The sequence below is a fragment of the Salmo salar genome, chromosome 06 (genome assembly GCF_965601325.2).
Source record: "Salmo salar chromosome 06, fSalSal1, whole genome shotgun sequence".
NCBI classification, from domain to species: domain Eukaryota; kingdom Metazoa; phylum Chordata; class Actinopteri; order Salmoniformes; family Salmonidae; genus Salmo; species Salmo salar.
Window position 1 is genome coordinate 69,741,041 of NC_138296.1, and position 72,089 is coordinate 69,813,129.

Consider the following 72,089-nt stretch of genomic DNA (forward strand, 5'->3'; position numbering starts at 1 on the left):
GAGTGAGTGAGTGAGTGAGTGAGTGGAGGTGAGTGAGTGAGTGAGTGAGTGAGTGAGTGAGTGAGTGAGTGAGTGAGTGAGTGAGTGAGTGAGTGAGTGAGTGAGTGAGTGAGTGAGTGAGTGAGTGAGGGAGGGAGGGAGGGAGGGAGGGAGGGAGGGAGGGAGGGAGGGAGTGAATTAATGAGGAAAAGAGCCTGATTGGGAGAATTTTTTTGGTTTATGTACTTTATTTTGTATTGCTTCGTCATTGTATAATTCATCAATACATTTTAATTGCTTTGAATATTTTCAAATATGAATAGTATTGACAAATCCTTTTTTATTTGCAGATGTGCCTTGCTGCAACTCAAACAATAAATTAACCCTTAGTTCATATTGTACATTAATTTCCTCTCTTCTTTTTAAATTGTATTGCATGGAAAAGATAATGTGTAACAACGTTCAGCTAACCTTAGCAAAAGGATCTATAAACACAATGTTCTTATTTTAAAAGTAACTAAATGAGTACTATTTCAATTAGCTACTTTTTCCTTGTACTTGAGTAAAATTGTAGTACATTAACAGTAGGCTACTTCTACTTCATAGGATATTTCAGTACTCTTTCCACCACTGGTAGTCAGAGAGATATTTGCATCCACAAAATAAGCACCTTTAACAGAGCGAGTGGTGCTCTTAGGCTCTTTGCATTTGGACTAGATTGAGGCTTATGCTGGAAATGTTTCCACTTTACCGGGTACTTCAAGTTCCTATTATCATCTCTAAGTCACTCAGCCCAATATTTGCACTTGAGGTATTAACACAGGGACCACTTTCTCAAGCCTTGAGGATATAATTAGTCTTGGGTCACCCCGGCCCTCCATAAAAACTAGAGCCAAACTGGGACCTTTCAGATGTGTTTCTTCTTCATATTTACAGATGCAGGATCTTAATTTGAGCCAGTATGCTACAGCAGGAAAAAAATCATGCTACAACAGGAAATGTGAATGATTATGTGGACATTTTCTGTAGGGGTTGATACATTTCTCGTTAGGGCAAATCAAGTCTGACATTTTAAAGCAGAAATGACAAACTTTAGAAGCCTTTTTAAACCTTGAATACACTAAAAATGTGCATTTCCTGCTGTGCAGGAAAATTCTCAGCGACAAAATTGTGATCAGATTAAGATCCTGCATCTGTATCTATCTTCTGCTGGAGAGAAGCAGACCCACTTTTCCCAAATCCAATGTCAAACCCCTTAAGTCCTCATTACACAAATCCGTGCAAAGCCTGGGGCACTGGAGTCTAGTAGGTGTAGGAGAAGGAGGAGAATGAGAATCTGTGGGGGAGTTTTGGGACTAAGCTACATGGTCATCATGAGCTGAATGCAGTGTAGTGGTACCACTGGTGCTGCTGCTGCAAAGTTCTACAGCAGGCATTATGCTGATTTACCAGCCCTGTGCACTGTGACTAATGGGGTGTGTGTTCCCTGTTTTATCCATGGGACCTCTTGTGGTTAAACCTCTCACAAGCCACCCTGCTGCCTGCATGCCTGCCTGCCACAAACCTCCTAGCCCGGCCTTACTGGCCGTAATATATGGCCAGATTGATTTGTTTTATGTTTATACTCAATCGATAAGTGTAGTTTTATGTGACATTTTCCTTTATCACACACAAATGGAGGCTTTCAAGGAAATTAAACTCTGATCGTTTGGCTCTGCAACAATGGTGGTCTGAAAAGAGTTTAACTCTGAAAACAACATGAATGCATTGCCATTTAGTTAAACTGGTTGGCTGCTATATGGTATAAACCATTTAGATTTACTGTAGCTCTGGGGTTTCTATTTTGCATTTTGCATAATAATATCATGGTGTTGTTCCTGTTGGATTTATCATTTGAGATCACAGGAGGTTGGTGGCACCTTAATTGGGGAGGATGGGCTCATGGTAATGGCTGGAGAGGAATTGGTGGAAGGGTATCAAATACTCCGTTCCAGCCATTATTATTAGCCGGCCTCCCCTCAACAGCCTCCACTGTTTGAGATGATGGCTTACACCTGACGTTATTTTCCCGACACAAAATACCTTACAAATAGTCCTCAGTGGAATTGTTGAAATATTTATTTCCGCAAATTTTGTGCTCAGGTAAATGTGCAAACACACAAACATGACCTCTGCCATTCCATCCTAAGACACGTCCTGTTCTCTGTAATGGCCTCCTACTCTCCACTGGATTTATCTGCATGTCACTGCATCTAGATTCCAATTTGAGAAGACATATTTCATAATTCATGTATAATGCATTGACGAGGTTCTCTGCACAATCTGTGGTGCATTTACATAGTCCCTTGAGAAATCTGATGGATCTGACATGAAGCTATTCTGCCACAGCCAATACATGTTTAAACAGCCACAATTATTGCCCACTGACAGTTTTATCAAAAGATTTATATTAGAAAGCCTCGGTCACTCTTGGACTCATTTTGTATATTAGGAAAAAAACGGCAAGTGAATCAAGGAGCCATGGCGCAGCGAAGGTAATTGTGGGTTTATTTATGGTGAGACCTCGGCCTCCTTCCCAGTCTCTGTCCCCCTCCGATGCTTTATGTACATGATCAATTATTTACCATGCAGTTTTCACAAGCTGTACCTCCCGCCATGCAGACGCAAGGGGTTGTCCTACTCAGGGATATACAGCAGCACACTGTCACTATCCATCTCCCTACCATGCTGGGGATGGAAAATTCCACCCCCGACTCCATGGTTCCAAACACGCCATGGTGTTCAATCTGGGGTATCATGGAATCACCAGGAAGGAATACACTGGAATCTTCTCAGAATGTGGAGACTATATACTGTACACTGCCTCCCCCATATGCAGATGTAGGATCTTAATTTGAGCCAGTTTGCTACAGCAGGGCAATAATAATTATTAAGTGGATTATAGTTAATGGACATTTTTGTAGGGGTTGTGACGGAAAAGTCTGACATTTAAAAGTGGAAATTACAAACTTCAGAAGCCTTTTTAAACCTCAAACACACTACACGTTTTAAACGTTCTGCATTTCAGGAAAGTTCTCCTGCAACAGGGTATTCATATTAAGATCCTACATCTGTACTATGCCCAGGGATTCTGCCCAGATTACAGAGTGTCAGATGGTTCTGACTGGGAACACAACAGACATTGATGTATGAGGGAACGGAATAGGGAAACACAGCGGTTATGAACCCTGTGGATGAATGGAACTATATTTCAATATGTAATACTGGCCTGTCAACGAGCCTTACTGTATTAGGCAAGCATCTATCTGGTTCACTAGGTGTGCACTGGGAAGACGAGCACCTAGTATTTCCATCTCTCCATATGAGAGCTTTGATCAGATTTGCTATAGGCTATACTGCTAGAATGGAATTTCATTGACGGGTGCTCAAAATGTCAAAGGTTCAGAAAAATAGGAGCATGCATATGCATATATAGAAAATATTGTAGTGATACTGTTACTAACATATCATACCATACAAACTAATCCCACCAATTTACAGTACGTCATTACCAATGTAAAATAGGGAACAAGATCCTCTCTGTCAGTGTTCCATCCTACCCTCTTGTTCTGTTTGCAGCGGCCCATAATTCCCCACCATTGATAGGAGATGGTTATGAGGGGATGTAATAATAGCAGCATGAAGATGAGAGGAGTGGATGTCAGGACAAAAGGAAGAGCAAGAATCCTGCAGCTCCTGGAATAAAAGAAAGGGAATAATGATCAGAGGCTTATTTTGACATGTTGCTGACTCAGCCAGTCGTCTGCTGTGGTGGCTCAGTGGCTGCTAACAACATCAACTGCCTAGACAGCACTGCTGAAATTTGGGATAATTGCTTTGAGGAATAACTAGGCTCTCTTTTATGAGGTTTTAAAATAGAATGGTTCTGAGCTTAGCTAAGAACAGTCCTATTTCCATAGTTTGGGGAATTTTCTATGCTCCCTAACTATCCAGCTTTCTTTTCTGTGATTATTAGCGAGCTGGACACAGTCAAGAAACTGTATGAATGAAGGTCCATTATAATTTCTACACCATTTTGATTTGGTTTTAGTCATTTTAAAGTATATTGAGTTTTATTTTGTATTATCTTTTTGACCTCCTGTGTTTGACATCCCTGCTCTAGGCCTGCATACTCCAATTTGTGTTTGTTGTGGTGTTCTTCATGCCTTTTCTTCTAAAAGGACTTGCAGTCAAAAACATTGACAATAAATAGCCTCAGTTTGCATCTGTGCTTCATAGCCTACACAAATGCAGTAAATTAGAATCTAAGACATAGCTAAGCATTCCACAGGAGGCAGCTCTGTCATTAGCTGCATAATTTCTCCAGGCATTGTTAAATCATGTCCCCCTGTGGTGTGATCCGCCCAACCACCCTCCCAGGCAGGCAGACAGCAGTACAGTATGCATGTACATCATTAATACATGTCGATGTCTCCAGCTTCCCTGTGATGGTTACTATGATGGTTGTTCTGGTTTACTGAACAGTTGTCCAATACACAGCAGCAGACCAGTGTCTCTACCCTGAAATCAGCCAGTAATTATTATCCTAACAGGTGGTACTGTAGTTGTTCAGCATTTCATCTATTTTCAGTTATGGTCATGGTCTCTGCTATTTCTATAGCTGTTTTCTCAGCTTCAGTTATTGCTTTATCTCTGGTTGTGGCAATGAGAATCTTTTTTTTTTATCTTGTGAAATCTGTGTGCTATCTGCTATGTACTAGAACTACATCTAGTACTACATCCAAAACATTACAATGTAGTAAGTGATATAGTACCCATATGAAACACTAGCTAATAAAGACATAGGCCTACTGTACTGTCCATAATCTTACGGATTTGTGTTCTCCTCTCACTGAAATCTTCCAACAAAATAAATTAAATGTATTCATTGAATAAGAACACTAGTTATTTTCCAGACCTGAAAATCTCCCTCTGTAAATTGCCCGGCAATTTCAACCACTTGATTCAGAGATTTCCTGCCCCCCCACATGTAACATGCAAATGTGGCTAGTGGAGATTGACTGCCACTCGTTAAATAGTCCAAGAAATGTTTTTACATTTTATGTAGCTATATTTTCAGGTGTGAGCATGACGTGTGCTGGTGTTGGGGGTACAAGATGAGCAATGCTTTTTTTTCTCAGTTTGATGCATATTTTTGGTGATGATAGAGCACAGCTAACTAGAGAAATGGTGAAATCCAGTAATGACCAGAAAAGTAACAGGCCATAATGGGCTCTAGTTGAGTGCTCCATTCCTACTAATGATCAGTAACAGGCCATAATGGGCTCTAGTTGAGTGCTCCATTCCTACTAATTATCAGTAACAGGCCATAATGGGCTCTAGTTGAGTGCTCCATTCCTACTAATTATCAGTAACAGGCCATAATGGGCTCTAGTTGAGTGCTCCATTCCTACTAATTATCAGGAAGAGTAATGACATTTATAGTGACCTTATATGCACAGCTGTCTCCACAGACACTGCCAGACTCATGCTGGAGGCATCTGTCAAACAATGTCACAAGTGCTTTTTTTCCCTCCACATTTTCCTCTGCTATTAATGTTATTGTTCCCTGGATACCCAAGATGCATTTCCTGTAACAGTCTTCTTCACCATAATCACAGACTTGAGCCATATGTTTGCAAATGTTTCTGTTTCTACTACTATCAGCCATCACTTACTGGATGTCTATGGATTTTATAATGGGGGCACTAGCCACCCCTGAAATATGATTAGCGACGGTGCCCCCCTTCCCTCCCCCCATTCTCAATAAGTCAGAATTCTGTCGATCGAGCTCAGATTGAAGAGGAAAAGGTGATGCGTTAGATCTGGTTTGTCCGTTGGGTGGACATATTTTTTTATATATATTAACGAGATATAAACGCTGCCGGGACGGATCCAACACCCCTGGCAGGCTAAAACATCTGCGTTTTTGTCTTAAGAAGAAACACTTTTTGAATCACCGAATGGATGCTGACGGTGCTCAGAGACAAGTTTGGTAGTCGGGCGCAACATTCAGCGAAAAAAGTGTCAGTCTTTTTTCCGTTGTATGTTCAAACTCAATTATTATACACTGAGTGCAAAACATATTAGGAACACCTGCTCTTTACATGACATAGACTGACCAGGTGAAAGCTATGATCCCTTAATGATGTAATTTGTTAAATCCACTTCAATCAATGTAGATGAACGGGAGGAGACATGGATAGTGTATGTGTGCCATTCAGAGGGTGAATGGGCAAGACAAAATATTGACGTGCCTTTGAACAGGGTATGGTAGTATGTGCCAGGCGCACCGGTTTGAGTGTGTCAAGAACTGCAATGCTGCTGGATTTTTTCACGTTCAACAGTTTCCCGTGGGTATAAAGAAAGGTCCACCACCGAAAGGACATCCAGCCAACTTGACACAACTGTGGGTAGCATTGGAGTCAACATGGGCCAGCATCCCTGTGGAACGCTTTCAACACCTTGTACTGTAGAGGCCATGCCCCAATGAATTAAGGCTCTTCTGAGGGCAAAAAGGGTGCAACTTAATATTAGGACGGTGTTCCTACTGTTTTGTACACTCAGTGTTTAAATACACTGAACAAAAATATAAACGCAACATGTCAAGTGCTGGTCCCATGTTTCATGAGCTGAAATAAAAGATCCTAGAATTTTTCCATACTCACAAAAAGCTTATTTCTCTTTGTGCACAAATTCATTTACATCCCTGTTAGTGAGCATTTTATCCATTGTCAAGATAATCCATCCACCTGATGGGTGTGGCATTTCAAGATGCTGATTAAATAGCATGATCATTACACAGGTGCACATTGTGCTGGAGACAATTAAAGGCCACTATAAAATGTGCAGTTTTGTCACACAACACAATGCCACAGATGTCTCAAGTTTTGAGGGCGCATGCAATAGGTATGCTGACTGTAGGAATGTCCACCAGAGCTGTTGCCAGAGAGTTGAATGTTAATTTGTCTACCATGAGCCACCTCCAATGTCATTTAGCATTTATGTCTGTAATAAAGCCCTTTTGTGAGGGATAAACTCATTCCTAATTGGCTGGGCTTGGCTCTCCAGTGGGTGGGCCTATGCCCTCCCAGGCCCATCCATAGCTGTGCCCCTGCCGTCATGTGAAATCCATAAATTAGGGCCAATTTAATTTATTTAAATTGACTGATTTCCTTATATGAACAAAAATATAAACACAACATGCAACAATTTCAAAGATTTTTCTGAGTTACAGTTCATATAAGGAAATCAGTAGATATCAATATATAATCAATATATATATATATATATATATATATATATATATATATATATATATATATATATATATATATATATATATATATATATATCTATATATACACTGCTCAAAAAAATAAAGGGAACACTAAAATAACACATCCTAGATCTGAATGAATGAAATAATCTTATGAAATACTTTTTTTATTTACATAGTTGAATGTGCTGACAACAAAATCACACAAAAATAATCAATGGAAATCCAATTTATCAACCCATGGAGGTCTGGATTTGGAGTCACACTCAAAATTAAAGTGGAAAACCACACTACAGGCTGATCCAACTTTGATGTAATGTCCTTAAAACAAGTCAAAATGAGGCTCAGTAGTGTGTGTGGCCGCCACGTGCCTGTATGACCTCCCTACAACGCCTGGGCATGCTCCTGATGAGGTGGCGGATGGTCTCTTGGGGGATCTCCTCCCAGACCTGGACTAAAGCATCCGCCAACTCCTGGACAGTCTGTGGTGTAACGTGGCGTTGGTGGATGGATGGAGCGAGACATGATGTCCCAGATGTGCTCAATTGGATTCAGGTCTGGGGAACGGGTGGGCCAGTCCATAGCATCAATGCCTTCCTCTTGCAGGAACTGCTGACACACTCCAGCCACATGAGGTCAAGCATTGTCTTGCATTAGGAGGAACCCAGGGCCAACCGCACCAGCATATGGTCTCACAAGGGGTCTGAGGATCTCATCTCGGTACCTAATGGCAGTCAGGCTACCTCTGGTGAGCACATGGAGGGCTGTGCGGCCCCCCAAAGAAATGCCACCCCACACCATGACTGACCCACCGCCAAACCGGTCATGCTGGAGGATGTTGCAGGTAGCAAAACGTTCTCCACGGCGTCTCCAGACTCTGTCACGTCTGTCACATGTGCTCAGTGTGAACCTGCTTTCATCTGTGAAGAGCACAGGGCGCCAGTGGCGAATTTGCCAATCTTGGTGTTCTCTGGCAAATGCCAAACCTCCTGCACGGTGTTGGGCTGTAAGCACAACCCCCACCTGTGGACGTCGGGCCCTCATACCACCCTCATGGAGTCTGTTTCTGACCGTTTGAGCAGACAAATGCACATTTGTGGCCTGCTGGAGGTCATTTTGCAGGGCTTTGGCAGTGCTCCTCCTGCTCCTCCTTGCACAAAGGCGGAGGTAGCGGTCCTGCTGCTGGGTTGTTGCCCTCCTACGGCCTCCTCCACGTCTCCTGATGTACTGGCCTGTCTCCTGGTAGCGCCTCCATGCTCTGGACACTACGCTGACAGACAAAGCAAACCTTCTTGCCACAGCTCGCATTGATGTGCCATCCTGGATGAGCTGCACTACCTGAGCCACTTGTGTGGGTTGTAGACTCCGTCTCATGCTACCACTAGAGTGAAAGCACCGCCAGCATTCAAAAGTGACCTAAACATCAGCCAGGAAGCATAGGAACTGAGAAGTGGTCTGTGGTCCCCACCTGCAGAACCACTCCTTTATTGGGGGTGTCTTGCTAATTGCCTATAATTTCCACCTGTTATCTATTCCATTTGCACAACAGCGTGTGAAATTTATTGTCAATCAGTGTTGCTTCCTAAGTGGACAGTTTGATTTCACAGAAGTGTGATTGACTTGGAGTTACATTGTGTTGTTTAAGTGTTCCCTTTATTTTTTTGAGCAGTATATATAAGGTACCAGTCAAAAGTTTGGACACACCTACTCATTCAAGGGTTTTTCTTTATTTTTACTATTTTCTACGTTGTAGTAGTAACCAAAAAAGTGTTAAACAAATCAAAATATATTTTACATTTGAGATTCGTCAAAGTAGTCAAAGTAGCATTCTCTCAACCAGCTTCATGAGGTAGTCATCTGGAATGCATTTCAATTAACAGGTGTGCCTTGTTAAAAGTTCATTTGTGGCATTTCTTTCCTTCTTAGTGCGTTTGAGCCAATCAGTTGTGCTGTGACAAGGTAAGGTTGGTATACAGAAGATAGCCCTATTTGGTAAAATACCAAGTCCATACTATGGCAAGAACAGCTCAAATAAGCAAAGAAAAATGACAGTCCATCATTACTTTAGGAAATTAAGGTCAGTTCATCCGGAACATTTCAAGAACTTTCAAAGTTTCTTCAAGTGCAGTCTCAAAAACCATCAAGCGCAATGATGAAACTGCCTCTCATGAGGACTGCCACAGGAAAGGAAGACCCAGAGTTACCTCTGCTGCAGAGGATAAGTTCATTTGAGTTACCAGCCTCAGAAATCGGCATTTAACTGCACCTAATAAATGCTTTGCGAAGTTCAAGTAACAGACACATCTCAACATCAACTGTTCAGAGGAGACTATGTGAAATCAGGCCTTCATGGTTGATTTGCTGCAAAGAAACCACTACTAAAGGACACCAATAGGAAGAAGAGACTTGTTTGGGCCAAGAAACACGAGCAATAGACATTAGACCAGTGGAAATATGTCCTTTGGTCTGCCCTCCAGGACACCTACAGCACTCGATGTCACAGGATGGCCAAAAAGATCATCAAGGGCAACATCCAACCGAGCCATTGCCTGTTCACCCCGCTACCATCCAGAAGGCGAGGTCAGTACAGGTGCATCAAAGCTGGGACCGAGACTGAAAAACAGCTTCTATCTCAAGGCCATCAGACTGTTAAACAACCATCACTAACACAGAGAGGCTGCTGCCTACATACAGACTTGAAATCATTGGTCACTTTAATAAATGGATCACTAGTCACTTTACTAATGCCACTTTTATAATGTTTACATATCTTGCATTACTCATCTCATATGTATATATTGTATTTTATACCATCTATTGCATCTGGCCATCTGGCCGCTCTGTCATTGCTCATCCATATAATTATATGTATATATTCTTATTCCATTCCTTTACTTAGATTTGCGTATTAGGTAGTTGTTGTGGAATTGTTAGATGACATGTTAGATATTGCTGCAGTGTCAGAACTAGAAGCGCAAGCATTTCGCTACACTCACAATAATATTTGCTAACCATGTGTATGTGACCAATACGATTTGATGTTCCAACCACCTTGTATTTGTGAGATACAGAGTAGGTGAACTGATGATCTCTGCATGTGTGGTTCCCACCGTGAAGCACGGAGCAGGAGAAGTGATGGTGTGGGGGTGCATTGCTGGTGATTCTGTCAGTGATTTATTTAGAATTCAAGGCACACTTAACCTGCATGGCTACAAGAGCATTCTGCAGACATATACCATCCCATCTGGTTTGCGCTTATTGGGACTATCATTTGTTTTTTGACAGGACAATGACCCAAAACACACCTCCAGGCTGTGTAAGAGCTATTTGACCAAGAAGAGTGATGGAGTGATGTAGTGTTGCATCAGATGACCTGGCCTTCACAATCACCCAACCTCAACCCAATTGAGATGGTTTGGGATGAGTTGGACCACAGATTGAAGGAAAAGCAGCCAACAAGTGCTCTGCATATGTGGGAACTAGACTACATTAAGAAGGAAGGAAATTCTGCAAATTAACTTTTAACAATGCACACCTGTTAATTGAAATGCAATCCAGATGACTACCTCATGAAGCTGAACACTGAATAGGAGAAAAAACAAGCAACAAACAAAGAAGATAGGCTTTTGAAAAATAACTATTTTTCATAAAATTGTAGTTATCTTAGCTAGCTGAATTGTTTACCAGTTGCTAAGCAGTTGCTAGGGACTCTTTTGGAAGAAGCTAGCTAGCTAACGAAGAACAACAAAGAATATCTAGTAGAATATCTAGAAGAAAAGAAAGAGAAAATCAGGACAGAAGAAAAAGGATATCAAAGTGAAACAGTTCTCTAAAGACACAAGAGACAATAATACAAGAAACAACACTTCTGTAGCTTGTCAACTATGTGTCTGTCTATCCCTGTTCTCTCCTCTCTGCACAGGCCATACAAACGCTTCACACCGCGTGGCCGCTGCCACTCTAACCTGGTGGTTCCAGCGCGCACGACCCACGTGGAGTTCCAGGTCTCCGGCAGCCTCTGGAACTGCCGGTCTGCAGCCAACAAGGCTGAGTTCATCTTAGCCTATGCTACCCTCCAGTCCCTAGACTTCCTGGCGCTGACGGAAACATGGATTACCATAGATAACACTGCTAATCCTACTGCTCTCTCTTCGTCTGCCCACGTGTTCTCGCATACCCCTAGAGCATCGAGCCAGCGGGGTGGTGGCACTGGAATCCTCATCTCTCCCAAGTGGACATTCTCTCTTTCTCCCCTGACCCATCTGTCTATCTCCTCATTTGAATTCCATGCTGTCACAGTTACCAGCCCTTTCAAGCTTAACATCCTTATCATTTATCGCCCTCCAGGTTCCCTTGGAGAGTTCATCAATGAGCTTGACGCCTTGATAAGTTCCTTTCCTGAGGATGGCTCACCTCTCACAGTTGTGGGTGACTTTAATCTCCCCACGTCTACCTTTGACTCATTCCTCTCTGCCTCCTTCTTTCCACTCCTCTCCTCTTTTGACCTCACCCTCTCACCTTCCCCCCCTACTCACAAGGCAGGCAATACGCTTGACCTCATCTTTACTAGATGCTGTTCTTCCACTAATCTCATTGCAACTCCCCTCCAAATCTCCGACCACTACCTTGTATCCTTTTCCCTCTTGCTCTCATCCAACACTTCTCACTCTGCCCCTACTCGGATGGTATTGCGCCGTCCCAACCTTCGCTCTCTCTCTCCCGCTACTCTCTCCTCTTCCATCCTATCATCTCTTCCCTCTGCTCAAACCTTCTCCAACCTATCTCCTGATTCTGCCTCCTCAACCCTCCTCTCCTCCTTTTCTGCATCCTTTGATTTTCTCTGTCCCCTATCCTCCAGGCCGGCTCGGTCCTCCCCTCCTGCTCCGTGGCTCGACGACTCACTACGAGCTCACAGAACAGGGCTCCGGGCAGCCGAGCGGAAATGGAGGAAAACTCGCCTCCCTGCGGACCTGGCATCCTTTCACTCCCTCCTCTCTACATTCTCCTCTTCTGTCTCTGCTGCTAAAGCCACTTTCTACCACTCTAAATTCCAAGCATCTGCCTCTAACCCTAGGAAGCTCTTTGCTACCTTCTCCTCCCTCCTGAATCCTCCTCCCCCTCCCCCCCCCTCCTCCCTCTCTGCGGATGACTTCGTCAACCATTTTGAAAAGAAGGTTGACGATATCCGATCCTCGATTTGCTAAGTCAAATGACACCGCTGGTCCTGCTCACACTGCCCTACCCTGTGCTTTGACCTCTTTCTCCCCTCTCTCTCCAGATGAAATCTCGCGTCTTGTGACGGCCGGCCGCCCAACAACCTGCCCACTTGACCCTATCCCCTCCTCTCTTCTCCAGACCATTTCCGGAGACCTTCTCCCCTTCCTCACCTCGCTCATCAACTCATCCTTGACCGCTGGCTACGTCCCTTCCGTCTTCAAGAGAGCGAGAGTTGCACCCCTTCTGAAAAAACCTACACTCGATCCCTCCGATGTCAACAACTACAGACCAGTATCCCTTCTTTCTTTTCTCTCCAAAACTCTTGAACGTGCCGTCCTTGGCCAGCTCTCCTGCTATCTCTCTCAGAATGACCTTCTTGATCCTAATCAGTCAGGTTTCAAGACTGGGCATTCAACTGAGACTGCTCTTCTCTGTGTCACGGAGGCTCTCCGCACTGCTAAAGCTAACTCTCTCTCCTCTGCTCTCATCCTTCTAGACCTATCTGCTGCCTTTGATACTGTGAACCATCAGATCCTCCTCTCCACCCTCTCCGGGTTGGGCATCTCCGGCGCGGCCCACGCTTGGATTGCGTCCTACCTGACAGGTCGCTCCTACCAGGTGGCGTGGCGAGAATCTGTCTCCGCACCATGCGCTCTCATCACTGGTGTCCCCCAGGGCTCTGTTCTAGGCCCTCTCCTATTCTCGCTATACACCAAGTCACTTGGCTCTGTCATATCCTCACATGGTCTCTCCTATCATTGCTATGCAGACGACACACAATTAATCTTCTCCTTTCCCCCTTCTGATAACCAGGCGGCGAATCGCATCTCTGCATGTCTGTCAGACATATCAGTGTGGATGACGGATCACCAGCTCAAGCTAAACCTCGGCAAGACGGAGCTGCTCTTCCTCCCGGGGAAGGACTGCCCGTTCCATGATCTCGCCATCACGGTTGACAACTCCCTTGTGTCCTCCTCACAGAGTGCTAAGAACCTTGGCGTGATCCTGGACAACACCCTGTCGTTCTCCACTAACATCAAGGCGGTGACCCGATCCTGTAGGTTCATGCTCTACAACATTCGCAGAGTACGACCCTGCCTCACACAGGAAGCGGCGCAGGTCCTAATCCAGGCATTTGTCATCTCCCGTCTGGATTACTGCAACTCGCTGTTGGCTGGGCTCCCTGCCTGTGCCATTAAACCCCTACAACTCATCCAGAACGCCGCAGCCCGTCTGGTGTTCAACCTTCCCAAGTTCTCTCACGTCACCCCGCTCCTCCGCTCTCTCCACTGGCTTCCAGTTGAAGCTCGCATCCGCTACAAGACCATGGTGATTGCCTACGGAGCTGTGAAGGGAACGTTACCTCCATACCTTCAGGCTCTGATCAGGCCCTACACCCAAACAAGGGCACTGCGTTCATCCACCTCTGGCCTGCTGGCCCCCTACCTCTGAGGAAGCACAGTTCCCGCTCAGCCCAGTCAAAACTGTTCGCTGCTCTGGCACCCCAATGGTGGAACAAGCTCCCTCACGACGCCAGGACAGCGGAGTCAGTCACCACCTTCCGGAGACACCTGAAACCCCACCTCTTTAAGGAATACCTAGGATAGGATAAAGTAATCCTTCTAACCCCCCCCCCCCCTTAAAAGATTTAGATGCACTATTGTAAAGTGGTTGTTCCACTGGATATCATAAGGTGAATGCACCAATTTGTAAGTCGCTCTGGATAAGAGCGTCTGCTAAATGACTTAAATGTAATGTAAATGTAATGAAGCTGGTTGAGAGAATGCCAAGAGTGTGCAAAGCTGTCATCAAGGCACAGGGTGGCTAATTTGAAGAATCTAAAATAAATGTAGCTTTGTTTAACACTTTTTTGGTTACTACATGATTCAATAGGTGTTATTTCATAGTTGTGATGTCTTCCCTATTATTCTACAATGTAGAAAATAATATAAATAAAGAAAAAAAAAAACTTGAATGAGTAGGTGTGTCCGAACTTTTGACTTATGTCAAAAAGTGGACTGGTCATATGGAAGGCGAACTTTGGGCTAACTGTAGCTTAATGATGCCATGGAGCTAGCTAATGAGCTAGCTAGCTTGCTAACTTCAGCAGACAAGCTAAGAGGACAGTTTTCAAGCTAGCTAGCTAGTTAGCTAATGTTATTGTTTTCCTATCAGTCATTTTGAAGTTATAAATTATTTGTTTTTGTTTGTACTGGAACAAAACTACCTTATATTTTTGGTTGTGATGGGGTATCTGCTAAGAATGTTGCAATAAGCCCTTGAGCCATGTAGCTATCTAAACTCAGCAAAAAAAGAAACATCCTCTCACTGTCAACTGCGTTTATTTTCAGCAAACTTAACATGTGTAAATATTTGTATGAACATAACAAGGTTCAACAACTGAGTCATAAACTGAACAAGGTCCACAGACATGTGACTAACAGAAATTGAATAATTAGTCCCTGAACAAAGGGGGGTCAAAATCAAAAGTAACAGTCAGTATCTGGTGTGGCCACCAGCTGCATTAAGTACTGCAGTGGATCTCCTCCTCATGAACTGCACCAGATTTGCTAGTTCTTGCTGTGAGATGTTACCCCACTCTTCTACCAAAACAGCTGCAAGTTCCCGGACACTTTTGGGGGGGAATGGCCCTAGGCCTCACCCTCCGATCCAACAGGTCCCAGACATGCTCAATGGGATTGAGATCCGGGCTCTTTGCTGGCCATGGCAGAACACTGACATTCCTGTCTTGCAGGAAATCACGCACAGAACGAGCAGTATGGCTGGTGGCATTGTCATGAGGGAGGGTCATGTCAGGATGAGCCTGCAGGAAGGGTACCACATGAGGGAGGAGGATGTCTTCTCTGTAACGGACAGCGTTGAGATTGCCTGCAATGACAACAAGCTCAGTCCGATGATGCTGTGACACACCGCCCCAGACCATGACGGACCCTCCACCTCCAAATCGATCCTGCTCCAGAGTACAGGCCTCGGTGTAACGCTCATTCCTTCGACGATAAACGCAAATCCGACCATCACCCCTGGTAAGACAAAACCGCGACTCATCAGTGAAGAGCACTTTTTGTCAGTCCTGTCTGGTCCAGCAACGGTGGGTTTGTGCCCATAGGCAACGTTGTTGCCGGTGATGTCTGTTGAGGACCTGCCTTACAACAGGCCTACAAGCCCTCAGTCCAGCCTCTCTCGGCCTATTGCGGACAGTCTGAGCACTGATGGAGGGATTGTGCGTACAGGATGGCAGTTGTTGTTGCCATCCTGTACCTGTCCCACAGGTGTGATGTTCGGCTGTACCGATCCTGTGCAGGTGTTGTTATATGTGGTCTGCCACTGCGAGGACAATCAGCTGTCCAGCCTGTAGCGCTGTCTTAGGCGTCTCACAGTATGGACATTGCAATTTATTGCCCTGGCCACATCTGCAGTCCTCATGCCTCCTTGAAGCATGCCTAAGGCATGTTCACGCAGATGAGCAAGGACCCTGGGCATCTTTCTTTTGGTGTTTTTCAGAGTCCGTAGAAAAGCCTCTTTAGTGTCCTAAGTTTTCATAACTGTGATCTTAATTGCCTACCGTCTGTAAGCTGTTAGTGTCTTAACAACCGTTCCACAGGTACATGTCCATTCATTGTTTATGGTTCATTGAACAAGCATGAGAAATGTTGTGTTTAAACCCTTTACAATGAAGATCTGTGAAGTTATTTGGATTTTTACAAATTATATTTGAACGGCTCTGTGCTCTGTGCAGGCCAGTCATGTTCTTTCACACCGATCTCAACAAACCATTTCTGTATGGACCTTGCTTGGTGCACAGGGGCATTGTCATGCTGAAACTTTAAAGGGCCTTCCCCAAACAGTTGCCACAAATTTGGAAGCACAGAATTGTCTAGAATGTCATTGTATGCTGTAGCGTTAAGATTTCCCTTTACTGGTACTAAGCGGCCTAGCCCGAACCATGAAAAACAGCCTCATACCATTTTTCCTCCTCCCACCAAACTTCACAGTTGACACTATGCATTCGTGCAGGTAGCGTTCTGCTGGCATCCGCCAAACCCAGATTCGTCCGTCAGACTGACAGATGGTGAAGCGTGATTCATCACTCCATAGAACACGTTTCTACTGCTCCAGAGTCCAATGGCAGCGTGCTTTACACTACTCCAGTCGACGCTGGCGTTGCTCATGGTGAACTTAGTCGAGTGTGCGGCTAATCGGACATGGAAACCCATTTTATGAAGCCCCCTGACGAACAGTTCTTGTTCTGACGTTACTTCCAGAGGTAGTTTGGAACTCGGTACTGAATGTTGCAACTGAAGATAGACAATTTTTACATGCTACGTGATTCAGCACTCGGTGGTCCGGTTCTGTGAGCTTGTGTGGCCTACCGATTCGAGGCTGAGCTGTTGTCAATGGGTGTGGCTGAAATAGCCGAATCCACTAATTTGAACGGGTGTCCATATACTTTTGTATATATAATGCATATTTCTTCCTCCATTCCCTTGCAAACAGTGCATTCGGAAAGTATTCAGACCCCTTGACTTTTTCAAAATGTTGTTACGTTAAAGCCTCATTCTGAAATTGATATATTTTTTTCATTATTCTACACACAATACCCCATCATGACAAAGCAAAAACAGGTTTTTAAAAAGGTTTGCAAATGTATAAAAAAATTACTCAGTACTTTGTTGAAGCACCTTTGGCAGCAATTACAGCCTCAAGCCTTCTTGGGTATGACGCTACAAGCTTGGCACACCTGTATTTGGGGAGTTTCTCCCATTCTTCTCTGCAGATCCTCTCAAGCTCTGTCAGGTTGGATGGGGAGCGTCACTCCACAGCTATTTTCAGGTCTCTCCAGAGATGTTCAATCGGGTTCAAGTACGGGCTCTGGCTAGGCCACTCAAGGACATTCAGAGACTTGTCACAAAGCCACTCCTACATTGTCTTGGCTGTGTGCTTAGGGTTGTTGTCCTGCTGGAAGGTGAACCTTCGCCCCAGTATGAGGGCCTGAGCGCTCTGGAGCAGGTTTTCATCAAGGATATCTCTGTACTTTGCTCCGTTCATCTTTCCCTTGATTCTGACTAGTCTCCCAGTCCCTGCTGCTGAAAAACATCCCCACAGCATGATGCTGCCACCATCACCGTTGGGATGGTGCCAGGTTTCCTCCAGACGTGACATTTGGCATTCAGGCCAAAGTGTTCAATCTTGGTTTCATCAGACCAGAGAATCTTGTTTCTCATGGTCTGAGAGTCTTTAGGTGTCTTTTGGCAAACACCTGTGTACTTGGGACCTTCACTGCTGCAGAAATGTTTTGGTACCCTTCCCCAGATCTGTGCCTCGACACAATCCTGGTTCTACAGACAATTGCTTCGACCTCATGACTTGGTTTTTGCTCTGACATGCACTGTCAACTGTAGGACCTTATATAGACAGGTGTGTGCCTTTCCAAATCATGTCCAATCAATTGAATTTACCACAGGTGGACTCCAATCAAGTTGTAGAAACATCTCAAGGATGATCAATGGAAACAGGATGCAGCGGAGCTCAATTTTGTGTCTTGTAGCAAAAGGTCTGAATACTTATGTAAATAAGGTTTTTCTCTTTTTCATTTTTTATACATTTGAAAAAATGTCTATAAACCTTTTTTTGCTTTGTCATTATGGGGTATTGTGTGTAGATTGATAAGGAGTATTATTTTTTTAAATACATTTTAGAATAACAAAATGTGGAAAAAGTCAAGGGGGCTGAATACTGTACTGTAATTGGTGATGGCATTGTTGGATTCTTGGTTCCCACCTCATTGCTTTCACTAATATATCCATGTCAGAATAAGATAAGTAACTAAAAGAAGGAAGACACAGTAGCATTATCATTCCATCTCATCATTGATGCTGCTTTGAAAGGTTGATAATTGTTCAATGCCAGTCAGTTACCACTTAAGTTAACGTGCATCTAACTTTAATATTTTCCCTGTGTTCATTTTCAAATCGATTTTTGGAATAGATTAGGGACAGATACACTCACTGGCCAATTCATCAGGTACACCCATCTGGTACGGGGTTGGACCCCCCTTTGCCGCCAGAACAGCCTGAAATTTTACAAGGTGCCAGAAACATTCCACATGGATGTTGGTCCAGGCTGTCACGATGGCATCCCGCAGTTGCTGCAGATTGGATGGCAGTATATTCATGCTTCGTACAGCCAATTCCATCTCATCCCAAAGATGCTCTTTTGGGTTGAGGTCTGGTTTGCGCAGGCCACTCAAGTAAACTGAACTCCCTGTCATGTTCCAGGCAATATTTTTCCACTCCTCAATTTTCCTGTGTTGGTGACCGCATGCCACTGGAGCTGCTTCTTTTTGTTTTAGCTGATAGGAGTGGAACCCGGTGTGGTCGTCTGCTGCAATAGCCCATCCGTGACAAGGACCGACGAGTTGTGCGTTCCGAGATGCTGTTCTGCACACCACTGTTGTACTGCGCCATTATTTGTCTGTTTATGGCTCACCTGTTAGCTTTGAAGATTCTTTCCATTCTCCTTCGACCTCTCTTATTGACGAGCTGTTTTTGTCCACAGGACTAACGCTGACTGGATGTTTTTTTTGTTTATTTCACCATTCCCAGTAAACCCTAGATACTGTTGTGTGTGAAAAGCCCAAGAGGGTGGACGTTTCTGCGATACTGGATCCGGCGCACCTGGCACCGACGATCATACCAGGCCCAAAGTTGCTTAGGTCACTTGATTTGACCAGTCTAACATTCAATCGAACAGTAACTGAATGCCTTGTTGCCTGTCTGCCTGCATTATATAGCAAGCCACGTGACTACTGTCTGTATGAGCGATCCCTTTTCATGAATGGGGTTGTGTACCTAATAAACTGTCCAGTGAGTGTACAAGTTAACAGCTGAATTTTTTTTCAATACAATGCACTGTAATTTAAGCCAATTTGCAATGCTATTTGTGAAAGAATTTTCTGATTTCCCATAGTCCCCCTCTGCCCCCCGATTAAAAAATCCTATAAATGCCCCTGGATGCATCACTGACACTTGTCTCTGACAGTATGATTGTGTTGGTGAGACCAGAGACCTAGAGTGACATTTAGAAATGGGAATATGTATTTAGCTTAGGATGGATGACAGGGGAAAGAGAAAATACATCTCTAAGTTGCAGACAGTGTGTGTTTGTCAAGGCTGATCATAGAGGGTTAGAGAGGCCTTACTAACAGTCTATTTATGATATTAAGGAGAGTAGCAGGTCTTTCTGCTGATGAGTCTGAAACACACACACAGCTTAATTCTCCTATTCCCCATACATGAGATGATCCTGTTCTCACAGACCGTAGTGGAGATCCACGTCAAGCCACCCCCATCCACTGAGTCGTGTTGCAGTTTCTACTTAATGACATAAATACTTCCAAAGCAACCTATATCTGTAGGATAATAACAATGTTATTGCAGAAATAACAGCGTTACTACACAGCCATAAGATCAACTAAATAGATACATACGTTTTGCCCGTGCCATTAGTAGGACAAATAAGAAGTATGTAGCTAAGGGTTAATAAAAAGTCTAAATCATGCCACAAATCAGACAGTAGGCTGTACTTACAGCACATTCATGAATTAGACACTTGTGCACTACTTACTGTTGGCTATTTATGAAAAAATACATAAACATGTCCTGCCATAATGGATCATCGGACCTCTCTCTTTCTCTCTCATAAAACAAAGTTTTGACTGAGTTTAGGGAAATGATTTAATGGTTCGAAAACTCGAACGAAGGTTTGAACAAGAGTAGGAATATCCGTTTACTTGCAATTCAAATAATCTTAATGGGTTTAGTTCATTTATTTATCTATACAATATATAACTAACTACAGTCAGGCGTCTGTGATGAATTACTCAAATGCAAGTGTGCAGCTGAAATCCATTACATATCGACCCGTCGCGCAACTCCTTCTCTTTTTTTCCTTGGCACACGGTTTTTCTTAGCTTCATCTCCCCTTGGTTTAGTGCAATATAACTCAGCTCCCCTATTGCTGAAGTGTCAACCGTGTAGATGGGAAAAAGACAGCACACAGAAGGAATCAGAAACATCAATAGTGGATAGGCAGACAGGGAAGACAAACACTAGCCCTTGAACTCTGATGTTTATCACTGAGGCGACAGGTTTTGTAACCTTACCCAAAGGGTCATGCTCTGCCCACCTCTGATTGGCAACTGCCTGCGTGAATGCTATACGACACACAGCAAATTGGGGGGAAAAACATGTTTACTGTATATTAAATGAGTGGAAATTAAGCAAACATAAAACCAATATATTTTCAAACACTTGAGATAGCTTACTGCTTTTCTACACAAGTACCCTATTACAGTGCTCTCATCCTCGTTACGGATGATGCATCAATTGTTTATTATGCAATAAAAGCTCTCACACAGCATTTCCATTTTAAAATAAACATTTTATTACTCTTCCTAATTATCTCTCAAAACTACAAAATGTCTGAAGTTTACAGTTTCCACAACTCCCAGGTTGGCTAATTGTAATGCATTAGTCCAATCAGCGGTGGCTTATGAAAAATGGCCACGTTGGCGAGGCCTCTCTATCTCTTGGGGGAGAAGAGATTAATATGAGTCCCTCAATGACCTTTATTGTGTGGGGACTGCAGCAGGTAATGCTTCCACCACGTAATGTGGAGTGATGATACCAGGAGCAATTAGAACTATTCCTCCTGGTCATTAATAAAGTCAGCTCTCTGTCTCTTCTGAGGCTTCTCTCACAGAGACAGAGAGACAGAGAGACAGAGAGACAGAGAGAGAGAGAGAGAGAGAGAGAGAGAGAGAGAGAGAGAGAGAGAGAGAGAGAGAGAGAGACTCTCTGGGAAACCTGATTGATCATGAGTCTGCCTGGGTGTCGCCATGGTGAGACTGAAATGATCATGTGATGAAAAAGTGCTATCAGTGGGCACGTCATCCAAAATGACCAAAACAAATATTTACCAATTTAATGCTTCATGGATCATCCATAGTGGTTATTACCAACAAGGGTCTACTGTCTTATTAGTCTGATTGGATACAAATAGTAAAGACATTTGCATAGAAGGGAATGTTCATCACTCTGTCACTTATTGATATATTTACTAGTTTGCCCACAGCTAAACTGCACAATGATGACAAATCAGGTTGATCCAACTGTAAATACTGTATATGCTCAAATAGTTTCTGCATATCTCCCTGTGGAGTTAAGGAAGTTCAGCAGCATGTCCAACTCTAAGTCTATAAGATAAATGACAAGATCCGCCCTGGAGTCTGCACTGATCCAGCAAAGAAACCAAATTCATCTTCCTTTGAGTCTACATCGGAAAATAGGTCACTTAAGGGGAAGCCTGTCTGCCATTCTCGTTCTGGGAGAAAGTTATGGTGCTTTAGCTGTCTGTCTCCCCATAAGTTTGAGTGGAATTTGGCAGATAGGAAATTTGCATCTGAGAGGCATCAACTCCTTGGAGGAGGAGCACCAGGATGGGAGAGATCAACGCAACTGAGGAAAGCACACGTTTTTCCAAAGTATGTCTCAGCGTTTTGGAAGCATTGCCTGGACATGTTGATAAATCAGTGGAGAGGTCCTGATGGAGGTGTGTAGATGCGTGAGGGATGTTGACCTGGGCTAACAGTTGGGAACCGGCAGGGGGAAGCTGGGAGAGGCAGGGTTGCCATGAGAGTGGGGTTCGATGACAGAGCTAATGGATGTATTAGTACTCAGAGCAAGGTTGGTCAAGACGACTCACAACTCAGAGCGTCTTAGTTTATCAGTGAGGGCCACTGGGATCCCAGTTCTTGCCCCACATAATCTGCCCAGCACCAGCCTCTCCAACTACTTTTCTCTGACTACACAAAACGATAATAATGATAGCAATGACAATATATCATCATCATTGTAAATACCTTTTCAAGATCCTAGGACATTTGACTAATGCTGTACATTATACGGTAGGTCTACCTTAACTTCTTCAGGATTGGTGGGTCCCCCCCAAAATATCACGGATTACAAAGGGAAACCCAGCCATGAGCTGTCGAGTGACTCGAGTCTACCAGCATGCGCTGACCAGCTGGCAAGTGTATTCACTGACATTTTCAACCTCGCCCTGACCCAGTCTGTAATAGCAGACCACCATAGTCCCTGTGCCCAAGAATGCCAAGGTTACCTTTCTAAATAACTATTGCCCCGTAGCACTAGGGCTGTGGCGGTCATGAAATTTTGTCAGCCTGTGATTGTCAAGCAAATAACTACCGATCACACGGTAAGTGAACGTTAATTAACATAAACACATTTAGTATCTCCTGGCTTCCACGCATAGCATACAAGTCACTGATGCAGACCTTTGGAACATCCATATTTAAAAAGTCTAATAAATCAATTTTAAAATAACAGAATAGCATACTCTGAGTTGGCCTTATGTTAGGCCCTGATCTGGCTATGCCATATGGCTGTGGGCTACACTAGTTCATTTAGTAGACAAGATTTGCTTAGAATTCCCTGGCATTATTTTAGAGTATGTAGAATACAATCGAACACAGCTGAATAAAATAGAAAGTAGCTGAATAAAATTGAAAATATTTTCCCAAAACGATTTCGTAGCGAGGGCACACATGCGGTTAACAAAGAAACATCCTCATATATGCTTAATTTAGAGCTATTTTATTGTGATACAAATGTTGGGCTATATGTTTTAATTTTTAATACATTCTAAGGCTGCATGTTGCGACCATAGTTGCATGAAAGGCATGAGCTCTGCTTTGTTTCTTGTACAGCCTGCACACACTTCATCAGTTTCTTATCCACAATTTGACAATTTGACAAGCACATAATATTCTCACCAGGCCTCAAATTTCCTGGCGGCCTCCCCCTTGTGTGGCTGTAATGCCCCCCCCAAAAAATCAATGCCTTTTGCGTTCAAAGTGGCCGTTGTGCCCTTGAAGTTATTTGGCCACTTTAGTTGTGATACACACACATACTACACTGACACTCCAACACACACATATACGCTCTCTCTCACACACACACACACACACACACACACACACACACCTGCTGCTGCTGCGACTCTGTTTATTATCTATCCTGATTGCCTAATCACTTTCACCCCTACCTACATGTACATATTGCCTCAATTATCTCACTACCACATTTACTTTGTACCAGTACTCCTTGTATATAGCCTCCTCATTGTTATTTATTTTGTTACTATTTTTAACATCTTTTAATTGCTTATCTTTTCTTACTTTTTAATCCTGCATTGTTGGGAAAGGGCTAGTAAGTAAGCATTTCACAGTAAAGTGTACACCCGTTGTATTCGGAGCATGTGACAAATAACATCTGATTTTATTTGAATATCAAATGTTCTACACACTCCAGGATTAAAGAGGGCCACCTATTTAATCTCTACTTCAGACCTCAGTTTCACTACAGTTTCAATTGATTTTGCTGGATGAAAGCGTTGGGGTAACATTAATAATGACACATTATGCCATGTGGTTAATGTGTGAGCTCAAGGCATGCATTTAAATGGCTTTAATTAAACCGCATGCAGATAACACCAATTGGCTCTTTTGTTTTATTGGGAATGACATGTTTCAGAGTAATTGGTAGTGATGTTTGTGCATTAATACCATTTGAAAGCACTGCTTTTCAACCTGTGTCCTTAGTAGGGCTGTATGGAGAGTGCATTACCGCCACACCGGCAGTGACGAGTCATGACCGCAGTATATAGCACACTCAGCACCCCCTACTTCCAGCGGCTATGAGCACATATACAGACGGATTTTATAGGGCCCTATCTCAGTCAAATTCCACATCATGACTGTGGAGTCATGGCAACTAGGCTTCTCCAGAGCTGCGCTCTGATGTCGCTGATGGTCATTAGTAGCCTACCAAACTTGCTAGCAGCCAGTCGCTAATGGCCTGGTACTCAGCGCTCTATTGTCCCTCTAATCACTCTGACATCAATGCAAATGTCTTAGAAAATCTAATCAAACACTTCATGAGAGCCTTAGCATTCAGAGTTTGAGCGGAATAGGATCATCTGTATAGGATCACCAGTGAGAGCCATCTCCAAATACCTGGTTGATGCATGGAATGAAATGTGTTCCTATAAACCTATATTGTACAACATAACATTGCTATAGGCTATGCAATGGAATGAGAAAACAGAGGTTTGATGGCCTCTATTTAAAAGAGGATCCCAAGATTTCTATAGGCTAGGCCTACTATATTTATTTAGACATTTCCCTAATATTATGCACATTGCTTCACTTTACAACTGGAGTAGCCTGGCTGGCATGAAAATGGACCACTGGAAATTAATCCTCCATTTGCTTCTCATGTGCATACGGATTACAGGTCTTTTTTCCCCCTTACCCTGCATGACAATGGCCCATTCAAAACTATTTACACACATACAGTACAAGTCAAAAGTTTGGACACACCTATTCAAGCGTCTTTCTTTCTTTTTACTATTTTCTACATTGTAGAATAATAGTGAAGGCATCAAAACTATGAAATAACACATATGGAATCATGTAGTAACCAAGAAACACTTTCTTGGTTACTACATGATTCCATATGTGTTATTTCATAGTTTTGATGCCTTCACTACTTTTGACTAAACAAATCTAAATATATTTTGTATTTGAGATTCTTCAAAGTAGCCACCCTTTGCCTTGATGACAGCTTTGCACACTACTGGCATTCTCTCAACCAGCTTCATGAGGTAGTCATCTGGAATGCATTTCAATTAACAGGTGTGCCTTGTTAAAAGTTAATTTGTGGAATTTCTTTCCTTCTTAATGCGTTTGAGCCAATCAGTGCTGTTGTGTCAAGGAAAGGTTGGTATACAGAAGATAGCCCTATTTGGTAAAAGTCCAAGTCCATATTATGGCAAGAACAGCTCAGATAAGCAAACAGTAACGACAGTCCATCATTACTTTAAGACATGAAGATCAGTCAATCCGGATAATGTCAAGAACTTTGAAAGTTTCTTCAAGTGCAGTCACAAAAACCATCAAGCGCTATGATGAAACTGGCCCTCATGAGGATCGCCACAGGAAAGGAAGACCCAAAATGTCCTGTGCTGCAGAGGATAAGTTCATTAGAGTTACCAGGCTCAGAAATTGCAGCCCAAATAAATGCTTTACAGAGTTCAAGTAACAGACACATATCAACATCAACTGTTCAGAGAAGACTGCATGAATCAGGCCTTCATGTTTGAATTGCTGCAAAGAAACCACTACTAAGGGACAGCAATAAGAAGAAAAGACTTGCTTGGGCCAAGAAACACAAGCAATGGACATTAAACCGGTGGAAATCTGTCCTTTGGTCTGGTGAGTCCAAATGAGATTTTGGTTCCGTGACTTTGTGAGACGGAGTAGGTGAACGGATGATCTCCGCATGTGTGGTTCCCACCGTGAAGCATGGAGGTGGAGGTGTGATGGTGTGGGGGTGCTTTGCTGGTGACACTGTCTGTGATTTATTTAGAATTCAAGGTACACTTAACCAGCATGGCTACCACAGCATTCTGCAGTGATACGCCGTCCCATCTGGTTTGTGCTTAGTGGGACTATCATTTGTTTTTCAACAGGACAATGACCCAACACACCTCCAGGCTGTGTAAGAGCTATTTGACCAAGAAGGAGAGTGATGGAGTATAGGAGGACGTGTTTTAAATTAGGAGGACGTGTTTTAAATTATCACTTTAATGCTCAACAGAGAAATCGTTTGGGAAAAATATTCCTTCTATTTTATTCAGCTATGTACAATTGTATTTTTATAACTATAAAATAATATAAAATAATGCCACGGGATTTAAATGAAAATCTTGTCCGCTAAATTAAGTAGTGTAGCCCACAGCCATATGGCACAGCCAGATCAGGGCCTAACAATTTCTGTTCTTCTGAAATAAGCTACATTTCATTATATCATGATGTTTCTTTCAAATAAATAATGGATTTATTGTGATGATTTAGGCTACATTAAATTGATTCATTACACCTTTTAAATGTAGATGTTCCAAAGGTCTAGATCAGTGGCTTGCAAGCTATGCGTGGAAGCCCGGAGATGCTAAAAGTGTTTATGTTAATTAACGGTCAATTACCGTGAGACCTGCAGTTCATTTCATGACACTTAGGCCTACCGGCTGACAAAATGTCATTACCGCCACAGCCCTTAGTCCATTGTTTACAAGAAGTGATACTCGAGAAAGGACACTTTTGCAAAGACGTACTAGTACTGCTCCCCTATAGACATGCCCTCTGAGGACACATAAACATCCAAGAGCCTTAAACCAGAGTGAGTCTGGCCAAGAGGAATTCATTTATCTGCTGTAGCTTCCCCAAACCTCTTGAGCTGGGCACAGTCACACAGCCACTGGTAGTGGAGCCAACTGGATTGGTTCTGCTGCAGCCTCTAGTTGATCTGCTATCTACATCGAGCAGAAGTGTCTCTGTCTGGAATGGAGGAGGGATAGTCAATATATTACAGCTACAGTGATTTGTGCCCCAACAGGGGGGTAATGCGTGTGTGCATGATGGGTATAATGGACTGTTTATGGTGTCATGCTATAATGCAGAAACTAAATTAGCCTATAAAAACTGTGCAGAAGATAATCAGATTTATCCTTGCCTTTAGGAGACAATGGGGGGATGCAACAAAACCTATAAAGGGAGGGAGCATGGATGGAGGGCTGGAGAGAGAGGGAGGAAGAGAGAAAGATTACTTGATGTGTTGTTTGGTCTTGGTCTTTCTCTGTGTATTACACATGAATATTTTCTGAAAATCATGCTACATAAAGATAAGTGTGGATCATGAATATCAGCTGCTATTGCGCTATCAAAAGATCAAAGCACCCTTAGGTTTTTTCCAATGTTCTCATTAGCATTACATTTGATATGGAGGAAGTTTTTTTTTCACATCACCTTCAGGTTGAAAACCACAAAATAGAGATGTTTTGTTTACTTTTGGTAACCATGACAGCATCACAGCTTAGCAGTGTCATTTCTGTGGCCTTAGATTAGGGAAGTTTGTGCAGCGTAACAGCTCTGGCCCACAGTACACCACTTGGCCATTGTTTGTAGAGGGCAAAATCCATCCAGTCATAACAATGCACTCGTCTTTGAGCTGGGTGTTCACCATTAATTAGACTACCCTTGAAGAGAGACAACCCACGAGGCGGATCAGTAACTCCGGACCGTCGGCTGCCAAACACAAAAGCCTAGTGCTGACAAGGTGTTTATAACAGCCTGCCACAGTATGATACGCACTTTGTCAGGAAGAATGCTACTCCCCGACAGATACTAGGAAAACCCAGGGAACAACAGCCAGGGTTTATTGACCACCTCACACGTCAGCCTGGAATGGGTCGGAAGCTATTGATTAAAATCCTGGGTTTCTGAATAAGTGATAACATCTGTCCAGATGTCAATGTTTCCTGATATTTATTGAAGACTCCCTGTGAGGAGTGACAACAGGATAACCATCCTCAAAGGCATCACTAATCACCATCTGGGCCCTGAGAGACACAAACATCTACTGTTATATATTTATATGACCAACACAGGGGGTGGAAGTGACTTCACACTATCACACATATGCATGCGCACACACACACACACACACACACACACACACACACACACACACACACACACACACACACACACACACACACACACACACACACACACACACACACACACACACACACACACACACACACACACACACACACACACACACACGTGGAGTACTGTACTGTTATACTTGCAGTTTCAGTCAATCTCCTAGGAAAGGATGTCATTACGTGCTGCAGTTCGGTGTGTTTACTAGTGAGTGGAGATGTCATTCCCCCTCGTCAGATGCCTAGTAAAGTACTGTACCTCGAGGGAAAACATCAAAAGAGAGTCCCACTGGCCCGGTCCTCAGCCAGAGATGACTTTACCACTTCAGATGTAAGTGCCAAACAGACATGGCACAACAAGCACCTCTTCAGCATTATATCTCAGAGAAGCAGTGCTGTTTCTGCAGGGGCTATTCTGTACTGTCTGTCATCTGTTGGTAGTTTGGGATAAAGAATGGGTCAGCATGTTATTCTTCGTTCAATCTCTAAGATGGAAGATACTTGGCTAATTGTGGAAAAGTCCAACCTGCACTCAGGGGTAGACGTAACATAGTAAACAAAAATCCGGGACATTGACACAAATCCCGCATTTTTACCGTTTGGTCCGTAAGCCAATGTCATAGGCCTATGTCAACCATATTTCTCAAATCTTTCGTCCTAAATTCCAGCTAAACTTGGAGAGCACAGTAAGCGCAAATGTTATCCCGTATTTGGGTATTTTAAATGTGGTCATCCATTTTGTATGATATGTTACGAATTACAATTCGTATGATATGCTACGAATTATAATTTGCATGATATTTTGCGAACTGCAATTTGTTGTGGCTAACATTAGCTATGTGGCTAACGTTAGCTGGGTGGCTAACTTTAGCTAGGCTAGGGGTTAGGTTTAGGGGTTAAGGTTAGGGTTAAGATTAGGGTAATGTTAGGTTTAGGGAAAGGTTTAGCTAACATGCTAAGTGGTTGCAAAGTAGCTATAAAGTAGTAAGTAGACGCAAACCTGCTGATTATTATATTAAATGTTAAAGCTGTACGTGATGAGATTCAAACACGCAACCCTAAACGTTCGTGTTATACGCCTACCCATCCATCCAGACCAACCATCCAACTTGTGTTTTTGCCTTCAGTAACCTTCTGTCTTATACTGAACAAAAATATAAAATCAACATGTGAACTGTTGGTCCCTTGTTTCATGAGCTGAAATAAAAGATCCCAGAAATGTTCCAGATGCACAAAAAGCTTATTTCTCTAAAATGTTGAGCACACATTTGTTTACATCCCTGGTAGAGAGCATTTCTCCTTTGCCAAGATAATCCATCCACCTGACAGGTGTGGCATATCAAGAAGCTGGTTATGGTATGGACAGGAATAAGCTACGGACAACGAACACAATAGCATTTTTCAATGGCAATTTGAATGCACAGAGATACCGTGACGAGATCCTTAGGCACGACTGTCGTGCCCTTCATCCACCGCCATCACCTCATGTTTCAGCATGATAATGCGCAGCCACATGTCGCAAGGATCTGTACACAATTCCTGGAAGCTGAACATGTCACCCATTGAGCATGTTTGGAATGCTCTGGATCAACGTGTAAAACAGCGTGTTCCAGTTCCTGCCAATATCCAGAAACTTCCCACAGCCATTGAAAAGGAGTGGTACAACATTCCACAGGCCACAATCAAAAGCCTGATTAACTCTATGTGAAGGAGATGTGTCGTGCTGCATGAGATAAATGGTGGTCACACCAGATACTGACTTGTTTTCTGATCCACGCCCCTACTTTTTTTTCTTTCACCAACAGATGCATATGCCAGTCATGTGAAATCCATAGATTAAAGCATAATGAATTTATTTCAATTGACTGATTCCTTATATGAACTGTAACTCAGTAAAATCTTTGAAATTGTTCCATGTTGTATTTATATTTTCTTCAGTATATACAGTGCATTTGGAAAGTATTCAGACCCCTTCACTTTTTCCACATTTTGTTACGTTATTCTAAAATGTGTTATCATTTTTATTACCTCAATGTACACACAATACCCCATAATGACAAAGCAAAAACAGGTTTTTCGAAATCTTTGCAAATGTAATAAAAAAAAACCTGAAATACCACATTTACATCAATATTGAGACCCTTTACTCAGTACTTTGTTGAAGCACAGCAATTACATTCTTGGGTATGACACTACAAGCTTGGCGCACCTGTACTTGGAGAGTTTCTCCCATTTTTCTCTGCAGATCCTTTTGAGCTCTGTCAGGTTGGATGGGGAGCGTTGCTGCACAGCTATTTTCAGGTCCCTCCAGAGATGTCCGATCGGGTTCAAGTCCGGGCTCTGGCTGGGCCACTCAAGGACATTCAGAGACTTGTCCCGAAGCCACTCCTGCGTTGTCTTGGCTGTGTGCTTAGGGTCATTGTCCTGTTGGAAGGTGAACCTTCACCCCAGTCTGAGATCCTGAGCGCTCTGGAGTAGGTTTTCATCAAGGATCTCTCTGTACTTTGCTCCATTCGTCTTTCCCTCGATCCTGACTAGTCTCCCAGTCCTTGCCACTGAAAAACATCCCCAAATAATATGATGCTGCCACCACCATGCTTCACCGTAGGGATGGTGCCAAGTTTCCTCCAGATGTGACGCTTGGCACTCAGGCCAAAGAGTTTAATCTTGGTTTCAACAGACTAGAAAATCTTGCTTCTCATGGTTACAGTCCTTTAGGTGCCTTTTGGCAAACTCCAAGACGGCTGTGCCTTTTACTGTAGAGTGGCTTCCATCTGGCCACTCTACCATAAAGGCTTGATTGGTGGAGTGCTGCAGAGATGGTTGTCCTTCTGGAAGGTTCTCCCATCTCCACAGAGGAACTCTGGAGCTCTGTCAGAGTGACCATCGGGTTCTTGGTCACCTCCCTGACCAAGGCCTTTCTCCCCCGATTGCTCAGTTTAGCTGGGCGACCAGCTCTAGGAAGAGTCTTGGTGGTTCCAAACGTCTTCCATTTAAGAATGATGGAGGCCACTGCGTTCTTGGGGGCCTTCAATGCTGCAGACGTTTTTTGTTACCCTTCCCCAGATCTGTGGCCTCGACACAATCCTGTCTTGGAGCTCTACGGACAATTCCTTTGACCTCTTGGCTTGGTTTTTGCTCTGCCGTGCACTGTCAACTGTGGGACCTTATTTAGACAGGTGTGTGCCTTTCCAAATCATGTCCAATCAATTGAATTTGCCACAGGTTGACTCAAATCAAGTTGTAGAAACATCTCAAGGATGATCAACGGAACAGGATGTACCTGATCTAAATTTCGAGTCTCATAGCAAAGGGTCTGAATACTTATGTAAGTTATATTTTTTTTAAATTTGCTTAAGTTTGGCTGTAACGTAACAAAATGTGGAAAAATTCAAGGGTTCTGAATACTTTCTGAATGCACTGTTTAACCTGTTAGGGCTAGGGGGCAGCATTTGCACGTCTGGATAAAAAAAATGTACCCGATTTAATCTGGTTACTAATCCTACCCAGTAACTAGAATATGCATATACTTATTATATATGGATAGAAAACACTCTAAAGTTTCTAAAACTGTTTGAATGGTGTCTGTGAGTATAACAGAACTCATTTGGCAGGCAAAACCCTGAGACATTTTCTGACAGGAAGTGGATACCTGATGTGTTGTATTGACTTTAAACCTATCCCATTGAAAAACACAGGGGCTGAGGAATATTTTGGCACTTCCTATTGCTTCCACTAGATGTCACCAGCCTTTACAAAGTGTTTTGAGTCTTCTGGAGGGAGATCTGACCGAACAAGAGCCATGGAACGATGATGTCCCATTAGACACCTGGCGCGCGAGTTCATGTTGGGTACCCTCGTTCCAATACGTTATAAAAGAGTATGCATTCGTCCACCTTGAATATTATTCATGTTCTGGTTAAAAAAGGCCCTAATGATTTATGCTATACAACGTTTGACATGTTTGAACGAACGTAAATATATTTTTTCCCCTCGTTCATGACGAGAAGTCCGGCTGGCTTAGATCATGTGCTAACAAGACGGAGATTTTTGGACATAAATGATGAGCTTTTTTGAACAAAACTACATTCGTTATGGACCTGTGATACCTGGAAGTGACATCTGATGAAGAGAATCAAAGGTAATGGATTATTTACATAGTATTTTCGATTTTAGATCTCCCCAACATGACGTCTAGTCTGTATCGCAACGCGTATTTTTCTGGGCGCAGTGCTCAGATTATTGCAAAGTGTGATTTCCCAGTAAGGTTATTTTTAAATCTGGCAAGTTGATTGCGTTCAAGAGATGTAAATCTATAATTCTTTAAATGACAATATAATATTTTACCAATGTTTTCTAATTTTAATTATTTAATTTGTGACGCTGACTTGACTGCCGGTTATTGGAGGGAAACGATTTCCTCAACATCAATGCCATAGTAAAACGCTGTTTTTGGATATAAATATGAACTTGATAGAACTAAAAATGCATGCATTGTCTAACATAATGTCCTAGGAGTGTCATCTGATGGAGATTGTAAAAGGTTAGTGCATCATTTTAGCTGGTTTTATGGTTTTGGTGACCCTGTCTTTGACTTGACAAAACATTACACACAACTCTTGTAAATGTACTGTCCTAACATACTCTAAATTTATGCTTTCGCCGTAAAACCTTTTTGAAATCGTAAAACGTGGTTAGATTAAGGAGATGTTTATCTTTCAAATGGTGTAAAATAGTTGTATTTTTGAAAAATTAGAATTTTGACATTTATTTGGATTCAAATTTGCCGCTCTTGAAATGCACCTGCTGTTGATGGAGTGCACCACGGGTGGCACGCTAGCGTCCCACCTAGCCCATAGAGGTTAACCATTCCAAACGTAACATATCATACTAATTTGTGTCCCAGATTACCTTTACTATGTTATGTCTCGTCTACTGTATGAGACCAGCCTGAGAAGTCAGGCTTTGTTTTGAACTGCTGCTGGTTGGAGTGTCACTACTCAAAGATTTTAATAGTATCAAGACCTGAGGGTCATGTTACCAACTATCAAACAAGTATCTTCTAAAAGAGATGTTTACTGTTGGATGGTTATGTAGGTCAACATGAAGAAAGGGAAAGTAATTTGTTTGATGGACCAAACAAAGTCAAGATCTTGAGTTTTGATAATGTTTTTTTCTTATAGCTAAGAGCATTAGTCATATTCATTAATGACTGTAAAGTTAACCGTTATCGGTCCATATTCCTCACTGGCCTAAAGCATTAACCCAAATACATTTTGGAATACGTTAATATTTATAACCAGCCGCCCCTCCTGCCTTTCTTTAACCAGTGTCAGAGATTCACAATTTATCTCTGAGATAGTCAATTTGGGGAGCTGTTTGGAAATGCATTGAAAAGGCGAAGGCATCATTTACATTTACATTTACATTTAAGTCATTTAGCAGACGCTCTTATCCAGAGCGACTTACAAATTGCATCACAGCCCTGTGTCTGATGGCTTGCAGTCAGAGTAGCAGGTCCATGGTGGAATTCATGAAACAAGTACTGTCTGCATGGGAGGTTCAATGCACTTTGAATAACACTCGTGACGTTACAATGTGTGTCTGCATGTTAGTTTCAGTCAGTCAGTCTCTCTGTCAGAGACTAGAGAAGGGCCCTTAGTATACCGTATATCCACTCTTTCCTATGGGTAAAAATCATCTGAAATCCACATGGGAAAGTGAAGTGGCCAGCTTGGGTGAAGGAGGTGATTTGTAATGCTCTCTTGTCTCGTAGGTGGCTCAGCACTCTAGGTAATACACTCTAGCTGTGGGGACCCTTCAGTGTGCACATAGGCAGAAATGCCAAAGGGCGTTTTGGTGATTAAATAGTCGCCATTTGCTCCAGTTCATTCCCTGCCATTTCAAATCAGAGGATAAACTTCTGATTTCAGTTGATAGGAAGAACTCAATACTGTAGCAGTACATGCAGTACTATGAGGAATTCAATCCCCTAGTCCCTACCCCTGTGCACTTCTGTAATCGGAAATGACTGGATAAGCGTGAGCAATAAGACAAACATCCAACCCGCCCTATCAGAAGGCAAGATCAACCAATTGATTGCCATACCCCATCGGCTTGCTTCAGATTTACACAAGTGCCTGGGGATTAGAAGCCAAGGGTCGATTTAGAATTCTGCAGCAGTAAACTCTTTAGTGGACTGCTTTGACAGCAAAAACACTCAAGGCCTTTTGAGGGGAAACTTTTAGCCTGAGAGGAAAGCAGACAAAATTAAAGTTGATGGCTAGGAATAATTTATGTCAACAGAATGAAAGTTATGATGTGTGCACCATACACAGATGGACTGTCTCTGGAATAGAATTGCTTAATCACCTCTTTGTTGACAGAGTGAAAAAGTGTTATTCAAATCTAAATAATCTTAGAGTTGAGATACAAAGAAATATGGTAGAAAACAAATTACCTATTTATCTGACAAATATGCTGCTGGAAATTTTTCACAACAGTCCAAATGCAAAACAACCACTTCACAACCAAATATACCGTATATCTGGTTAAAACCTTTACTGCACTTCACTGAGTATTATATGGACACAACTGATTCACAGACGAGAATCGTGACACTCTTTGGTAGCACAATAGCAGTCAATCAAACCAACTATATTCAATATAACATGCTGGCCCGCATCTGTCATAATGAGCAACGTAGAGCCAGTTGAAATGTCTACAGTGTACATAGAGTAGAATCTCCAAGAGTTGGTCATTTGTCATGATTTCTGAGTATAAAAAAAGGATACTAATTAAGTATTGTCATACAATATTCAGACAGTGTTCAAAGGGGATGTGGATCTTCGTAAAGACTGTTACGCTGCGCCTCTAAACAGCCAGGGAAAAACAGCACAGACGGGAGTGAGGGAAAGTTTTAATCAGAAAGACATAGCAAAATGCCAAGGCATATGGGGAACAATCTCAGACGCAATCTAATTTTGTCCTTGACTTAGCCCGGGCACTTCTAGGCAGCAGAGAAGCATTAACATATGCTCTACTTTAATGAGAAGGCGACAGATGGCAGCCCATTATTGTGTTACTCAACAGATAGAGTTTTCACAGACACCATGACTTTGCAGCACAGTTGATCTCTGGTTGCACGGAGAGAGGGAAAGACCCCCTCCATATAGATACCTCACAGGGATGCAGAGATGTTGATGAGGGAACGTTTGGGAATTGTGGTGGGGATGGATGGGGGTGACAGAGTGCTTGTTGAGCGAGGCTAAGATACAGTACTAATACATATTGCTGAAAGAATAGTAATTAGCTATACGTCAGACTTTACTACAGTATGCACTGCATTGGGGGTACGTTACTGTAGGTGTACTGTCCAAAATTGGTGCTCTGACAACGTTCTTTATCAAACTATGTTTATCAAGTATCTGAAAACAAGTCTAAATAGAATAAGGACCAAGGCCAAAAAGGGTATGTATTGCTCAATGCACTTCAGTTGATGGTTTATAAATGTTGTAACAATTCAATAGTATTACAAGGGCAACAAGACAGCAAGAGCTACATTTGGCATTTATAGATATATGACATATGTGTATTGTGTAGTCCCTGAGTCAGTGCTGTATGGTTACAAACAGAAAAGAGATAGCCATGAAGGCAGAGTGACTTATGAATATACTGTACAGTAGGCTATTTAGAGGGTCTTTTTACACTTTCCATTTCTACAATAAGCCTCCTATTTACTAGGACTCATCAGTGGACTAAATCCAGAGCTTTCAGGGTTTAAGTACTTGAATTACATCACAAATGGACACTTAGAAAGGGTTTAGAGGACAACTTGAGGGGCCTGAAGGCTCAAGTACTTACAGTGGAAGACAGCGGAAAACCTTGGCTGAAGGTCATACGCTAGCTGGATCAAATAGGAACTACAGATGTAGGTTCCTGTATTGTCACAGCAAAATAATCCTGCAGCAACAGGATTTTAACGTTTAGTCCATAATGTTGCTTGATCAGTGGTTAGGCCATTAGTTGGCCAAAATTAGACGACATGAAAAGTGCAATACTGCTAATATAACCGTGTGTTAGTGCAGGTTTTCAGTGAATTTATGTAAATCACAAAGCTCATCTGGCAACAAAAGAGTGCTCAAAATAAGACCCTATACCTGTATACTGGACAACGCTTCGTCATTTTTCAGTGTCATACTACAGATCTACAGTCATAACATGTATTATGGTTGTCCTTGACGCCCAGCACAGTTCCACATTCTACAACACATTACAAATGACACCCAGGCACAATGGTTTTTCTGCTGCAGGCCCAATCAGAGTGAGCACTGGAAGCATATTGCCTTCTCCTCTGATGTACTCCTAATTCGTTTACAGTGACTTGTGTGCAATGAACAATCACATAAAAGCAACACAATTGGAGTCGTTTTTCCCCTCACAATGTTTTGAAGATTAAATTCCATTAGACTTTCTCTGAGCTGGGGCAATCTAAGCCTGGGATGATGGCTTAATTAGCCAGACTGCAGTTTTGTTCTGATAAATTAAACACATCAATATTTCAGCATTTCCTCCAGCAAGGAAAGTATTAATCAAATGTAATTGTTTATGAATAAGATGGAATGTCAGTATGTCAGGCCCTGCTGTGAAATAATATTACTATGTGACAACTCTTACACAAAACAATCAAGTATACAATATCTATGGCTTATGCACATTTGCAATTAAATGTTTTATCAGCAATGGCATTTTTTTCCTCAGTGTCAGGATCATTTGTTAATTCAATAACTTTTAAGACAGACCAAAATACTAATACACACAGAAAGCATTTCTAGTTATCAGAGAGCTGAGTAAATATAATGATACAATGTGATTAAATCTGCCTTCTCTAGGAGTTCCCAGGCCTCCTTGATGATGACATTCGTCTCTGTGCCTCTGGGCAGCCAGAAAAAATTAATGGTGGACCAGGTACTGCAAATCTGCTGGATCTGGCTCCAGCAGAACTCATGCAAGGTCAGCACACAAAAGATTACCCACAGAGATCTCACTGCTCCCACATTCCAGAGTATCGTAGTCTTGAGAATACAAATTCCCCACTGCCGTTCCCACAGACCACAAATTAGCCCTGAAACTAGAGCAGACAGTCCAAAATGTCTACCTGCGGGATATACTACGATTGAAGCTCGAGCTACTCAGGGTTTTCTAAAAGTAGCCAGCTTCAGTTAGCTTCACATTACAGCTTAGGCTTCATCTGTACTACGAAGGTGGATGGTGCTCGTCCGCCTGCCGCTAACTCTAGCAGGCTTGTAACTGCACATGCATGTCGCACGTTGCTAGTCGAAGGCCAAACTCTTTATTGAGACAATCCTGAAACGTCAATCCATGGACGAGTCAGTGCCACATTTTCATTTGTGCAATAATGAAAGAAAAGTTATCTTGCAAATTCAGCAGGCTATGGTGTGAGATAGGCTTATTGAAGTGCCATCTTCATTTTATTGCTTATCGTTAATGCCGTCTTCGGTGTGCTTTGGTGTGCTTATCAATGCACAAGCACCTTTTATCCCACTCCTATTGATATAATAATTCTATTAAGTCATACACAAGTTTTACTGTGCATGAAGTTTCAAATGCATTCTGACATTACTAAATGTGTAATGTTGTCACGGTCGTCGTAAGGAGTGGACCAAAATGCAGCGGGTATATTTATCATCTTCTTCTTTATTGAAGGAAAAACACTTAAACAAAACAAACGACAAAAACAGTCCAATAAGGTGCACAGACTATACTGGAAACAACCACCCACAAAACACAAGTGAAAAACGAACAGACTTAAATATGGCCTCCAATTAGAGACAACGCCAACCAGCTGACCAAACTACAATAACAAATAACCCCTTTTACTGGTCAGGACGTGACAAATGTGATATATTTTAACATCACTATTTTTTAACACACAAAAAAAGGTTGATTAATAAAATATTTAATAAGTCGTCTACCTCAAATGAAGGGATGGTGATGCAATCTTTGCGAGACGGAGGGAATCTGTTTTCACTGGTCCTTAACTTGCAGCTCAGACATCTCATTCAGGATAAAGGGAGTTAGCGCTGAGGTAGCCTGACTGGGAGCAGGCTAGTTCTGCCAGATTCGTAGCCATAGAAATGTACCTCTCTAAAAGGTGAGTCACTTTCATGGTATCGGTTATCCCGAGTTGAACTCTAAATCTTGAACTCTGCTAACTCCTCAAACCATGTACGTAGTACAGGGCTCAGGTATGGAAAGGGAGGGGGGCAGTTAATGGTTGAGATTCCTCTCCCTCTCTGAAATACTACAGAGAGAGATGAGAGTGGTTTCAGTCCCACAATGAGCTTTATTGTGTGGGGAAGGCAGCAGGTAATGCTTCCACCACATAATGTGGAGTGATGATACCTGGTGCAATTAGAACTGTTCCTCCTGGTCATTACAGTTTTCCGAATTGTTAACACACTTTTGCTGAAACTACATCTCAGGTACTCAAAACCCTAAACACAAAACAGTTTCCCAAACCCCACAGACATCTTGCAAAATGAAACACAACAATCAAAATCATGTACTCCTGCTCGAAATGAAACTCTGCAAACAAATGACACTCACAGAGCTGTGACGGTCACAACATTTTGTCAGCCTGTAATTGTCAAGCAAATAACTGTCGGTCTTATGGAAATAAAATGCAAACATACAGTAAATATATTTAAAATGAAATCCAACTTTATTTGTCACATGCGCCGAATACAACAGGTGTAGATCTTACCGTGAAATGCTTACTTACAAGCCCTTAACAAACAATGTAGTTCAAGAAAGAGATAAGGAAATATTTACTAAATAAACCAAAGTAAAAAAATTATAAAAAGCAGCACAATAAAATAACGAGGCTACAGACAGGTGGTATCGGCACCGAGTCAATGTGGGGGGGTACAAGTTAGTTGAGGTCATTTGTACATGTAGGTAGGGGTAAAGTGACTAGGCATTGATAATAAACAGTGAGTAGCAGCAGTGTAAAAACAAATTAGGGGAGAGCGGTGTCAATGTGAATAGTCCAGGTGGCCATTTGATTAATTGTTCAGCAGTCTTATGGCTTGAGGGTACAAGCTGTTAAGGAGCCTTATGGTCCTTGACTTGGCGTTCCGGTACCGCTTGCCGTGCAGAGCAGAGAGAACAGTCTGACATGGGTGACTGGAGTCGTTGACAATTTTTGGCCTTTCCTTTGACACCGCCTAGAATATAGATCCTGGATGACAGGAAGCTTGGCCCCAGTGATGTACTGGGCCGTATGCACTACCCTCTGTAGCACCTCATGGTCAGATGTCGAGAAGTTGCCATACCAGGCGGTGATGCAACTGGTCAGGATGCTCTCGATGGTGCAGCTGTAGGACTTTTTGAGGATCTGGGGAACCATACCAAATGTTTTCAGTTTCCTGAGGGGGAAAAGGTTTATCGTACCCTCTTCACGACTGTCTTGGTGTGTTTTGACCATGATAGTTCGTTGCTGATGTGGACGCCAAGGAACTTAAAATGAACCGCTCCTCTACAGCCCATAGATATTAATGGGAGCCTGTTCGGCCTGCCTTTTCCTGTAGTCCACGATCAGCCTCTTTCTCTTACTCACATTGAGGGAGAGGTTGTTGTACTGGCACCACATTACCAGGTCTCTGACCTCCACCGCATAGGCTGTCTCATCGTTGTCGGTAATCAGGCCTACCACTGTTGTGTCGTCAGCAAACATAATAATGTTGTTGCAGTCGTGTTTGGCCACGCAGTCGTGGGTGAACAGGGAGTACAGGAGGGGACTAAGTACACATCCCTGAGGGGCCCCAGGGTTGAGGATCAGTGTGGCAGATGTGTTGTTGCCTACCCTTACCACCTAGGGGTGGCCTGTCAGGAAGTCCAGGATCCAGTTGCAGAGGGAGGTGTTTAGTCCCATGGGCCTGAGTGATGAGCTTTGTGAGCACTATGGCATTGAACGCTGAGCTGTAGTCAATGAACAATATTCTCACATCGGTGGTATACTCCTCAATGCCATTGGATGAATCCCGGAACATATTCCAGTCTGTGCTAGCATAACAGTCCTGTAACATCTTCTGACCACTTCCGTATTGAGCGAGTCACTGCTATTTCCTGCTTTAGGTTTTGCTTGTAAGCAGGAATCAGGAGGATAGAATTAAGGTCAGATTTGCCAAATGGCGGGTGAGGAAGAGATTTGCATGTGCCTCTTTGTGTGGAGGACAGGTGGTCCTAAGTTTTTTTTCCACTGGTTGCACGTGACATGCTGGTAGAAATTAGGTCAAATGGATTTAAGTTTGCCTGCATTTAAAACTTCACCTGACTGATGTGCCCAAAGTACTCAGGCCCAGAAGCCATGATATGCATATGATTGGTAGCATTGGATGGAAACACTTTGAAGTTTGTAGAAATGTTAAAATCATGTATGAGACTATAACACAATTGATATGGTAGGAGAAAATCCTAAGAAAAACCAACAAGAAATATGTATTGTTTGAGATCCCATGCTCTTACAATGGAAAGCTATGGGTCCTTTGCAATTCCAGCTCCAAGATTGCAATTCCTATAACTTCCACTGGATGTCAACAGTCTTTGTTCAAGGTTTCAGGCTTGTTTCTTCCAAAACGAGGAAGAATTTTGAGTTTTGGTACAGGGAGTCACAGTTGGAAATCTGTCTGTGGGCGCACTTGCTAATTTTACTTTTCTATTGAACATATTTCTTTCTGTATGAAATATTATGGTTTAATTACATTTTAGGGTACCTGAGGATTAAATAGAAACGTAGTTTGACTTGTTCTAACAAAGTTTAGCGTTAGCTTTTTGGATTCCTTTGTCTGCATGTTGAACTCAAATCGATGGCGCCAACTAACCAGACTTTTTCGGATATAAAGAAGGATTTTATCTAACAAAACGACCATGCATGTTGTAGCTGGGTCCCTTGGGATTGTAAATCAGGGGAAGATTTTCAAAAAGTAAGTGATTATTTTATCGCTATTTGTGATTTTATGAAGCCTGTGCTGGTTGAAAAATATGTTGATGGGGGGAGGGGGGGGGGGCGCCGACCTCAAACAATTGCATGACATGCTTTCGCTGTATAGCCTATTATAAATCGGACAATGCAATTAGATTAACAAGAATTTAAGCTTTTCACTGATATAAGACACTTGTATGTACCTAGATGTTTAATATCCATAATGTTTATGATTATTTATTTGAATTGCGCGCCCTCCAATTTCACCGGAAATTGTCGACAGGTGTCCCGCTGACGGGACTCCTAGCCCTAATTAAGTCCCCGGCCACTAGGACCACCGCTTCTGGATGAGCATTTTCTTATTTGCTTATACAACTTGATGAGTTCGGTCTTAGTGCCAGCATCGGTGTGTGGGGGTAAATAGACGGCTATGAATAATATAGATGAAAACTCTCTTGGTAGATAGTGTGGTCTACAGCTTATCATAAGGTACTCCACCTCAGGCGAGCAATACCTCGAGACTTCTTTAATATTAGACAATGCGCACCAGCTGTTATTGATGTAGCTTCTCTGTCCTGCTGATGCATGGACAATCCCGGCAGCTCTATATTGTCTGTGTCATCATTCAGCCACGACTCGGTGAAACATAAGATGTTACAGTTTTAACCTTTAGTTGGTAGGATAGTCTTGAATGTATATCATCCACTTTGTTTTCCAGTGGTTGCACGTTGACTAATAGAACAGAGGGTAGTGGAGGTTTACTCACTCACCTACGAATTCTCAGATGGCAGCCCGACCTCTGCCCCCTTTTTCTCCGTCTTTTCTTCAGGCAAATTACAGGGTTTTTGGCCAGTTACCGAGAAAGCAGTACATCCATCACATCGGACTCATTAAAGAAAAAAAATCGTTGTCCAGTTTGAGGTGAGTAGTCGCTGTTCTGATGTCCAGAAGTTATTTTTGGTCATAAGTGATGGTAGCAGCAACATTATGTACAACATTAGTTAAAAAAATTAAGTTAGAAACAACGCAAAAAACTAACAAAATACACAGTTGGTTAGGAGCCCGTAAAACAGCAGCCATCCCATCCAGTGCCATTTTGCATATGCAAAGGAAGAAAAATAGGTCTATTTGTACTACTGCACGTTAGGTCAATTGTACGTAATAAATAAAGAAACTGTCAAAATACAGTAAAATCTAAATCTTAAGTCAAGAAATAAATTCTCCATTGTGAAAACAAAATCAGTCATGTCTGTTGTTTTGGTACGGCCACAGCTTTCATCAACATCACAGGCGATATTCTCCTTGGCAAGACAGCAGGGAAAATATCTTCTAGCATGATGCATCCACCCTTGACAGAACTCTGCTGAATTGTCACCACAGGCCTCCTCCATTGCCTGGAGAAGGGCCATACATTCATGGGGTTTGCGATCATACACCTTCCACCACCATAGTGCCATGTAAGGTGTTCAGGAAATTAAGGAGATGGGCAGTGTTGTATGGTCCAAGAATGGCATGGCGGTGAAGGACCCCATTGTGGCTCATAGCTGCGCATATTGTGACATTTCCCCCGTGCTGGCCAGGTACCTCAATGATGGCACATTGACCAATGATGTTCCTTCCTCTCCTCCTCGTCTTCACTAAATTGAATCCAGCCTCATCTCGTAATATGAGTTCCTGGGGTATGATTCTCTGAAATTACAGTAAATACTGTAGTTGCTGTATAGTAAAGTTCACTGGCTACATCAATGAGTCTCTAATGTTTCAAGAGTGTAATACTAGTTCATTACTTACTTGCACATATTCGCACCGTATATCCTTCACTTTTTGGGAATTCCTTTCAAATGGAACTCTGTAGATTTGCTTCATCCAGAGATGGTGTTTCTTAAGGATGCGCGCTATGGTTGATAAGCTCACTCTGATGTTAAGGAAGATGGCAAGTTTTTAAATAATATGTTGTTGGATTTCCCCATAATCTTATGGCATTATTTTCAACTACCATTTGCCCAATGGCAGCCTCCTGTTTGTCTGTAAATAGATGCATTCTACCACCATGTACATGTTGGTCGTCTTTCATTTCTACAAAAACAAATAACATACAGTAGAGTAAACACTACAGTAATACAGCATACATGATACACATGTTACGAGGTAGTATAGCTCCCAATTTAATACATACAGTAATACATTAACCATTTACTTTGTTTCCCCTTACAGTATGTATTGGAATCTACCGTCTTTACTGTGCTTTATGTTGTACTACTGTCAAGTAGTAAAAGTAGTACAGAGGTCCAATGTCTGCAGTACATACCTATTCTCATTTCTGAATGTCTGGATGATGGATGCTACGGTGAAGCGGCTCAGATTGGGCTGAACTCTCTGCCCAGCCTCTCTCAAGGTCAAACCATGGTTGACCACATGGTCCACCACAGCCACGTGAATTTCATCAGAGATTACTCTCCTTGTTCTAGGTCTTCCTCCATCACCACCTCCACCTCTACCCCTACCTCCACCTCCAACTCTCTCTGCCAAGTTTGCTTCTATTGTTCTCCAAACACAGGAGTACTAACCTGTGGCCTTTTTATCCATACCAAAGGTCTGATTGCAAAGTGAACATTTACGCAATTAGTGTTTGCACATTTTAAATTGTGAAAGTGATCAATTGGTAACTGACCAATTGTTGCTTTTGTTGCTTTTCATTTTCACACAATATATTTTAGTTGTGGAGGTTGTGCCAAAGGTATGGAATTGTGTGTTGTGTTTTGCCAAATGTTTGTTATAGAACTGCAAAGCAGTATTGTCACGTCCTGACCAGCAGATGGAGCTGTTGTTGTAGTTTTGGGGTCAGGACGTGGCAGTCTTGTGTGTGTGATTGTTCTGTGTTGGTCTTGTGACTCCTGATCAGGAACAGCTGGGGATCGTTGTTCCTGATTGGGAGTCATATATGTAGGAGTATGTTTGTCACTTGGTTTTGTGGGTAGTTGTTTTTGCACTGCGTGTTGTGTGCCTGCAAAACTGTTCCTGTCGTATATATTGTTTGAATTGTTAAGTGGATGCTCTACTCCTTTATTTTAATTAAAGATGAGTATTCACATACCTGCTGCGCCTTGGTCCATTTCTACAGAAGACAGTCGTCATCAGAACTACCCACCACCAAAGGACCAAGCAGCAGAAGAGGAGGAAGCCACAGGAGAAGAAAATGGAAGAATGGACCTGGCAGGACGAAAGAAAATTCTGGGCGGACAAGTTAAGGGAGCTAAGGGAACCCGAGAGGCAGCCCCAAGATTTTTTTGGGGGGGGGCACACGGGTAGTTTGGCCAGGCCAGGGAAGAGCCGTAAGCCAGCTACCCGTGACTACAGGGAGGTGCGTACGAGGTGGAGGGCGTCATGTTACGCTGAGGTGCGCACTATCTCGCCTATACGGACGCACAGCCCACTTCGCCCAGTACCAGCGCCCCGCAGGTGCCAGGGCAAGGGGAGCATCGAGCCGGAAGGGGTGATGCCAACCCTGCACTCAAGACCGCCAGTGCGCCCTTTCGGTCCGGTGTTTCCCGCTAGACACACTAGCATGGAGGTGCGTGTCTCCAGGCTGGTACGTCCAATACCTGCCCCACGCATCAGGAGTCAACAGTCGTCAGAGCTGCCCGCCAGTCAACAGTCGTCGGAGCTGCCCGCCAGTCAACAGTCGTCGGAGCTGCCCGCCAGTCAACAGTCGTCGGAGCTGCCCGCCAGTCAACAGTCGCCGGAGCTGCCCGCCAGTCAACAGTCGCCGGAGTGGCCGGACTGCGCTGAACTGCCGGAGTGGCCGGACTGCGCTGAACTGCCGGAGTGGCCGGACTGCCCTGAACTGCCGGAGTGGCCGGACTGCCCTGAACTGCCGGAGTGGCCGGACTGCCCTGAACTGCCGGAGTGGCCGGACTGCCCTGAACTGCCGGAGTGGCCGGACTGCCCCGAACTGCCGGAGTGGCCGGACTGCCCCGAACTGCCGGAGTGGCCGGACTGCCCCTGTTCTGCCGGAGTGGCCGGACTGCCCCGAACTGCCGGAGTGGCCGGACTGCCCCGAACTGCCGGAGTGGCCGGACTGCCCCGAACTGCCGGAGTGGCCGGACTGCCCCGAACTGCCGGAGTGGCCGGACTGCCCCGAACTGCCGGAGTGGCCGGACTGCCCCGTTCTGCCGGAGTGGCCGGACTGCCCCGTTCTGCCGGAGTGGCCGGACTGCCCCGTTCTGCCGGAGTGGCCGGACTGCCCCGTTCTGCCGGAGTGGCCGGACTGCCCCGTTCTGCCGGAGTGGCCGGACTGCCCCGTTCTGCCGGAGTGGCCGGACTGCCCCGTTCTGCCGGAGTGGCCGGACTGCCCCGTTCTGCCGGAGTGGCCGGACTGCCCCGTTCTGCCGGAGTGGCCGGACTGCCCCGTTCTGCCGGAGTGGCCGGACTGCCCCGTTCTGCCGGAGTGGCCGGACTGCCCCGTTCTGCCGGAGTGGCCGGACTGCCCCGTTCTGCCGGAGTGGCCGGACTGCCCCGTTCTGCCGGAGTGGCCGGACTGCCCCGTTCTGCCAGAGTGGCCGGACTGCCCGGTTCTGCCAGAGTGGCCGGACTGCCCGGTTCTGCCAGAGGTGCCCGCCTGCCCTGATCTGCCAGGGTGCCCGGCCTGTCAGGATCAGCCCGAGTGGTCCTCCTGCCCTCCGGTCCAGCCCGAGTGGTCCTCCTGCCCTCCGGTCCAGCCCGAGTGGTCCTCCTGCCCTCCGGTCCAGCCCGAGTGGTCCTCCTGCCCTCCGGTCCAGCCCGAGTGGTCCTCCTGCCCTCCGGTCCAGCCCGAGTGGTCCTCCTGCCCTCCGGTCCAGCCCGAGTGGTCCTCCTGCCCTCCGGTCCAGCCCGAGTGGTCCTCCTGCCCTCCGGTCCAGCCCGAGTGGTCCTCCTGCCCTCCGGTCCAGCCCGAGTGGTCCTCCTGCCCTCCGGTCCAGCCCGAGTGGTCCTCCTGCCCTCCGGTCCAGCCCGAGTGGTCCTCCTGCCCTCCGGTCCAGCCCGAATGGTCCTCCTGCCCTCCGGTCCAGCCCGAGTGGTCCTCCTGCCTTCCGGCCCAGCCCGAGTGGCCCTCCTGCCTTCCGGCCCAGCCCGAGTGGCCCTCCTGCCTTCCGGCCCAGCCCGAGTGGCCCTCCTGCCTTCCGGCCCAGCCCGAGTGGCCCTCCTGCCTTCCGGCCCAGCCCGAGTGGCCCTCCTGCCTTCCGGCCCAGCCCGAGTGGCCCGCCTGCCTTCCGGCCCAGCCCGAGTGGCCCGCATGCCTTCCGGCCCAGCCCGAGTGGCCCGCATGCCTTCCGGCCCAGCCCGAGTGGCCCGCATGCCTTCCGGCCCAGCCCGAGTGGCCCGCATGCCTTCCGGCCCAGCCCGAGTGGCCCGCATGCCTTCCGGCCCCGCCCGAGTGGCCCGCATGCCTTCCGGCCCCGTCCGAGTGGCCCGCATGCCTTCCGGCCCAGCCCGAGTGGCCCGCATGCCTTCCGGCCCAGCCCGAGTGGCCCGCATGCCTTCCGGCCCAGCCCGAGGGGCCCGCATGCCCTCCGGCCCAGCCCGAGGGGCCCGCATGCCCTCCGGCCCAGCCCGAGGGGCCCTCCTGCTCCCCGGCCCAGCCCGAGGGGCCCTCCTGCTCCCCGGCCCAGCCCGAGGGGCCCTCCTGCCCCCCGGCCCAGCCCGAGGGGCCCTCCTGCTCCCCGGCCCAGCCCGAGGGGCCCTCCTGCCCCCCGGCCCAGCCCGAGGGGCCCTCCTGCCCCCCGGCCCAGCCCGAGGGGCCCTCCTGTCCTCCGGCCCGGCTCGAGGGGTCCGTCTGCCTGGCGCAGCTATCGGCTCCACCGAAGTGGGCGACGCCGAGGGTGGAGCAGGGTCCACGTCCTGCACCGGAGCCACCTCCAGGATAGGTGGGTTGGGGAGGGAGGGTGTAGCACAGTGCCGTCGTTGACGGCAGCCACCCTCCCTTCCCTCCCTTATTGTTTAGGGGTTATTGTTTATGGGTTTTGTTGGGGATTTTGTTTGTTGGTGTTTTTTTCGTTGTTAGGTGCATTCCGGGGTCTGCACCTTGAGGGGGGGGTACTGTCACGTCCTGACCAGCAGATGGAGCTGTTGTTGTAGTTTTGGGGTCAGGACGTGGCAGTCTTGTGTGTGTGATTGTTCTGTGTTGGTCTTGTGACTCCTGATCAGGAACAGCTGGGGATCGTTGTTCCTGATTGGGAGTCATATATGTAGGAGTATGTTTGTCACTTGGTTTTGTGGGTAGTTGTTTTTGCACTGCGTGTTGTGTGCCTGCAAAACTGTTCCTGTCGTATATATTGTTTGAATTGTTAAGTGGATGCTCTACTCCTTTATTTTAATTAAAGATGAGTATTCACATACCTGCTGCGCCTTGGTCCATTTCTACAGAAGACAGCCGTTACAAGTATAAAGTGTAAAACAAAACATGTGCCAGTAGTATTGTAGATTTGCTGTATGGTTCTGCTAAATGAGTTACAGGTTTGGGTCATTGTGCCTCACGGGCCAGTTGTAGTATGTAAACAATTGGGGAAAACTGTAATAAAGCCATCTCTCTCGCTCTCTCTCTCTCTCCTTCTCCCTCTCACTCTCTGAAGAGTAATAGACTGCTTTTACTTGATGAATGCAGTTGTCTCGGGTGAGATGTTGTTTCTCAGAGGCTATTGATTTGATAATGCTGGGTCTCCGTTCGGCAGTAAAACCACATCACAAACTCAAACTTTCAACTCTTAGAGGAAAAGAAAAGGGAAACTATACAAATCATGGTGGCCAGTCCTCAAAGACAAGGGCACAGCGATAAATAACATATCACAGTACATTGAAATTATATTTAATGGTTTGCAAATAACTGTCTGTGATATCCCCAGCCACAACATGACAGCACACTTTCCATTTACTATAGTCATTATAATAAAGTCCACAGAATGCTAGAGCAGTGTGGAGAAGGAGACCCCACAGTAAAAATAAATTGCTGCACTTCACAGTTCAATGGAGAGAAACAGCCCTTTGGTGCGAGAGAAACTTCTTGTAGCTTTGGCGGTGACCCTCGCTGTCAATACACACGCATGCACGCACACACACACACACGCACACACACACACACCGACACACACACACCGCCACACACACCGACACACACACACACACACACACACACCTAGAAGATGGTCTGGTCACAAGCCGGTTGATCAATCACGCCAACTTGGGAGAGACAAATCCACTCTGACTGTCACTGTGATTGGTTGCAACAACACAGGCCCCAGAAAACGGGCAGGCCAACTGATGGACAGATCCTGTAATTACACTCATTCTCCCCCAAAATAAGGACAGACTGCAAAAAATCTCCTGGGCAGAGTTCATAGAGAGCGTAGAGAGAGAGCTCAATAATAGACACACAAGCATGCAGGCACGCACATTCACAGAGAAATGCATAAGTCAAATACAAACACACACACACACACTGAAGAATGCTGGGCTAGCTTGAAACACAAACAAGAGCAATGATGTGATAGAACACACCTCAGTAGATAGCCCCGAGACATGAAGGAATTAATTTAACCTCACATGGCAGACTGATGTTTAAAGATTGGTAAAAGGACAACGTCAGATATTTTATCATCCATCAGGACAATGTCTTTGTGAACGTGGCAGCTTTCATGCTCTTGACTTAATAAGAAAACAATCATATACCAGAATATGTACATTCTATATGTACAAAATACACTGTTTGCCTCTTTGATGTCCATCTCTGGGTCTACTACTATACATTATATACTGACAGTTCTAGAGCTAGACCGACTAGAATTTGCCAAGATACCGATGAACTCCTGACCCTTTAGTCGACACTCTCTTCTGATGTCTCTCCACACCCTGTCACCTTCCTGAGTAGGGCTCCAGCTCTGCTATGAGGCCATGGAAATCATCAATCATCAGTCTTACGTGTTCCTCTGCCTTCAACTTTGACCCCTGGCCATCCACCATTGAGGTGTGATGTGGTGCTGAGCCAGCCCAGGGAAGTACAGCCCTGTGGTTCTGGTCCAGGCCTGGTGCCTGGTTGGGGTATTCCCTGCTCTCAGTGGTGTGAAGCAGCTTGACAACCAGGCTGTTGCTGGGCCATTACCCAACTCCATCTCCTCAATGTTTTGTGTCAGACAGGGGGAGAGTCATTGTCTTGGGGGAAAATGGCTTAACGCAATGTCTCTGATTCTGGTGGACATCTATCAAAGGAGAGTAATGATTATGAATAAGAGGAGAGTTTGCAGGTTTGCTTAGCCCCTTATAGATGGACACCGTTCAATTGTTACTGTACTTGTGCCAGGCACTATTGGTAAATTCTACAGTATATCCATTACTTGTCACCTGTCTTCCATTACACATCTTAGGCAGTACAGAATAATCTCTTTCTGAAAATAATCATCTTCACATTGTGATCCGCTACACATCAGAGTCTATGTTTAGACAAACGAAGTGCAGGTTTGTATTCAAGAAGACGTAATACGGACAGTACACAGACTTAGCTGCCAGTCATACACTATTTGATGATTTGGTTCCAATTTGGATCGGATTTTTAAAAAAGTGATGGAAAAGAACATCCATGACAAGCAATCAAACAGCAAGACAACACTTTAATAAATTGGTCGCTGTTTTGTTAGAGGGATAAAGATGGCAGGCCAATCAAAACATGTGGATTCTGTTGGTTTTATTACCTGCATTCAACCGCTACAAACTGCTTCTATCAGTGTTATATTGTGGAAGATTCTTGGGGAACTCAATATAGTATCAAACGTCACAATAGGTCTTTTAAATTATCGGCACATCAATAGTTATTATAAAGTCCTTTTACTCCCATTTCCAAACCCCATAACGTGCTCAATTTACAGTACTGCAGATATGTTGTGTGCGGGAAAAAAAATCCAACCTGATTTTACTGAAATAGATGGTGAGAGTGAGTCTTAGTCTCTGACCCTAAGGGCACCAGGCAGCTGTGGAAAGCCCCTGCAAGGAGCGAAAGGACAATACCCACTAAGATTGCCTACTTTCCCCAAGGTTGCTGTTCCTTGACACATTGACAGGTAGGCAGTTATAAAAATAAAGTCTTTACTGGACAAGAGGGGAAAATAACTCACGGCAGAGGGCCGCGCATGCGCACACACACACACACACACACACACACACACACACACACACACACACACACACACACACACACACCACACATCATTCTATTGATGTCCATTCAAATATCCCAGGGCAATTTAAATTGGCATTAAGATTCCCTACAGTACATCACGCCTAAGGCCTATCTCGTGATTCTAGTCTAGTCTCATATGATCTATTGTCGTCAGGACCTCCAGTCCGAGGTGGTGGCGTGGCAGACATGGTCATGACTTGACACGTTACATTCATGGAAATAATTAGATCTCTACTCTTTGCAGGAAAGAACCGGTGATAATAATCGAAGTTAGCTGATCCGTTGAACCACCTCACGGTTGAGAGACTTGGTGCTAACTGATCACCTGACTGACTCTGGAAGGAGGAGAAGGTTTCCTGTGAGAAAACATCTAATTCATTTACATAAATCACACAGAGAAGCTGGGAAAATACTTTCTCTCTCCCTCTCTCTCCCCCTCTCCTCTCTCTCTCTCTCTCTCCCCACTCTCCTTCTCTCTCTTCCTCCATCTCCACCTCTCTCTCCCTCTCTTACTCCCCCCCAGTCTCTCTCTCTCTCTGCAGCAGCATTATCACTCCTTCTTGCAGCAGTGATGCAATTAGCTGCTAGCTTTCCAGGCCTCTTTGCTACGGCTAATTTTAGTTTCAGCTGAGATGCTGCCTAAATGCAAATGATCTGACTGCCAAGGCTGCATAATTCAAGCAGCACATTTCACAACCTGAGATTGTTATAGGTGGAACAGAAAAGAAATCAAACAAACTGAACTATGACAGGTTTGATTGCAACCCCAGAACATATCCTGTCACCATAGGCATCGATAACGTGTGAATGGATGCCTGAACGCTGTCATTGAAGTCTTTCATTTCTACTACATGATTAAAAAAAATACCCTCAGAGACATGCAATGGATAGCTCCAATCAAACCACAGATGCTTCCCTTTTTATAGGACAATGTTACAATATTCCAGGCTCTAGCTTGAATTCTGTTTGATATAAATAGATAGTGTGGTTTCTTTGGAGAGTGAATAGTGTGGTTCTTTGGTGAGGTAGGTTTATTTAGTTGTTTCAGAACCATGGACAGCTACCATGAAACACAATAGAATCTTCAAGGACTCCTCTTGGCAAGCCTTTATCTAGTCCCCCTGATGACAGCTTTCCCCCTCTCTTTTTCCAGACACCCCTCTTTTATTCCCTCCATCACAGCAGTAGGGATTCTCTCCTCCTCCTGCATTGTTTTATCCCTCCGTCTGGGTTGATGAAATCCCTGTAGAAGAACTTAGAAAAAAGAGACAGGAAACATTGCTCTTGAGCTTCTCAGCAGGTAGCGCCTCTCTGCAGATTCTAAACAGCTTAGCGTACACCTAAGCAGTGCCTTAGCTGATCCACTCTCCTCAGGAGCATAATGGCTGCTCCCAACTCGCCTCCCAGCTCATAGTCATGGCCATGCTGATTGGCAAATAACATGTTAATTGAATCACAGGATGTGGGAGGCTTTTCACAAACCATAATTTCCAGAGAGAGTTCAGGAAGTTAGGAGAGCTGAGTAGGCCTAACAATCAGCTTGTGTTCTGCCACTCAAATGTAGGATCTTAATTTGAGGCAGTTTGCTACAGCAGAAAAATCATCCTCTAGCAACAGGAAATATGATCATTAATGGAAATGTTTGTAGGGGTTGATACATTTTGTAAGGGGAAATAAATTCTGAAATTTCAAAGTGGAAATTACAAACTTCAGAAGCCTTTTTAAACCTCAAATGTGACCGACCACCTCGATTCGGTGTCATGTTGCAAAATTTGAAATTGTGATTTTTACGTTGGATAAAAGTAGAGACTCTACAACAAAAAAAAGTAGAGAGCTACAAAATGGTATATCATACACTACATTTGATGAACAATGGCGAAGTAATTCTGCTTTGAAAGTTGATAAACTTGTATCCCCAGATAAAAATGTTGTATAAATATTTAATAATTATTAGATGATGCTTACCCAGACACACTTGTCTAAATTGATGGGTCATGTGAAAGAAATGCTTTAACCACCCCCCAGCCACATCTAGCTAATACAATATATGGCAGTAAACACCCCCAGACACACCTGGCTAACTTGATGGGTCATGTAATCATCTGGTGAAGTGGAGTCTTTGGTTTAGACATGTAGCTAGCTAGCTAAACAATGAACCATAATCCCAAATCATACAGTACAAACGGATTGTCATAGCTAGCCACTATGCATGAAATGCTGCAGTATGAATCTGCAGGTAGCTAAAGCTAACCAACTAGGTTCAATGTTAGCTAGCTAGCTAACATTAGCCAATAACTAGCAATGCAAATATTTCTGAGATACGAATAATATGACTACACAGATCATACACATAACGTTAGCTAGCGAGCCAGCAAGCTAATGTTCACTAGCTAGCTAACAGTACACTTTAACTTGCAATGAAAACAACTTTCTGATAAAATTAGAAACGTATAATATCTGAAAATGTAGCTAGATTCTTTTTATTCAAGTCACTCTGGTTCACACCGTGTGCAGAAAGTAGTCTATCACAACCTTTTCCAACTAAATCTTTGTCAATAGCACCTGCTAAATTCAGGGCAGCAATGTTGTTGAGAGCAGCAGCAATACATTTACAGTTTTCCATAGCTAACGTTATATCTTTCAAAAAAGCGTTGGTCGCAAGGATTATCTACACATACTGAGTAGCTCATGTTATAGACAGATGCGTGCTACATGGCAGACCAATACGAACTCATCTCTCGACTGATCCTGCCCATCCATTATCTCAGCCAATCATGGCTAGAGGGAAGAATCCTGTCTTTTTCCGTGGCTCAACCAACTAGGCTCGTAATTCAACAATTGTATTCGTATTTACAGATGGCATACAAGTTTGTTATTGAGGCACATGAAAGTTCACACGTTCCAGAAGGCATTTCTGCCAAAAACGCATAAAAAAATAATTAAAAGGAAAGTTCTCGTGCTACAGGGTGTTCAAATTAAGATCCTACATCTGTACATCCTTCACCTTGGAACAGGTACGGCTGTGCTCCCACACAGACACAGTGTCACAATCAAGTTACATCCCTCACAGAAGAAACACTAATGCACAGCCATAGCATCATTTCCATACAAGTTTGCTTACACCAAAAGTTGTTGGGAATAATTCAATCAGAACCGATCATGCTGATTGAATCAATGTGCTTTTGTGCTGTGCATAGTTTTACAATAGATCAGTTTCCCAGATAGAGAATCTTTCCTGGGAGACAGCAGTACACAACAAAGTGAGTTGCATTGCTTGTTTCTTTCTTATGAATAATTTACATGGAGGCATTGTGGAGTCAATGTTAGCTCCCTCATGTAGGAAGTTGCTCATGTGGCTTTGCTGTCTGATAATCCTCCTACTTCTGTTTTAATTGTGTTGGTGATGTGAGACAAAAAAAGGAGGTCATGTCGAAATGGATTATGATGATTCGTTTGCATTTTTGAGGAATCTAATTAATTGCTATCGCTTCCTTTATTTTGGGTAAACTACTGACAAATTTGGGGTGGGAACGATCTTGCCCACCTGGGGACCTGTGGGGTGAGAGAAGGGAGAGAGGAATGGAGAGAAGGGCAGAGGAGGGGAGAGAGGAGGGGAGAGAGGGGGAAAGGAAGGGAGATAGAGGGGGAGAGAGGACTGTAGGAAGGGGGAGGAGGCACCTCCCAGAGAGAACAGAAGGTTGCTGTAAAGTAGCTCTGAGACTGAGGAGAGAAACATTTCACTTCCTAAATGGTCCTAAAACAGAGAGATAAAAGCTATATTTTTATATTTAAAAAAATGCATGAATAGGTCGCTGCTGTTTCTGAAAGCATGGTTATGCTATTTAAGATGGTATTAAATGGGGAAGGTTCATGTGGCCATAAATGTCAAATGTGTGAATTGATTGCTGTGTAAGGAGAGAGTGCTGGCTGGATGGGTGCCCGCCTTGGGCCTCTGACAGCACTTAAGGCTTTCTCTTTATACACCACATTTCCAGAGAGCTAATATTATGTTGCTACTTCGCTCTTTCACATCTTAGCTGCATCTACAGTCAGCTAAACTGTACCACGTGCTGTTCTAATGGATGCTAAACTATAAATACAAACAATTCACACTTACAGTAGAGGGAGCAGTGTAGTTAGGAAGATAGTGGTTACATGAGTGTTCTTACCTTATCCTGTTGGGTCTAGGGGGCAGCATTTGCACGTCTGGATAAAAAAAATGTACCCGATTTAATCTGGTTACTAATCCTACCCAGTAACTAGAATATGCATATACTTATTATATATGGATAGAAAACACTCTAAAGTTTCCAAAACTGTTTGAATGGTGTCTGTGAGTATAACAGAACTCATTTGGCAGGCAAAACCCTGAGACATTTTCTGACAGGAAGTGGATACCTGATGTGTTGTATTGACTTTAAAGCTATCCCATTGAAAGACACAGGGGTTTAGGAATATTTTGGCACTTCCTATTGCTTCCACTAGATGTCACCAGCCTTTACAAAGTGTTTTGAGTCTTCTGGAGGGAGATCTGACCGAACAAGAGCCATGGAACGGTGATGTCCCATTAGACACCTGGCGCGCTACTTCATGTTGGGTACCCTCGTTCCAATACGTTATAAAAGGCTATGCATTCGTCCACCTTGAATATTATTCATGTTCTGGTTAAAAAAGGCCCTAATGATTTATGCTATACAACGTTTGACATGTTTGAACGAACGGAAATATATTTTTTCCCCTCGTTCATGACGAGAAGTCCGGCTGGCTTACATCATGTGCTAACGAGACGGAGATTTTTGGACATAAATGATGAGCTTTTTTGAACAAAACTACATTCGTTATGGACCTGTGATACCTGGAAGTGACATCTGATGAAGAGAATCAAAGGTAATGGATTATTTACATAGTATTTTCGATTTTAGATCTCCCCAACATGACGTCTAGTCTGTATCGCAACGCGTATTTTTCTGGGCACAGTGCTCAGATTATTGCAAAGTGTGATTTCCCAGTAAGGTTATTTTTAAATCTGGCAAGTTGATTGCGTTCAAAAGATGTAAATCTATAATTCTTTAAATGACAATATAATATTTTAACAATGTTTTCTAATTTTAATTATTTAATTTCTGACGCTGACTTGACTGCCGGTTATTGGAGGGAAACGATTTCCTCAACATCAATGCCATAGTAAAACGCTGTTTTTGTATATAAATATGAACTTGATAGAACTAAAAATGCATGCATTGTCTAACATAATGTCCTAGGAGTGTCATCTGATGGAGATTGTAAAAGGTTAGTGTATCATTTTAGCTGGTTTTATGGTTTTGGTGACCCTGTCTTTGACTTGACAAAACATTACACACAACTCTTGTAAATGTACTGTCCTAACATACTCTAAATTTATGCTTTCGCCGTAAAACCTTTTTGAAATCGTAAAACGTGGTTAGATTAAGGAGATGTTTATCTTTCAAATGGTGTAACATAGTTGTATTTTTGAAAAATTTGAATTTTGACATTTATTTGGATTCAAATTTGCCGCTCTTGAAATGCACCTGCTGTTGATGGAGTGCACCACAGGTGGCACGCTAGCGTCCCACCTAGCCCCAAGAGGTTTTAAGATGACGGTAACCTGGTCATAGCCATAGTAAACCCTCTGGCTAATCTGTTTGGAATGGCTTTACATGCTGCTTTGAGAAGTAGACTAGCTACTCAGGCTAACTAATGGGCTAATAGTTGTTTGGTGAGAGAATAATATATCTATGGCTATGCAGTGTTCTGAGGAGGAGACAAAGGCAGAGGACAAACAGGTGGGACCAATTAGGCTTCCCATTAGCAGATAACAAGGTGGACAAATCTGTGACACACCAAAGTTGAACTATTTCAGCCTCTCTGAGTAGCCCTCATTTTTTAGGCATGAGAAGGAGTCACCTTTGGTGACTTGACTATTTTGGGTTGGAGGGAACATTTAGCGCCGTTTAGAGATTGTGATTATGAATCATGCAGCCTGTTGAGAATTCAAAAAGAGGAACAGTGTCTATTAATGTATAACCTAGATGTCTTAAACTGAGAAAAAATACTCATCCAACTGCCCCAGTAGACGTCTTCAAAGGACATAGTCTGGACGACGTCTCAAAGCACCAAAGCAAAACTCAAGGATCACACAGCCTTTGTGTTCAGTCACAGCCTTTGAATTCAGTTCAGCCCAAATTCCTAAGAACTTAAGGTATTTTATCCATGTTGTAGCCTACTCTCATGTAACAAAGGCTCATGGGTGATGACAGCATCTTTTTTCTACACCCTGCGATGCTTTGATATGTAGAGAGGTGAGTGATGAAAGCTCCTAACTATCAACATGAATGACAGGCAGGGGGTACACCACAGATACCGAGCAATGGGGCTACCATCTAGAAGGCGGAGACAGTACAGGTGCATACACGCTGGACTGATGAACAGCTTTTATCACCAGACCATCAGACTGTTAAACAGTAATCACTAGTCAGCCTCCACCCAGTACTCTGCCCTCTATGCTGCTACCGCATGGCAAGCGGTACCGGAGCGCCAAGTCTAGGTCCAAGAGGCTTCTAAACAGCTTCTACCCCCAAGCCATAAGACTCCTGAACTTCTAATCAAATGACTATTTGCATTGCCCCCCACCCCCTCCCCTCTATTTTACACTGCTGCTACTCTATGTTATTATCTATGCATGGTCACTTCAATAACTCTACCTACATGTACATATTATCTCAATTATTAACTAACCGGTGCCCCCGCACATTGACTCTGTACCGGTACCCCCTGTATATAGCCTCGATAAGTTATTTTACTGCTGCTCTTTAATTATTTGTAACTTTTACTTCTTATTTTTTTAAATATATATATTTTTAAACTGCATTGTTGCTTAGGGCTTGTAAGTAAGCATTTCACTGTAAGATCTACACCTATTGTATTTGGCGCATGTGACAAATAACATTTGATTTGATTTTGATTTGAACATTAGTCACTGTTACTAAGCGGCCACCACCCGGTACACTACCTGCACCTTAGAGACTGCTGCCCTATGTATATAGTCATGTTTACATAATGTTTTTATACTGTCTTTATACTGTCTTTATATGTATATACTGTATTCTAAACAAGGCTCATTCTATATAAGTACTGCTGTACACCAGTGGCGGTCGGTACTGTTTAAGATGAGGGAGGATGATTTTTCTTTATGAGCAAGGCCTTTTTTATATTACAGGATATTAGATGACTGTCATTCATATTCCATTCACCCAGTTCAATGTAACAGCGATAGGTTTAGGCTACTACATGATACTCACATTTTCCATATACCCATCATGAGGTTGCTACAAAATAGCCTATGAACGGAAGTTTACAATGTAGGTGCGAAGTGTCAAGAGAAATTTGAGTAATCAAGGTGACAGATATTGACACATTCAATACCACCTTGCACACTCTTGCCTGAATCTAGCTAATCTGGGGTGTAATCATTAGTCCAACAGTTGCAAACGAGAGTTTCTATTGTACAAATTCAGGTATGTTTATCCACGTTTTGTTTCATTTGGTTCCGTTTAAGAAAGGTTTTTCAACAGAATCGGCAGAATGATCACGCGTAAACACAATTCACTTTCATAGCAGCCATGTTGTATTCATTCTCGCATCAATGCGCTCTCCTCCTCCTACCTTTTCCCTTCGCTTTTGGACTTCAATGCACAACACATCAGCTGTATGTGACCAAGTTAAAAAACCTTTCCAAGCCAAACCATATCATAACCGCTACACACAGCCTACATAGTTGTCACCATATTAGCTAAAGTAACATCATAGTCAACGTAGCTAATAGAACTACCATGTCAATAAACCCGCTACAATCATACAGTAACGTTACGGTGTACAGTCAGTAAGCAGTTTAGCATTTACACCGGCCGGCCCCGGTGGCAATACATTTGTCAAACCAAAAGCTTACCTTGACTTGGAAGAGTTCCAGTGTTGTGTTGGATAATCATAGCCAGCTAGCTAACATAGCATCCCCCTGTTTGAGCAGAGTGTTTCAGTAGGCTTAATTAGCTAGCGGCATTTGCTAGTTAAGTAAGTGAAACTGAATGTGAAACAACATGAAAAAATCCCTCTCTCTCTATCGCTCTCTTGCTTCTCCTTCATTTTGGAAGAAATGAATTTGTTCAAAACTGTTCAACTATTGTCTTTCTCTCTCTTTGAGAAAACTGCACATGACATTTTATGCATTGCAGTGCTAGCTAACTGTAACTTATGCTTTCAGTTCTATATTCATTTTCTGATCCTTTGATTGGGGGGACAACATGTTACTTCATGCCACAAGAGCTCTGATAGGTTGGAGGACATCCTCCAGAAGTTGTCATAATTATTGTTAAAGTCTATGGAAGGGGGTGAGAACCATGAGCCTCCTAGGCAATGTACCCAGAGGAGGATGGAAGCTATCTGTTCTTCGGCTACACCATGGTGCTACCCTACAGAGGGCTGTTGAAGCTAGTGGAAAACCTTAATTGCAAAACAGTGTGTTTTAATACATTATTTGGTGACATGAATATATTTTGTATAGTTTTATTTACAAAGGGATCACTTTTAAAATATTTTACAGTTTTACAGAAGATGGTCCTCCCCTTCCTCCTCTGAGGATCCTCCACTGCTGTACATACTTTTCTATTCATATACTGTCCATACTGTCTAAACACACCATTATACTGTCTATATATAGTACCAGTCAAAAGTCTGGACACACCTACACATTCAAGGGTTTTTCTTTATTTGACTATTTTCTACATTGTAGAATAATAGGGAAGACATCAAAAATATGAAAAAACACAAATGGAATCACGTAGTAACCAAAAAAGTATTAAACAAATCAAAATATATTTATATTTTAGATTCTTCAAAGTAGTCTTGATGACAGCTTTGCATACTCTTGGCATTCTCTCAAACAGCTTTACCTGGAATGCTTTTCCAACATTCTTGAAGGAGTTCCCACATATGCTGATCACTTGTTGGCTGCGTTTCCTTCACTCTGCGGTCCAACTCATCCCAAACCATCTCAATTTGGTTGAGGTTGGGTGATTGTGGAGGCCAGGTCATCTGATGCAGCACTCGATCATTCTCCTTCTTGGTCAAATAGCCCTTACACAGCCTGGAGGTGTATTGGGTCATTGTCCTGTTGAAAAACAAATGATAGCTCCAATAAGTGCAAACCAGATGGGATGGCGTATCAGTGCAGAATGCTGTGGTAGCCATACTGGTTAAGTATGCCTTGAATTCTAAATAAATCACTGACCGTGTCACCAGTGAAGCACCCCTACAACATCACACCTCCTTGCTTCATGGTGGGAACCACACATGTGGAGATCATCCGTTCACCTACTCTGCATCTCACAAAGTCAAGTGGTTGGAAGCAAAAATCTAAAATTTGGACTCAAGGACAGATTTCCACCGGTCTAATGTCCATTGCTTGTGTTCCTTGGCCCAAGCAAGTCCCTTCTTCTTATTGGTGTCCTTTATAGTAATAGTTTCTTTGCAGCAATTTGACCAAGAAGGCCTGATTCACGCAGTCTACTCTGAACAGTTGATGTTGAGATGTGTCTGTTACTAGAACTCTGTGAAGCATTTATTTGGGCTGCAATTTCTGAGACTGGTAACTCTATTTAACTTATCCTCTGCAGCAGATGTAACTCTGGGTCTTCCTTTTCTGTGGCGGTCCTCATGAGAGCTAGTTTCATCATAGCGCTTGATTGTTTTTGCAACTGCACTTGAAGAAACTTTAAAAGTTCTTCACATTTTCCGTATTGACTGACCTTCATGTCTTAAAGTAATGATGGACTGTCATTTCTCTTTGCTTATTTGAGCTGTTCTTGGCATAATATGGACTTGGTCTTTTACCAAATAGGGCTATCTTCTGTATACCACCTCTACCTTGTCACAACACAATTGATTGGCTCAAACACATTAAGAAGAATATACATTCCACAAATTCACTTTCAACAAGGCACACCTGAGAATTGAAATGCATTAGAGGTGATAACCTCATGAAGCTGTTTGAGAGAATACCAAGAGTGTGCAAAGCTGTCATCAATGCAAAGGGTGGCTACTTTGAAGAATCTCAAATATAATATTTATTTTGATTTGTTTAACACTTGTTTAATACTGTATATATACAATACCAGTCAAAAGTTTGGACACACCTACTCATTCAAGGGTTTTTCTTTATTTGTACTATTTTCTACATTGTAGAACAATAGTGAAGACATCAAAACTATGAAAAAACACATATGGAATCATGTAGTAGCCAAAACAATGTTAAACAAATTCTTCAAAGTAAACAAATATATATAGTTGAAGTCGGAAGTTTACATACTCCTTAGCCAAATACATTTAAACTCAGTTTTTCACAATTCTTGACATTTAATCCTAGTAAAAATTCCCTGTCTTAGGTCAGTTAGGATCACCACTTTATTTTAAGAATGTGAAATGTCAGAATAATAGTAGAGAGAATGATTTATTTCAGCTTTAATTCATTTCATCACATTCCCAGTGGGTCAGAAGTTTACATACACTCAATTAGTATTTGGTAACATTGCCTTTATATTGTTTAACTTGGGTCAAAACGTTTCGGGTAGCCTTCCACAAGCTTCCCACAATAAGTTGCTTTTTCAGTTCTGCCCACAAAATTTCTATAGGATTGAGGTCAGGGCTTTGTGATGGCCACTCCAATACCTTGACTTTGTTGTCCTTAAGCCATTTTGCCACAACTTTGGAAGTATGCTTGGGGTCATTGTCCATTTGGAAGACCCATCTGCGAGCAAGCTTTAATTTTCGGACTGATGTCTTGAGATGTTGCTTCAATATATCCACATAATTGTCCTTCTTCATGATGCCATCTACTTTGAGAAGTGTACTAGTCCCTCCTGCAGCAAAGTGTAACAGTATAGCTTCCGTCCCTCTCCTCGCCTCAACCTGGGCTTGAACCAGGGACCCTCTGCGCACATCAACAACTGACACCCCACGAAGCATCGTTACCCATCACGCCATAAAAGCCGCGGCCCTTGCAGCGCAAGGGGAACAACTACTTAAGGTCGCAGAGCGAGTGACGTCACCGATTGAACCGCTATTAGCGCGCACCACCGGTAACTAACTAGCCATTTCACATCAGTTACAAAAGCACCCCCACAACATGATGCTGCCACCCCCGTGCTTCACGGTTGGGATGGTGTTCTTCGGTTTGCAAGACTGCCCTTTTTCCTCCAAACATAACGATGGTCATTATGACCAAACAGTTCTATTTTTGTTTCATCAGACCAGAGGACAATTCTCCAAAATGTACGATCTTTGTCCCCATGTGCAGGTGCAAACTGTAGTCTGGCTTTTTTATGGCGGTTTTGGAGCAGTGGCTTCTTCCCTGCTGAGCAGCCTTTCAGGTTATGTCGATATAGGACTCGTTTTACTGTGGATATAGATACTTTTGTACCTGTTTCCTCCAGCATCTTCATAAGGTCCTTTGCTGTTGTTCTGGGATTGATTTGCACTTTTCTCGCAACAAAGTACGTTCATCTCTAGGAGAGGAGACAGGTTAAAGAAGTGTCTGTGCCATTCAGAGGGTGAATGGGCAAGACAAAATATTTAAGTGCCTTTGAACGGGGTATGGTAGTAGATGCCAGGTGCACCGGTTTGTGTCAAGAACTGCAACGCTGCAGTTTTTTTCACGCTCAACTGTTTCCCATCTGTATCAAGAATGGTCCACCACCCAAAGAGTTAAGATGGGCCAGCATCCCTGTGGAACGCTTTCGACACCTTGAGTCCATGCCCGACAAATTGTTCCTAATGTTTTGTACACTCAGCAGTGTATATATTCCGGACACTGACATTGCTTGTTCTGATATTTATTAATTTCGATAACATCTGCAAATCGATAACATCTGCAAATCTGTGTATACGACCAATTATCTTTGATTTTAGATGGAGGTCAAGATGAGATCACTAGTTCCTTGACCTCTGACCCTAACTATGTCCCCTGAATTCAACCTAGAATCATTCCAACTCAACCAGCTAAACATTTCAATTTTCCAGTCTGGCTAGAGGGTCATTAACACTGTTTACAACCCACTGCACCAATGGATCTAATTGAGCTTGGTCTTCTTCTAATGTCCGGTTTTCCCAGAGTTCGACCTTCTATGTCAGCAGAATTGGTTACAAATGACCTTTCCCTGCTGTCCTGATATTAATCAAGTTTGACTCACCCCGCTCTCCGCTAACCCATGAATGAGGTTTAATTCATTCCCCGGCTCACAAAGCATGAAATTATTTTTGCTTCCAAACCATGAAATCTGGCAGGATGTTCATCCTTGAGCAAGTGAGTTCCTGGCATAAATCAAAAGTCATCCCCCCCCTTATCCAGCTGCCCGTCTATTTTTAGATGGATCAAACAGGGCAGGATGGCTAAAAGAACCGTTCGCACAGCTCATCGGACAGTGCAGCATTGCTGGAGCGGCAGAAGCCCCATCTATATATTTGGCCTATTACAAGGTGCATTAGTCATTTTAACCTGCTGCCACCTGTACGCATCATCTGGCCCAGACAGACGCATGCCTGCCTGCCCAGTCACACTTCAATGATGGTTGTAGACAGATAGGTCTCTTATCTCATCAGACCTAAATAAGAACACAAGCAAAGACCAGATTTATCAGCAAGAAAATGTAGGAAATCAGATCATTTCATAGGTATTACAATCTAGGATGGTATTTGGTGTATACAGTTTTATGTAATGGTCTATGCAGTTGTATGTAAAGAAAGTGTTATTTTTGTATTTTGTATTTTATCTCTTCTCATATGTTGTTATGCTGCCATTGTACTGATCAATTATAGTTCCTGTGGCACTTTAGTCAACAGTTTTTCAACTTTGAATATGATGACCTCTCTTCATGCAGAAACAGACACATTGTTCTGCAGTGTTTATGCTTATCCAGGCATCCATGCACCATCGGGTGCTAGCAGATGCTAGTGCCTCAAAGCTGTGATAGTATTCTGAGGGGTAGTCCTAAAATCTCCCTTTCAGCAGCATCCCACAGATCCCTTCTGTTTACAAAGATAAAGAGAACACCCAGGCATTCCATACGAGACAGAGAAACACCACAGCAATCTCAGGGGTAAACAACATTGTAAGTAAACGACATTGTAGGCTGTGTTTACTGTCTGAATAAAGCCTCATGGATAGTTAATCAGCTCTGTTTTATGTAGCTGTGGGACATGAACATTTATTGATGGGAGCGTGGAGAATAGCAAAGATGGCCTTTGACTACCTCACTCCCAGACTCTCCGGCCTTTCTAAAGGGCTAACATCAATGTTGTACAGGTTCTATGCAAGGAGTGGGAAGATATCAAAAACAAATTACACAGTATTCACAAGTATCCTCAGTACTAGCAATATTATTTTGTGTCTCCTGTGGTGGCTAATTTCTGCATTACCAAATGAGAAGAGTTACAAAGACACCAGTCCGAGTTAAACTACATCTTTAATAATTAAGATACTTTTGCAAAAGTACTTTGACCTTCAATAATGCACTCTCTCGAATGAACCAGGAAGGTCTCTACACAACAATACAAAGAGCTTTTTATACCAAAGAATCCACCCCTTCAACGTACATTGACGAACCACAAATCTTAGGAACAGTTCACAAAGGTTAAGTTTTGTATGAAAAGATATCTATAAAACACAGCAGACAGCAACTGCTATCTCAACAGTGTTCATTATATAGACCGGTATTTGGTCTCCCTAGAACCGTCCCTCCCTGGTACGGTATAGAACAGAACTATTAGCTCATGTCTTCTGGAATGCTTTTTAGGCGTTCTTATCAAAATACACCATTTCATCCAATGGCATATATCAATTGTCAACGCTAGATACTCCCATCTCAAGCAAACTCCCTCTTGACCCCACTCCTGGACAAGCTCACTGGGGGGAGTGAGCCTCTAGGCCATATACTATCACAGAATAAATGCAAGATCTAAGAGAGGACATACAATGGTCCCAGACATTGCCATAAACCTCCCCACTATAAAGAAAAGGAGGGAGTGACTTGCTCACAGACATTGTGGAGACAAGTCATTGGTTCCCCATTAATCACGCCATCCCTTCACATGGTTTAAGAATAGGTAAAGACACATTCACATATGAAGACAATGTTTCATTCTGACTTCTCCCCTCTCTGGGCCCCAAGTGACTGAGCCCTAGCTAAGGGAAAAGTACAACTGAAAGACACCAGAGTCCAAAGGACACTTTCTAATGACAAGTATCTCACATAAGCATATTATACTAATAAAACATCTTAATTATCTACACTGCTCAAAAAAATAAAGGGAACACGTAAACAACACAATGTAACTCCAAGTCAATCACACTTCTGTGAAATCAAACTGTCCACTTAGGAAGCAACACTGATTGACAATAAATTTCACATGCTGTTGTGCAAATGGAATAGACAACAGGTGGAAATTATAGGCAATTAGCAAGACACCCCCATATAAAGGAGTGGTTCTGCAGGTGGGGACCACAGACCACTTCTCAGTTCCTATGCTTCCTGGCTGATGTTTTGGTCACTTTTGAATGCTGACGGTGCTTTCACTCTAGTGGTAGCATGAGACAGAGTCTACAACCCACACAAGTGGCTCAGGTAGTGCAGCTCATCCAGGATGGCACATCAATGTGAGCTGTGGCAAGAAGGTTTACTGTGTCTGTCAGCGTAGTGTCCAGAGCATGGAGGCGCTACCAGGAGACAGGCCAGTACATCAGGAGACGTGGAGGAGGCCGTAGGAGGGCAACAACCCAGCAGCAGGACCGCTACCTCCGCCTTTGTGCAAGGAGGAGCAGGAGGAGCACTGCCAGAGCCCTGCAAAATGACCTCCAGCAGGCCACAAATGTGCATGTGTCTGCTCAAACGGGCAGAAACAGACTCCATGAGGGTGGTATGAGGGCCCGACGTCCACAGGTGGGGGTTGTGCTTACAGCCCAACACCGTGCAGGACGTTTGGCATTTGCCAGAGAACACCAAGATTGGCAAATTCGCCACTGGCGCCCTGTGCTCTTCACAGATGAAAGCAGGTTCACACTGAGCACATGTGACAGACGTGACAGAGTCTGGAGACGCAGTGGAGAACGTTCTGCTGCCTGCAACATCCTCCAGCATGACCGGTTTGGCGGTGGGTCAGTCATGGTGTGGGGTGGCATTTCTTTGGGCGCCGCACAGCCCTCCATGTGCACGCCAGAGGTAGCCTGACTGCCATTAGGTACCGAGATGAGATCCTCAGACCCCTTGTGAGACCATATGCTGGTGCGGTTGGCCCTGGGTTCCTCCTAATGCAAGACAATGCTAGACCTCATGTGGCTGGAGTGTGTCAGCAGTTCCTGCAAGAGGAAGGCATTGATGCTATGGACTGGCCCGCCCGTTCCCCAGACCTGAATCAAATTGAGCACATCTGGGACATCATGTCTCGCTCCATCCACCAACGCCACGTTGCACCACAGACTGTCCAGGAGTTGGCGGATGCTTTAGTCCAGGTCTGGGAGGAGATCCCTCAGGAGACCATCCGCCACCTCATCAGGAGCATGCCCAGGCGTTGTAGGGAGGTCATACAGGCACGTGGAGGCCACACACACTACTGAGCCTCATTTTGACTTGTTTTAAGGACATTACATCAAAGTTGGATCAGCCTGTAGTGTGGTTTTCCACTTTCATTTTGATTGTGACTCCAAATCCAGACCTCCATGGGTTGATAAAAGTATTTAATAAGATTAAAAAAGTATTTAATAAGATTATTTCATTCATTCAGATCTAGGATGTGTTATTTTAGTGTTCCCTTTATTTTTTTGAGCAGTGTATGTTACCCAACTAATTCTGATTCATCCACCACACTCCTCATGGATTCCTCATTGGATCCTGTTGGGAGTACATTTCTTTCCCTTTTTCATATACTGTACTTGTCTATAACAACTAACAAGAATTCATACACTAGTGATTATGTCCCACACACTTACAGTGTTCCACTTCCTTGAGATCATCCTTACCATAAGGTAGTTGATGTTAAAGTTTTGAAGTAAGATAGAGATGTCTGCCTCCCCTTTTCTCTCATCCTGAAAGTCTCCCTTTTCACTAAAAGTGTGTTCTAAATGTAAAATGTAAAAGTTGTGGGTTGGGGGAAGCATGAGGAGGCTCTTTCCCTCCCTCCCTGTTGCCAGGGGCCTTTCTAATTCTGTATACTGCACCACCTGCCCTAACATGAATAAAATATTATGTCCCGTCTCTCTCTCTCTCTCTCTCTCTCTCTCTCTCCCCCTCTCTCTCTCTCTCTTTCTCTCTCTTTCTCTCTCTCTCTCTCTCCCTCTCTCTCTCTCTCTCTCTCTCTCTCTCTTACTTTCTTATTAAAACCTAACTAAGGCTCCATATCTTCACCCACATTGATGTGATGGGACTTATTTATTGACATTTTGAACCAAAGTCATGATAGACTGATAAGACCAGATTAATTTTCAATGTTCAAGTTTTTTGTGAACCACGCTAAATTGAAAGAAAAGAGTTTCATTTCCAGTAGGGCAGGCAGGGAAATAGGTTAGTTCCCTACTTCTACTGTGCCCCGAGATCTAGTGTATAACTTCAAAGTTAACACTATCTCCTAGCTAGCTAGCAGAGCACCAAACTTTTACCCAGTTCATACCCTCCACCTATCTGTAACATTTCAGTCCAGGGTATTACAGTTTTTCTCAATTGCTAAAACACAATTTCTGAAACCTTGATCCATTTACAGAAAACATTAAACACAAAACCTCATCTTCAAGCACTATTTACATAACCTCTGACTCCTCTCGCAAAATGAAACCTTCGCCTCAAAACAGTTTTACCTGTGTTGTCACGTCCTGGCCAGTATATAAGGTTAATTGTTTTGTAGTTTGGTCAGGGCGTGGCAGGGGGTATTTGTTTTCTGTGGTTCGGGGTGGTGTGTTTTGTGTAAAGGGTGTTTGATTTAGTAATTCCGGGTTTTGGTTTATGTTTAGTAATTCTATGGTTAGTCTAGGTTGTGTGTTTCTATGTTTGGTTGATTGGGGTTGGGACTCTCAGTTGAAGGCAGGTGTTGTCTATCTGCCTTTGATTGAGAGTTCCATATATTAGGGTGTGTTTGTATGTGTGAATGGTGGGTGATTGTTCTGTGTTTCGCCTTGTGCCTTACCAGACTGTTTTTGTTGATCGTTCGTGTTTTTGTTATTTTGTATGTTCGTTTTGAAAGATAATTAAAAATCAAGATGAGCATTCACGTACCTGCTGCGTTTTGGTCCTCATTCACCGACAACAGCCGTGACAGAATCACCCACCACCAAAGGACCAAGCAGCAGAGGAAGGAGCAGACGGAGTTCGAGTTGGACTGGCGGGAGAAGTGGACTTGGGAGGAAGTTCTGGACGGGGCCGGACCCTGGCATCAGGCTGGGGATTATCGACGCCCGCAGGGGGAAATTGAGGCAGCCAAGGCAGAGAGGCGGTGGTACGAGGCCAAGTACGCGCTGAAGGAGAAGCACGAGAGGCACCCCCAAGAAAATTTTGGGGGGGGGCACACGGGTAGTTTGGCTAGGCGTAAGAAGAGCCGGAAGCCAGCTACTCGTGGTTATATGGAGGAGCGTATGGGGTGGAGAGCGCTATGTTTCGCTGAGGAGCGCACTATCTCACCCATACGCACGCACAGTCCGGTGCGCGTTATTCCAGCCCCTCGCAGGTGCCGTGCTAGAGCGGGCATCCAGCCTGGTAGGAGGATGCCTGCGCAGCGCATCTGGTCGCCGGTACGCCTCCGAGGACCAGGCTACCCAACTCCCGCTCTACGCACGGCTACCATCAGGCCCCTGCACAGCCCAGTCTGCCCTGTACGAGCACCCCGCTCGTACAGGGCTACTAGTTCCATCCAGCCAAGGCGGGTTGTGCAGGAGGTAAGATCTAGACCGGCTGTGCGCCTCCATAGCCCTGGGTTTCCAGCTCCTGTCTCTCGTGCGGACCCGGAAGTGCGTCAACCCAGTCCGACTCGTCCTGTTCCCGCTCCCCGCACTAGCCTGGAGGTGCGTGTACATAATCTGGTAATCCCAGTACCAGCACCACGCACCAGGCTACAAGTGCGTCAACCCTGCCTCGCCAGTCAACAGTCTTCATCAGAGCTGCCCGCCAGTCAACAGTCATCATCAGAGCTGCCCGCCAGTCAACAGTCGTCAGAGCTGCCCGCCAGTCAACAGTCGCCAGAGAGGTCAGACTGCGCTGAACTGCCGGAGTGGTCAGACTGCGCTGAACTGCCGGAGTGGTCAGACTGCGCTGAACTGCCGGAGTGGTCAGACTGCGCTGAACTGCCGGAGTGGCCAGACTGCGCTGAACTGCCGGAGTGGCCAGACTGCGCTGAACTGCCGGAGTGGCCAGACTGCGCTGAACTGCCGGAGTGGCCAGACTGCGCTGAACTGCCGGAGTGGCCAGACTGCGCTGAACTGCCGGAGTGGCCAGACTGCGCTGAACTGCCGGAGTGGCCAGACTGCGCTGAACTGCCGGAGTGGCCAGACTGCGCTGAACTGCCGGAGTGGCCAGACTGCGCTGAACTGCCGGAGTGGCCAGACTGCGCTGAACTGCCGGAGTGGCCAGACTGCGCTGAACTGCCGGAGTGGCCAGACTGCCCTGAACTGCCGGAGTGGCCAGACTGCCCTGAACTGCCGGAGTGGCCAGACTGCCCTGAACTGCCGGAGTGGCCAGACTGCCCTGAACTGCCGGAGTGGCCAGACTGCCCTGAACTGCCGGAGTGGCCAGACTGCCCTGAACTGCCGGAGTGGCCAGACTGCCCAGACTGTCCCGAATTGCCAGACTGCCCAGACTGTCCCGAATTGCCAGACTGCCCAGACTGTCCCGAATTGCCAGACTGCCCAGACTGTCCCGAATTGCCAGACTGCCCAGACTGTCCCGAATTGCCAGACTGCCCAGACTGTCCCGAATTGCCAGACTGCCCAGACTGTCCCGAATTGCCAGACTGCCCAGACTGTCCCGAATTGCCAGACTGCCCAGACTGTCCCGAATTGCCAGACTGCCCAGACTGTCCCGAATTGCCAGACTGCCCAGACTCTCCCGAATTGCCAGACTGCCCCGACTGCCCCCCGGCGAAGCCAGAGTGGCCCGACAGCCTGGAACGGCCGGAGCCAGAGCCACCTCCAGAAATAGGTGGGTTGGGGAGGGGGGGTGTAGCACAGTGCCGTCGTTGACGGCAGCCACCCTCCCTTCCCTCCCTTTAGAAAAGGGGACTTTTTGTTGGTGTTGCTTGGGGTTATTTTTTGTTAAGGTGCTTCTGGGGTAGCACCTTTAAGGGGGGGGTACTGTCACGTCCTGGCCAGTATATAAGGTTAATTGTTTTGTAGTTTGGTCAGGGCGTGGCAGGGGGTATTTGTTTTCTGTGGTTCGGGGTGGTGTGTTTTGTGTAAAGGGTGTTTGATTTAGTAATTCCGGGTTTTGGTTTATGTTTAGTAATTCTATGGTTAGTCTAGGTTGTGTGTTTCTATGTTTGGTTGATTGGGGTTGGGACTCTCAGTTGAAGGCAGGTGTTGTCTATCTGCCTTTGATTGAGAGTTCCATATATTAGGGTGTGTTTGTATGTGTGAATTGTGGGTGATTGTTCTGTGTTTCGCCTTGTGCCTTACCAGACTGTTTTTGTTGATCGTTCGTGTTTTTGTTATTTTGTATGTTCGTTTTGAAAGATAATTAAAAATCAAGATGAGCATTCACGTACCTGCTGCGTTTTGGTCCTCATTCACCGACAACAACCGTGACATGTGTTCAAAATCAAACACTGCTCTCAAATCATAAACAAAATGATATACACTCTCAAGCAGTCAGTAAACAATACACCGAAAAATAGAAAACACATTGTTCAAAACATACAATTCTCAGGGAAAAGTAAATTTTTTATCTAAAAAAAGATTCATATTTTTCCGTCATTGTCTTTTGATGAACGAAAACATGTTCTATCTTAGTAGTTCAAAATTGATCAGAAATTACTACTCTGCTTTGCTCTTTGCAATTTTGTTTTTTGTTCTTCCTCCTCCTTGTACCCCTATTTTTACAGTACTGTACCCTGCATCTCACAAACTTGTCCTTTGTCTCTGTGATACTGTAATTCTTGTTCTTTGTTGATATGAACCTGCAACCAGTCAAAATCTATTGAGCAGTCAGTACTGTTAATAAATGGAAAGCACAATGTTCAGGGCCATACAATTTGTCCATTATACAGCCTACAATGCACTGTACTACAGTATACAATACTAAAAGGGACAAAAATCAAAGGAGTAAACATGTGATCAATGTGCTTCTTCTTGTCTTTGGGCTGGGTCAGGCCAGAGCACTTCGTCGACATCACAAGCAATATTGTCCCTCCTGAGGCAACGGGGGAAGAAGCCTCTTGTGTGCCATATCCAGCCCTGACATGATTCCTCACCTATATCACCACAGGCTAAATCCATGGCTTGCAGCAGATTTACTCTGGTGTAGGGTTGTCTATCATACACTTTCCATCTCCAAGAGGAGAAAAACTCCTCAATCGGATTCAGGAAAGGCGAGTATGGAGGGAGGTACAAGTTCATAAACTGCCCATTGATGTTAAACCATTCCCTTACCTGAGCAGCTCGGTGGACACTGACATCGTCCCACACTATCACATAGGTGGGAATGGGATTCTCATTTAGCTCTTGACCCTGCTGCTCTTGAACCTGCTGCTCAAATAAAATATCTCTTAGATTGGCAATAAGTCTTAGAAGGTGCTGGGTGTTATATGGCCCGAGTGTAACATGGTGATGTAGAACACCATGGTTGCTGATAGCAGCACAGATTGTGACATTGCCACCTCGTTGACCAGGGACTTCAACAATGGCCCGCTGTCCAATCACGTTTCGGCCTCTCCTTCTCCTCTTTGTTAGATTGAAGCCTGCTTCATCGACAAAGATGAACTCATGGGGTCTGTCCAAGGATTCCAAGTCAAATATTGTCTGTGTAGAAATACAATATACTGTATGTAGGATTTTGTAAGTCGTACAGAGACAGTGCTATACTGTAGAGTACAATTAGGCCTACTGTATGCACTTCTGATTCACATACATTGTATGTACTGAAGAGTAATGTCATTCACATAGTATGTGTTAGTACTGTAGACAATCTGGATTACAGTAAATGTTTCTGAATGTACACTTACTTGCACATACTGAGCTCGCAGTTCTTTCACCCTTGGTGAGTTGCGCTCAAAAGGTACTCTGTATACTTGTTTCATTCACGTCCTGTTACGATGGAGAACACGGTCAATTGTGGAAATGCTCACACTGTCGATTCCCTGGAAGTGTGTGTTGTCTTGTATCACTCGTTCCTGGATTTCTCTGAGTCGTATTGTATTATCTTGCCAACTATAACGGCCTCTTGCTCCCGAGTGAATATAGCTGTCCTTACACCTGCATGTGGCAGCCTTGCAATTCTACAAAAAGTAGTTGTGCAGTTACAAAACATATTCATGCAGTACAATACATACAGTGATTAACTTTACAAATGTCTATTGAAACAGCTGCATATAGTGTAGTACAGTAAATTTGCAATTACAAAAATACAGTAGTATACTGTACCTGTTCTCTTCTCTGAATGTCCTTA